The sequence below is a fragment of the Phoenix dactylifera genome, chromosome 8 (genome assembly GCF_009389715.1).
Source record: "Phoenix dactylifera cultivar Barhee BC4 chromosome 8, palm_55x_up_171113_PBpolish2nd_filt_p, whole genome shotgun sequence".
NCBI classification, from domain to species: domain Eukaryota; kingdom Viridiplantae; phylum Streptophyta; class Magnoliopsida; order Arecales; family Arecaceae; genus Phoenix; species Phoenix dactylifera.
The window spans coordinates 28,134,239-28,199,152 of NC_052399.1; the positions used below are offsets into that span (position 1 = coordinate 28,134,239).

Genomic DNA, 64,914 nt, shown 5'->3' on the forward strand with positions numbered 1-64,914 from the left:
AGTGGGGGCTTCGCTCTCCCTAGCCTGACCATGCCATTTTCACCACCGGCCGAAGTGTGTTGTCAAAATCCCCTTTTCTCTTACTTTTTTTTTCTGAAAATTGACTTGGCCGACTCACGCCGTGTGAAACATAGGAAAACTGGCGGGGTCAAGATTGGGTGTTACATCTACCGTATAATAACTACTGCGACTAAGCTGCAGCAAAAGCAGAAGCATAGAAGCACTGTACCCATAATAGAGGATGCCAACACCCCTCTCCACTATAGGATAGAAGCATAACTCAAGAACCAGATTTTTTAACCATCCACCATGGTTCTCCCTGTTATATTATCTTTTACAATGAGGAAAAGCCAACTATTGATTTTCTCTCTAACTCGAAAAGCACCAGGTTAGTTTCTAAACACATTGTCCTATGCAGAATATTAGGCATCAAATTCTAATCTAACTTAATTATTTTAATTCAAATAAAACTATAACAAAATTAAAATAAATCTGCCTCTTTGTACAAACCAATCCTAGTAGAAGTATGACTTAAAATGATGCTCAACAAGTGTTTCTGGGGTCAACTGCTTAGTCTATGGAAGCCTCCAAACTTTCTTTTCTTTCTATTCTATTTCCTCTCTTCTTTTTCTTTGAAATCATAATCTTCATCTCTAATGAACTCCTTTAGGCAACTAATGCTTATTGTTTACTGTGGAAAAAGAAAAGAAAAGAAAGAAAGAAAAGAAGCATTTTTTCGCCTTATTACGTGGTTTGATTCACAATGCCAATTCAAATGGAGCAGTGAGAATACAAAACACTAGCTGAGTGATTTTTGTGTTCCATTTTTGAGTCACTAAAGCATTCCTGCAAGTTCCTAGGTTGCAAGTATAACCCCAGCTCCGATTATATTGTGATAGATAGGGAGAATAATGAAATAAGAAGGAAAATAGAAGAAACAAGAGCAGACACTATTTTGTGGTTTAGTCTATTGGCCTATGTCCAATGGTAGAGATAATTCAAAAGTTTTACAATAAAAAATTGGAGATTATAGAATACACGATTTCCTTTCAAGCCCTAGCCTCCCATATACCCAATCTCTAGAATACTTAATTGTGCTTTCTTTTTATGATTATAAGATATTTATATTATAGAGTAAGTTGATTTGAACTCGAGCTGATGTCCTACAATAATCAAGTTACACTTCACTCGCTTCACTCACTCCACTCGGGAAAAAAATGTCTTCTTTTATTTTTCTAAAGTTTATAAACTCTGACAATTCTCAACACGCTATCCAGCCATTTCTTTCATCTTGGAATCATGTAGGACTAGCCAGGAAATCCCACTCTCTCTACCCTTGAATGATTACCTTATCAAAACTGTAGGCCTTACCAAGTAAACAAGCGGAGCGAGTCATCCGGACCATGTTCATTTTCTTATTGAGGGAATTAATTTGCAGAGGACCATGCTCGCACCCGGCCACAACTTCAATCGGACAAGTAACACTACTTCTATCCTCTGTTTTGTTATTGATAGGAGACAAAACAAGCACTCTAACAACTGCTCAACGGATTGAAAACTTGATCGAAGAATGGTAGGAGGCCGACGGTTTTGAATGTGTGATCTGGTTTCATTAGGCCACCCAATATCTCCTAAGCGTCAAAAGGATGTGGGACCCCACATGTATGTCAGTACGTGTCCCCGCCAGGCTTTTTATTGCTTGCTGCATGTGGAGGGGTATCATTTCCTTAACCCTACCCAGCTTCCAGATATGTCAGACTTAGAATCTATCCCTGAGCTGTACCAGCTTTACAGAAAACTTCAGTCAACATTGGCTGACCTGCCGGAGAATCCCGGCTGCATCCGTCTACTGCAGCTCTACGCCAGTCACGAACCTGAAGAAAAAGGTAGCTAAACGTAGCACTTGCTCTAAACCATGGGTGGTGATTCTTAGTATTGCTGTTAGTTTTGTTTCCATTAGAGTTTACGTACGCTTGTTTTTTTAATAATATCCAAGCAGTCGTTTCTCACTCTGCCCAAATTCTTAAAAGTCTTATAGAATTACTACATATAAAGTACTACTATTGCTATTTCTATTGCTACCATTATTAGAACCACTCGGTTTTGAACTTTGGAACTCTCTTGAGAGCAAGCCCTTAAGAGAGGGGTTCAAAACATCTGAGATAAAGCTGGGGGCTGACACAAATCATTCATGTTTCTATAGTACATGTTAGCTGCACCGTTTCAGCCAGATAATTTTCTGTAGTAGTTTTTTTTTTTGCTAAAGTATGTTAGTTGTTTTTTGGGGTAGAGGGTATACTATAAGTTGGAGTTTTATCCTTCAATTTATGACCGTGATTTAAATATGAAGTCATATATATATATATATATATATATATATATATATATATATATATATATATATATATATATATATATATATATATATGTGTGTGTGTGTGTGTGTATATGATAAAGAAAGAAACAGCATTTTTTTTTTTTTTGTAAATAAAAGGAGAAGGGAAGAAGAAGGGACAAGTCCACCCCCGCGTAGCAGCTCCCACCCCGCCAGAAGAATGTTCGATGTGGGCAGAAATGACCGTGTGTTGGGCACCCCGGCCGGTTTTACTCATACCCTCCCCACCCGTAGGTCCGGCTCGGCTACCCCTCTGGGCTCCGGCACGAACCCTCTGTGTAAGTATGTCACACCTGGCACCACCGAGGCTACCAGCGGACCAATAAGCCCTTCCAGACCCCATGTCCAAGCAGGAAGCATTCGGTTTCCACAGCATGTTTTACTACAAATTCCATATACTATACCACAAGTTAGATTGTTATCGTTTAATTTATGACCACGATTTGAATAAATATAAAGTCATATAGATGATAAAGAAAGAAACATCATGTTTTACCTGCAAATTCCATGACATGGGCCTCATTGAAGACGCTTGGACTGTTTAACAACAAGTGCAATTAATTAATAGAAGTTCGATCTGCTTCTTTGTCAAGGCTACAATAACGAATTTTGAATCTTGTTTGCTCAACTGCAAGGAATACCATCGGCTCTCTTTTTATAGAAGCCTGAGGGAGGCGGCGGACCAGCAACAGTATTCTAACAACCATGTTTGCTGACGTCTTTTTTCTTTTTTCCTTTTTCCGTTTGGTGGGCAACTCTTTTAGATGATTGATATATGCAGGCTCCCCGGAAAACTTGTTCGATCCCCATCAGCTAACTTCTATTGACAGTCCAAAGGGGCTCTGGTGCTACACACCTCTCTTTTATTATGAGAATACGGGATATCAAAGACGCAAGGTGCCAGTGGGCGGAGGAAGCTGGATACAGAAAGCGCACAACAACCCGCCGGGACAAGCCTGGTACACGCAGAGGCTTGAGTACCCCATAGAGATCCACGGCAAGACTGGTACAAGCGAAATTTTACGTGTTAAATTCCACATGAAGCAGTTTACAGATGTACAGGTGAAAAAGAGGACAGCTTAGAAACTATCTTAGCTCTCCATCTCAATAGTTTGGCTTGGAAAAAATGCATACTTATTTAGATCTGACTCATCGATATCACATAGTTTGTCTCTCTTATATATCGTCACGGTTGCAGCCTCGGCCTACCTATGCTCTCTGTCAGATTTATCGGAGAAAAGAAACGCAGCTATCTGCTTCTGCTACGGCAAATGAGCATCTGGGCCAACATACTGATCATCGTACAGGTGCAATTGTTCATGGCCAGCAGGTGCAGCAGAAAAACATATATATGCTTAGTTATAGTATCTGAATTTCTCTCCAGTCACTAACCTTTCAGGCATTGCAGGACGCTATGCACATGGTGACTGGGAATAGGGGCACTCAACCGAACTCTGGCGGGGATGGAACTTATCAGCTGCCAGAAAATATTATAACTCAGACGCATGACAGTGGTGCAATTGAGCAGCTATCAAAAGGATCAGCTCTGGACACCGGAGAGGCTGAGCAAAACCAGGTTAGTTTATAACCTTACTAGGACGAAGACAAATAAGTTCTTCGTGGTGACGACCCTTCTGTTTGCAGCTTAACCGGTACCCTAATTCAAAGGAGAAAACTATTGCAAGGTGGGAATGGGACCAGTTTGAACCGACGGAGATTGAACGCATTCTCGAGATGGAACCCTTTGCCACGAGCCAGGAGAGTCCCTGCATCATCCTTGCACAAGAAGGTAATCTTTCATAAGTAAATGGATGGGAAAAAAAAACGAAAAAACAAAACTGGATTCGAGAAAGTTCTGTTGATAATTAAGATGGTAAATCAGGTCAGGCCCCCCGATTGACTGTCGCTAAAACATTTTAGTCCAAAAAGTTTACACTCCATCCTCATTTCGATGATCGCTTTATGTTTAATCCGTAGCTTGTTTGCAGCCGTATATACGGGTAAAACACGTGTACCTGCGTACAGGCACTAAAGGTACGGGCGAAATATTAAAATGGCATCAAATAACGGATCGGAAGTTAAGTTCCCCTCTAAATGCATGAGATGTAGTAAATATGAGATAATTTAAAATAAGATAATCTCGCAAGCAGCTTGTTATTCCAAGTAGCTTTGGAGGCCCCTTAGAGGAAGCCCCCTCTCTTGCTTCTTGTAGCTTGTGTTGGCCTTTGCTTGCTAGATTTTCCGTAGATTCAACCTCGCACACGTTCAACATGATCTTCGATGTTGCAGCGGTGTGGAGGCATTATGAACTTAGGCTATGATACTAATTGATGCCAAGAGCTGTAGAACTTGCGTTTAAAATAACAGAAATGGAAAGGATGCCTACAGAACTAATTGTACAAAGGCAGAAACCCCGCTATGCATGTGCAACATAAGATGTTGGAGCCTAAATGGCGGTAGTGGCAAATCTATAAACCAATTAGCTTTCGACGAAGCTGGTGTTGGGAAACCATACATGCCGCAGAAAATTAAAACTGTAGTGGAAGATGCATGCACGGTTCATTCATCACATGAACGTATTTTAAAATCGTTTGTAAATAGATTAAGATTAAATATTTTAGAGAAAAAGATCTGATCTTCACCTTATGCGGGTAGATGTTTATCGCAATCTAATGATCGTGGTAATATTGAAAGGCTCGCTTGAAGCCGCACATGTGTCTGGCCTCTACGGATATCCACATGAGGTAGAGGACCAATCCAAGCGTCTGAATCTCTTCGGGGTGCTAGCTCTTTTGCAGAGATTGCTTTTGATGGCTACAATTCTCTCTTTCAATCAACTCTTGATTTTTTATGAGAGGAAGATAAAGGATGAAGGAGGAAGAAAGGCCATGCCTCTCTTTTTCTTTTCCTTGCAGTGGAACTAGAGGAAGGGGAGAAGGAGGTTCAGCCGCCCCTAATATTTTCTTCTTTTCTTATGTGCGGAAGAAGAGAAAGGGGAGAGGGGGCTGCCGCACTTGAGGAGAGAATAAGAGGGGGGCCGCACGCCCTCCTCTTCTTTTAGGAGCTCACGCATGCCTAGGCCCAAGAGGAGGGGCGTACGCCCCTCCTTATCTCCTTTTAATTTGGTGCGTTAATCCTTTTCCAAAAAGGATTAGGTGGCTGAATCCTTAAGAGTCCTAATCTAATAGGACCCTATTAGATCATGACTCAAATTTAGGCTTTAGGAGTCCTACTCGAAGTAGGACTCATATAAATTTCAGTCCTAATCTAATTAGGACTCTAGGAGTCCTACTCCAAGTAGAACTCTTGAACCTTATCTAATAAGATTAAGCATAATTAATTAAGTCCAATTGATTCAATCAAATTGCAAATCAATTGCAATTATTCCTTCTTCAATTCACTAACTCTTAGTGGGTGAAACCAATTATCAATCAAATTGACAATCATTAACTATTGTGATTCCAAATCACAATTCAACCATCGGATCGATCAATACGTCTAATATGTGTGACCCCATAGGTTCTATTCTGTCTGATAGTGAGATATATTGTGATCCCTATCATAATATTATTATATTATTAAAAACTTCTTTCAATGGGTTGGAACAATTCCAACTCATCTCATCAGGGATCATTGACCATCAAGATAATCCCTATGAGTCTCACCATCTATCAGTGACACCTAGCAGCATGTAGTAGCAACCCAACAAAATATAATAGATGAACCTCTAGGTGCAGTTATCGTATGATACAGCCCTTCTATCGTGGATCCCTACAAGACGGAGGTCATGGATAACTCATTAAACCCCATCGTCTATCATATGTCAAAATTTATTCGACTTTAGTTCGAGAGTGAAAAACTCCTTTCCTACATTACATACTGTCCTGGCCAAGATTTTACGAACTCAGTCTCATAAATCACATAGGACCACTTCTTATCTGTCAAGGTCGATAGATTCTATGTAGGTGCACACCCTACTCCTACAGTGAAGCTACAGCAGCCAGTCTGCACCACAAGGATCCATATGACTAGAGATCATGTATATGTGCAGTCAAACTATAGCAACCTCACTGTAAATAGCCAAAGCACTGCAGGTCAAAGGACCAGTCATAATACTGCAACATCAAGTAAGTCACTGACGAATGGATAGACTTCCAAGTAACTTCTTGCTTTGGTCACGCTCAGTACCCTTGTTCTCTAACAAACATCTGCACTATCACTCCAGTGTCCCTACACTGTGGCAATCACCGTCCTTGTGATGATCTATTGATCAAGAGCATTTAGGAATTAATTACCAATGACACATGGCTCAAATTCTCAACTCTTGAGAATATGTATCATCTTATTAACTCCTTGGACGATTCATAGACGCATACACAATATGAATGAAAAAAGATGGCCATTATTATTAAATAATAATAAAGTCAAGTATAAAACTATGTCCCAGAATAAATTATGTATCAGCCAGATTGGCTTCTAAAGCATACATCTAACAGCTGGATAGTTGTTGGAAAAGGAGAAGCAGTGGATCTCTATGTCCCAACACCAAATCACCGTCATGGATGGCCACTTCAAGGATACAGCTCTCACACGCTCACTTGCAAACCTTAAGAATCAACCAAAAGAGAGAAGAGAGATTGAGTTTATTGAATAGGATAATTTCCAAAGTAAAATTTTTACTACTTAATAAACTCAAGGATGATTGCAGTAGGAGCCCCAAGAGATACTAGTAAGTAGTATAAGGGGAACCTTTTCGTAGACTTCTGATGTCGAACCCTTTTCTTCTCCTTTCCAATGTGGATCTATTACTCTTAATAAAATTCTAATAACTCTAACTATTAAAATTTTCTAATAACATCAAAACCTCTCATAAGAAAAGTTTACTATCATGAAAACGTCCTAAAGTCTAGGAACATTAAATTTTCTAAATAGATAATTAGAGCCCAATGTAAAGCAGAATGCATTATGGGACTCCAACCCATGCGCCCACCAGGTCAACCTAGATGCTCTAGCATCAAAAAGAAAGAAGGAAAACTAAATCATGATGGATCATTAATGCCTCTTAAGTTTTGCATTGCTAACTTATCATGTTATTATGCATCAGATAATATCAATATTCATGGAGACACTCCTGGTTCAAGCATCAGAAGTTTCCAGGCTCAGGTATACTTCCATCAAGAATCCATCGCCTAGAATTCTAATTCTACACGTGGAAAGAATTTGATGTCAAAATAATCCATTTTCACACGGACATCTGCAGTCTATGAGAGGTACTTCCTCTCAAATCAGCATTCAAAATGAAAACTCAACCAGGAAAAGGAAAGTTGATGTTGCAGTCGTAAATTTCTCTGATGGAACTTGCCGGGTTATTGAAGATAAGGGGTTGATTGAGGTACTGAAAAAGACAAAGCATAACACGTCTCCTCCTTTTCAGGTGAGATAGAAAGCAAAACCATTACTGACTACTAAATTCTTGATTTTTATCAATTTCTATTGAAATAAATTTCAGACTATTATCTTTCCATAATCTATTGATTCTAAGAGGATCTAGCAAGATAGAGAATTCACTTCTGATTAATTACATGGACTAACCTTCTTTTGGGGGGGGGGGTGTCTTAACTTGCAGTCATGGAATGCACCACAAGAGAGAGATACTGTAGAAGGTCAATCTTCTATGCATTCCCATGTAGCAGAATATTGGACAATAGGATTACATGAGAATGACAATCTCCAAGGTAACAATTCACGTTATCAATCTTACATGCCAAGTCAAGAAGGTTCGCTGATCAATAATCAGAACTATCAACAAAGTTCTTTTCCTATGGATGCTGCTCCTTGGGCTGGAGTCAACTTGGCAAACCAAAGGAACGTGCAAAGCAACGATCCTGGCTACGTGTCGGATGACAGTTCGACTGACCAAGATTAAGCTTCAGTGCTAATGAAATTCATACATTGCAGCCACACCCGTATTGATTTACAAGAAACAGTGATCTGTTGTGATGGTGCATGGGTAAATTATACAAGCAATGGGCGTACAAGAAGATTGTCAGAGGAGGCAGCATGCTTCTAGTATTTAAACAATAAAATATCTTCATATGTTATATATAAATAATGGAATGCTCAGAACTGTTTTCCTCAGGCCGGAGCAATTTGTTCGTTAGTATTGTATGCAGTTTGTCGCTAATCGTGGATAATTTATCTTCTTCATTTTCCTTATGGGCAGGTTGACTGGTTTTTAATCTTTCTGTTCTTTAGTTAATATTATCTGGTTGTGGCTTTGCAGTATACGATTTTCTAATTTTTTACTTATTGTTAAATACTATTTTAGATTTTTTTTTTTTTAACCGTAGCTTTCTCTTTTTTAAGGTAATTTTAAGAGACATCTTTTACAGATGATAGGTCTCTAGTCTATTAGGATTGTGGTCAGTGGCAGAGCCAAATAGAAGGCTGAGGGGTCATGCATCATGAACTCAGAGTTCAAAAACTTAAGCTATTAGGAAAAGAAAAGCGGCCCATGCTATGGCACCTTTTTTATTAGTTGATTTGGGACTATGACAATCGCCCCCATTCAACTTCATGATGTCCCCGTCATGGTTGGCTCATACTCAAAAGAGTGGCTCAACCAGGGTCCACGTGCTACTTTATCACACCGAGTCCTCCTCAACCTTGGTATCTCTCCGTGAGGGGCTCAAATAACTAATAAGGGTTGATGCACACTAGGTCTACCTTTGATACCATCTATCATATGGACTCAGCCCAAAAAATTTAAGTTACTAGGAGGACCGGCCGAGGGTAATAAACCCATGGGGCACCATTTTTCATTATTCGATGTAGGATTATAACACATAGCCCAGTAAACATTGTCAGACCTGTATAATTTCCATATTCACTGATCTCTTGTGATTTTCTTGTCAATGAGTTGCACCGCCCCCAACCCCCCCACCCCCTATACATTGAAAGTTTGCCCCATTTCCAATTGTAGAGTCCATAATTAGTTTCCAATAAGAATGAACATTCATAGAAAGAAAAATTATTTAACATAACAATTAAATATTCAGAGTAAGTGAAATAATTTACTATGTAAATTGAGCCATCCATATCATTTTGATTTGATCTTGATGCTTCAAGTTTCTTCTTCTTTGAAATTGAGTTGGTTTGCAGTCATCTTTGTTGGAGATGGAAGTAACTACATTAACCTATAGAGAAGGAAAAAGAATATTAGTAATATTTCCATGCTTGAAAGAAGTACATGGATTAATAATTAGAACTACCTTTTGCTAGCCTGCTCAAACGAAGTAATGAGTCGAAGAAGGAAATGACTTTCTTCAACAAAGTCCATAGGATCAACTGAATCAAGATCAATTGCCATGTGCTCTATTTCTCCCCCATGCCCCTCGGACTCCATGGAGTTAAGAAGCCGGGACAAGAGTCAAGTGATTCGCACCCCATTCATCATTTCATGGATCCATTGGTGGCTCAACAATCTTCCATTGAGATGGAACCAACTTTCTCGAGAGAGATCAGAGACATGCCATATTTGTCTTTGTATTGGATCAGCAATTGCCAGGATTAGTCTTCTTCCCAAACTTTCCGTTTTTCTTCCTTTTTCCTAATAAAAGATATGTGGTAGATGATTATTTTTTTAATAGACTTGGACTCTTCTTCATAGCCTTCATAATATACTTAATAGTAGATAAAAGATAAAATCTTTGGCAGCTAGGTTTGTAGGGTTTTTTTTTTCAAAAGAAAAATTGGATCGAGTCTTCCTAGTTTCCATCAATTTCAACAAGTGAAGATATTTTAGTTGCAACAGCCTTTGACTTAGCTAAAAGCTTATGACTGTTAAGGTTGAGTCTGTCAAACAAATATGGCAATTTTTTATTTTTTTAAAAAGTACAAATTTATTTTTTTACCTTAATGTTGTTATGTTGATCCCGTATTTGATTTTGATGAACACAAAATACTTGAATCTATATCTTGTTGTACTAACAAATTTGATTGAGCGTTTCAGAAAAAAAAATATTATAAAATTCATCATGTTCAATTTCAAGAAGTTTAAAATCGAATTGAAAGAGTTCTGAATTTTAAAGTGCTTTGGAACAGTCTTGGAGTCGACCCCTGAAAAGTTGGAGTCAACTCTGGCATTAAAAAATTCTCAAATGGTATGTTTGGCATGCTCAGGAGCTGACTCCTGCAGTAGATGGTCGACTCCAGCAGTTCACGAGTCGACTCCAGCAGTCAATGAGCCGACCTTTCTGATAAAATAGAAACCCATTAAATAAATGAGCCGACCCATGCAGTAGAAGAGTCAACCCAGAACTCGAGTCGACTTCAACAGTTCATGAGTCGACTCCCACAGAGAAAGACAGAAGCACATTTTCAGAATAATAGTAGACGAGTCGACTCCAGTAGTTTATGAGTCGACTCCCACAGAAAAAGACAGAAACACATTTTCAGAAGAACAGAGCTCGAGTCGACTCCACAATTCTACGAGTCGACTCCTGCAATAAAAGACAGAAACCCAGCTTTGAAGATTCCGAGCTCAAGTCGACTCTTCAGCAAGCTCGAGTCGACTCCTGACTCAGCCGAGCCGACTCTAGGTCCGCAAGAGTCGACTCCAATCCTGCTAGAAGCTCAATGGCTAGTTTTGCAGAGTGATCAAAATGGATCCAAATCTTTTCTAACGGCTATTTTTTGGAGTCTAACGGCTAAGAGATTGTTCCCTCATCCTCAAAAACTATAAATACAAGGGAACTAACTTGGATTAAAATATATATAGAAGAGAAAGATTGAAGAGAGCTCAACAACCACAAGTCCACATCATTAAGAAAGCCACCTAAAACAGAGCAAGAAGTGTGCATTCAAGTTTGAAACATTGAAAGCATTTATTTCAGCAATCAAAGATCAACTTCTTAGCTCTGAAAGTTGGCAGACCTCCATGGACTTCACTCAAAGCGCTAGCAACCATTTATTGCTCAATTCTTTCTAAGTTTGTGCATTTAATTTTCGAGCAATAAATTTTATGCTCTAACTCTTTCATATTATTCTTGTAATAAGTTTCAAGTATTAAAACTTGGGGGAGGTTTAGTCCAAACCTGAATGGGATTGTGTAAAAGGTTTTGTTTGTGAGCCCGAAAAATAAACGGGGTAAGGTTGTAAGTTGGTGATTCTGTAAAAACCAACTGGGTTCGTTGTAATCCCGAAAAAACAACGAGTTGAGTTGTAAATTCAGAAAACAACCACACTGTAATCAAGAAGGTTATAGTGGAATTCCTAAGAGTCTTTGGGAGTGGATGTAGGTGCAGGGTTAGCACCGAACCACTATAAAATTTCTCTGTATTTGTGATTGCTTGCTTTATTTCCTTTACATTGTTGCAATTACTTTTACTATTTACATTGCTTATGAACTGATTTGCAATTGGTCATGATTCAAGCATTAAGTTTTCCGTTGCATACTTTTTTAATTTGCTAAGTTCATTTGCTTATTATTTTAACTTAGCTTAACTATCTTAAAAATTTTAATTAGATTAGAAAGTTTCAATAAGATTTTGAAAAATCCAATTCACCTTCCTTCTTGGATTGTCTTCTGGGCAACATGTTATTTGATTATCCTTTAGTCAAAAAGTATACCTAGTAGCATTGCACTGTTATTACAGATTGTACAGGTTCAATAAAGAAGTTATGAGAAGCATAAGTTAAAAATAATTGCAATAGGAAATTTTTTTCACTTACTCTGAAAGTAGCTTGATGTGAGGACCCGTGCGGGCGTATGTTTAGTCCCACATCGATTAATTGCCGAGGAGATCTTGGGTACTTATACAGGATCGAGGAACCCAAATAATATCTTCCGGCTAGCCATTTTGGGTGAGATCCTGGGTTGTTATAAATGGTATCAGAGCCGACTCGACCCATAACCTATGTGGACTAGGGGACACTGCGGCACGGATCTATTAGGGCTGACCACGGGCCTATCGTAGTGTTTGTAATTAGATTTGAATGAATTTGAACTCTTAACCTGACGAGGACGTCAGGGCATGAACGGGGGAAGTATATAAGGACCCATGCGGGCGTGTGTTTAGTCCCACATCGGTTATTTGCCGAGGAGATCTTGGGTACTTATACAGAATCGAAAAACCCAAATAATACCTTCCAGCTAGCCATTTTGGGTGAGGTCCTAGGTTGTTATACTTGAAACATTAAAATTTAAAGAAAGATAAGCGAACTAAAAGTGAAGATGAAAGAAAATTGTCAAATAGGAAAAAGAAAAACTTTCAATGGATTACTTTAAGTGAGTTGTTTCCAACTTGAAGCCCAAATCTAGGTGATTAGACTTACCTAATCTTATTATAAAACAAAAATGAAAATCTATATATACCTTGTGGATGTATATTTAAGCTTGACATTACATTCCATTTCTTCTATAAATCTGATGTTAAATATAAGAAAAATAATATCTGATTTGCCAATTAAAATTTCAATTAATTCCGGATTTCTTTGATTTAGTGGAATGTGAATACATATATTGCCAGGTATTTACAATAAAATAAATATTTGGATCTATAAATGGCGAAGTCTAAGTGCAATAAATGTAGTTGTGATTAAGTATCCCCTAAATCTCATTGGTCCTCTGTTCCAAGTGAAGTAACAACTTTAGAGAGCATGTTTGGATATTCCTACAGGAATATCCTTCAGGAATTAGGCTTGTTAGCCTGCTCAGGCCACATCTCTAAAAGCCTATCCAATCCTGTGGACCTGTGTTGTCTGCAGGAAGAAGAAAGGACCTATAGTGGTCTTTTTAGTCCTTCCCACATGATTCAAGCTGAGAGATGTTAGGTTGATACAGGCCATGCTTATACATGCAGCCCAATCTTTGAGCCCATCAGAAAATTCAGCCCAAACCTGCTGGATTACCTAAATAGACCCCAATGTTTTTCTTTTTCTAAGTAAAGAAAAGTAAAAGAAAGATAGGGAAGAAAACTCTGATCCCCTAACAAAATATTATAGTCCAAAAAACATGGTTCGCTGGCCATCTAGTATTGGCCTTTTACTTAGAAACAAAGCTCAAAATTATATCATATTGCTGGCAAGTAATTCATCTAAGAGATCCATGATGTTGAAAAAGGTTTCAAGTCATAGACCAAACTAATCTATAGCAGCAATCCATCCTACTTGATTATGGTTATGGAAGTGGATTTATGAGCTAAATTTAGACTGTTTAAGACTTTTTAGTACACATTGATGTAACCTGGAAATTTAGGCCCAAGTCCCCTCCCCTCTGTTGAGGGTTCAAACACCACCTTCCCTCTTTTTTAAGTCGGCTATCATCCTGCATTTTTCATAGCTAGATTGGGGTAATACCGTAATAGGAACGAGAGAAGTATTACATAAAAAAGGACTTAAGAAATAGAAAAAATAAATATAATTATGGGAACTATTCTAATCCCTCGAGGATATTTATTCTGTCACATCTTGACTCGAAGATATGAGCCAAGCATGTGGCAGACAGCCGTACATCTTAAAGGTTTAATTCCCATAGGACATGCAATGTTTAACATAGATGTCAATTGGTAGTGATATTATCACAACAATAGTTCTAGCATAATAAAATTTAGAATGATTGTCTAAAAATATACAACCATCTTATCGATTCATTAACTCAGAAAAGGTACATATAAGATCAACTAAGCCCTATTTCTTTCCAACTCATCCCATAGTCCTCGTGTAGTCTACTCCTTGCTATCTGAAAAATGTAAAGAGATAAATGATCTAGAGCTCAGTAAGCAACTTTTACCTCTAATTAGATCAAACATATTACACATAAAATATCAATTTTCATAATATAAAAATTTTAATTTATAAATAAAAGCATGCAGATGAATGCCTGATACAAAGTATGTATATCAATATAATAAAATATTCAATGCATCCATTGACATAAAATTTTTAAGATATTTAATGCATCTGATTATAAATTATATTTCCAAACACTTCTTTTTCCCTCCACTCCGTTCTCTCTCTTTCCTTCTCTCTCTCCCTATCTCTCGCTAACCTAATTTGTGATTCTTGCAGACCTAATAGAGACTGGAACCTCTAATCTTTGAGGTACCTCAGAGTCGGGGGACAGATCCTACATCCAAGGTAATTCCGGATCCCTTTCTTTTGTTTAGAGGTAAATAGTACGCCTACGAGCTAGTTTGGGCTCGAGGGTTCGCACTCAAATCTTGGAGGTCAACATGTCTAAGGTCACAACCCCTGATTTGGAGAATTTCTAAATTGTAGAACCCCAGTGGGCCCCACAAATGTGGGGCTCCTTCATATTCCCCAAATCTGAAGTGAAACTTTTTGTTGCTTTAGATTTCTAGGGGACCTAATCATCGATGCATGCTTGTCTTGTTCATGCATATCATTTTGGAGGAAATTTTGTGCCTTGCAACCTGATTGAAAATATCTCTATATTCTAGGATTTTAGAGATGCATGCAAATTTTATTTATGAAAAATTGTTCTGGTATTTGATACTTAGATCAGCATGTGTATATGTATATTTGATCCTATAACTGGATCAATACCTTTATAATTTTGAATTTGTATTTTGAAATTTAGTTATGTTTAAATTTATATAAAAATATATATAAGTTTAATTATGCATAAAATAAATATAAATTTTAAATATGGATCAAGCAATGGAAGACATATTATGCATGCCGGTTAGGCATATGATTTCAAAATATGATGAAAACATTTCTTTCCAAAAATTGATTGATTGACCTATCATATCTGTGATTATTTGAACATGATCATGGGCATAATTATTTAAATTGAACATATATATATATATATATATATATATATATATATATATATATATATATATATATATATATATATATATATGACGGATCCAACCAGAGACGTAGAGGTACTTATTAGGCTTTTAGCTCCCATTATTTGTTTTTGTACTGTTCAGATACCGAGGCATAGATTGGAACGGATCGTGGGGCTGTGAGCAAGAGTATTGGGACCTAGGAGTGACCCTTTTGTTTTACATAAGCTACTATATAGCCGACATTGATCGAGTATAAAATATTATTGGATCTTTTATTGTAGATAGTTATCATTTTAGGAAATTCTAAGTATCTTAGTTTACCTAGACTGATACTATCCAGAATTCTCCTTAGAGCTTGCATGTCCTATAAGTCAAACCCTGTAGAGCGTGCAGCCATCGATCATATGCTTACTCATACTAATGGGATGGGGTATGACAGCACGAAAGAGACTAGCTCCTGAATGCAGAACATACCATCCATCAGCATGTACTAGCGATTAGTCCTGATTGGCTGGACCAGAAAGGAAATAGCTCTGATTTAGACGGCCGCAATTCATCTCGTGACAAGGTAAAAAGACTAGCTCCTGAGTACAAACCATATTTTCCATCAATATATGCTAGTGATCAGCCGCTATTGGCTAGACTCAAAAGGAATTAGCTTTGCCAGCGATCAGCTTTAATTAGCTATGCTCGAAAGAAACTAGTTTTTAAACATGTGGCCAACAATCAATCCCATTAGCTAGATCTGACTTTTGGTCAAACTACAGTGTAATCAATAAATCCATTTCAAAACTGACTTTTTCAAATACATTGTGAGCATAATTATTTCAAATGTACATGCGATATTAAAACCAGATATGTATCTCATTTCAAATAATATCATTGTGCAAATCAATCATCATGCTTGTGACCATGCTCAAATATCTATATGGTTTCAAATCAGGTTTTAACATCTCTTTTCAAATAGTATAATGGAAATCACTCATCATGCTCATGATCATGCTCTAGTAAATTACTTCATGCTTGATCCATAAATTTTAAAATTATCCTTTTATGCAGAGTATGTAGAATTTTTAATTAAATACAAATATGCTTAACTGATTTTCATAATTTCAAATATTTAGAATATTTTTGAATATACATGTAAAATAAGCAATATAAATTTGAATTACAGTACATAATATGTATAATAAAATCACTAGAGATAGAGAGGTACTTAACGATTAACTCAATAAACACTGAAAATATCTTCCACCAACTTACACATCACCTAGGCCAAATACATAAATAATTAGATTTTCTCTGGAGCAATAACAGAAATTAAAGTCCGGTGCATCCCCATGTCCATGGGACCCTATATTCATAACTTATACCACGGGTGCAGGTAGGTGGACCCTAACCCGAGGCTTCACGAGCACCCGAGGAGAAGAGAAAAAAAATAGGGAGAGAGGGAAAGAGAGAAAAAGCAAAGATAAAATAGAGATTGAGAGAGAGAGAGAGAGGAGTGAGAATGTGAGAGAGGGCGGAGAGAGCAGGTTCGATCGAATGAGGGAGAAAATAGAAGAGAAGAGAGGAGAGGAGAGGCTGGCAGTCGAAGCCCTTTGGCCATTGTCTGCCGCATGGCCACACAAATCGAAAAAAAAGGTGAAGGGGAGGGATTGGGAGGAGGTGATTTGGGTGTGAAACCGAGCATGATCGAGAGAGAGAGAGAAGGGAAGAAGAAGGAGACTACTTACCATCAAGGGCTCGGGCTGAGATGTTGGTAGGGAGGGAGGTGGCAGCTTCCAGCATCATTGAGGTGGCAGCTTCCGGCATCATTGAGGTGGCGAACTCAGCTACAAGGCCAAGAATAGGGACCTCATTGGATGGAACAAGGAAGACGAGGAGGGGAAGAAGAGACGTGGAGGAACAAGGGCGATGAGGGAAGGCAGTGGCCTTCCCCGGGAGGTGGTTTAGAGAAAGGTGGCGGCCTCCCTAGTAGCTACTGGGGAAAGATCAATATAGGAGGGCAGTGGCCTCCCTTGCTGATGGCAACGAATCTCTAAGAGAGCATGCAGCAATCCCTGGCAGGCATTGCAAAATGGGGCGGCAGGGTTGCCCACTGCTACCTTGCTTGAAATAGGGGGTGCTCCCTATTTTGGAACAAAACATTGAACACCCCCATTATTTTAGATTTTGAAATGAAGTTGGGAAACAACCTGCGACTTCCTTTCAATAACGTTGGCAAACCATCTACTGACTTCCCCTTAGATAAAGTTGGCAAATTTTATGCCGACTTTTCTTTAGCAAAGTTAGCAAATCTTTTGCCGACTTTGGCTTGGGGAACTCATTCATCTCCCGATCCAGCTCGACTGACTCTCACATTCTCCCCTTTTCAAAATAAACTGTCCTCAAATTCTACAAGCCTCAATTAGGGAATAGTTGAGAATACTTAGTTCTTATCTTATCCTCGAGCTCCCAAGTAGCCATCCTGTCGAAGTTATTGGTCCACAAGTATATAAGAAATGATGTGGGATTTCAAAACTTAGTTGTATCAAGTTTTATTTGATCTTCCCTAAAAGAATACTAATATCTTGACCCCAAATTAAAGCATTACAATTCTTTGCACATGAATCTACTTGCTTCTATATTAATCAATCCATAATCAATATTTTTTGTCCAATTTTGGATGACTCAATGCACCACATTTTCGCTACGCAATTCTCACCAAAACTCGCCAAAATTCTCTGGTCGCACCCTGCTGAGTGTCAGTTACAGGCTAGATACCTTGTACTTCCTTTCCTCAGCAACTAATAGTTTGTTTAAAGGATATTATGCAGATAGCCGTATTCCACTCTATGTGAAGCTAAATTGAGCTTGCCTTGGAATCTAGTTTAGGGGCACAGGTACAATACTGCTTAGTAAGCTTAAGGGAGATAAAAAGGAGTGGGTAGCCCGTCAAGCATGATATAAACCTTTGTAGAGGATACTCTAATCATACTTATTACAATTAAAGCTCTACTATTACTATGAATTTTAATTAAACCAGCAAACATTTTTGAAAACATGCAGGATTATGTAAAATTTAGGTTTCACTAAGTACAGGTAAAATCTAGGGCACATCTTTTGATGCCCGAGCATCTAATTGGGTAAGTGCATAAAGACAAGCCTAGGTCTTTAGCTTTTGACATCCTCCTTGATCCTACCTTGAAGGTTTGGTCTGACCCTAATGGAAAGCCTGTCCATCAAGAAGAGTTTGAGTAGATGGTGGTCTTGGTGCATCCTGAAAGGGCTATCCATAATTAGGGTTTTGGCGGTGAGGGCAGTTCATATCTTTATGGCCTTGTTGTCCACACCTAAAACAATCCCCTAAAACCATCGACATTCCTTCTCAGCGTGAAAACCTTGGCATCTGCCGTATCAAGGTCCTTTCTTCTGGTGAGTTCCATCCATTCTCCTAAAAGTTTTCTACCTCTTAGTTTGACCATCAAATGACAATCCAAATTGATGACTACTAGGTCTAGATTCCTTCTTTAGACTTCTCACCCTATTCTACTAAACATTATCAACTTTCTTCTCTACTAGCTTTGCTTTGTTCACCACCTGCTAATAGGTGTCCAGCTCCATAGATTGGACACCAAGTCGAACCTTAGGCTTCAACCCTCTTCCACACTTCTAGGATTCACTAACATTAGTAGCTACTAGTTCCAGAGCAAAGTCGGACAATTCAATAAAGTTGGACTCATATCAGGCTACTGTCACATTTCCTTGAATCAATTTGAAGAATCTACCCTCCTTCCGAAACCTCAGACTCCCGAGATAGTACATATCCATGAACTTTTAACAAAACACATTCCAAGTGATAGGTCTTTCCTCCCCATGCTATCTTTTCATGACTTCTCACCATTCATAAGCTTCTCCCTGCAGCTGGTAGATGGCCAAGCAAATCTTTTCCTAATCAATGCAATCCATGGATGAGAATGCCTTCTCCATCTCCTTAAGGCACTTCAAGATTTGAGTACCACTATCGGCTCGTTTGGTTCGTGGAAAGCATTTTTTCTCCTAGGAATATGATTCCTGGAAAACAAATTCCTAGGAAGAGGATGCCTAGGAAAGTACTTTTGGCATATTTGGTTGACCCCGGAAAAGTAACAAATTTCCAAAGTGCTTATATTTGGTTGGCCATCCACTTTCCTAGGAAAGTTATGTATGATTCATATTATGCCCTTAATAAAAAATAGGTCTTTAATGCTTCTTTAATGCTGAAGGATCTTTTTGGAAAAAAGTAAAATAGAGTGATTCTCGTCTCATGAGAAAGTAATTTTTCCATATTTCTTATGGAAAAGACTTTTCCATGAAATATGGGAATCATATTCCCATGGGAATACAACTTTTCCGTCTTTCTCCTTTGAAAACTCCAACCAAACAAGAGACATCTCATTACTTTTCCGTTCACCACATTTTTCTCCCTTCTTTTTCCGCGAACCGAACGAGCCTTATGGGTAGTTGCCACATCATCACGGCTGCTGCTCATCTAGGGCACACCATGTGTAGCATGTGGGATACCCGCAGACGGTCCATCTCTACGATGGATGACATGACGGCTATTAAGAGTGACAACACTCTGCAAAGGATCCGAACTCGAGAGATATTTTAGATCGAAATCTTTTAAAGAGAGCCTAACTAGTTTGAGTTCGGATCCTCTGCGGTGCATGGTGTGAACTCTAGATAGTAGTATAGCTCGTGATATAGGCAGTGTCCTGTAGTCATCCAAGATAGAGAACAGGGAGGTGGGGGGAACGATTCCCCTGTTCTCCTCCTCCCTTTCGTGCCCAAATATCCACCCCTACCATCGCGAACCGCCTTCCCCGCTCACCTCTTCCCTTCCTCCACACCCCATTCCCACCTAACCAGCATCTTGGACCCCCTCCCAACACCTCCTCTCCAGTCCGCCGCCTCCTTCGCCTCCTCTTTCGCCCCATCTCTCTCTCTCTCTCTCTCACCCTCATACGTCCTCTCCCACGCCCTCTCTCTTTCACGCCCTTCCTCTCCGTGTCTCTTCTTCCTCTCCTTCTTTCCTTCGTCTTCTTTTCTTCTTCTTCTCTCTCTCTCTTCCTTTCGAATTTTCTCTCTTTTGTCAAAACTAGAAAGGAAGGAAAAAAAAAAAGGAAGTGCTCTCTCTCTCCGTCTCCCTCTCTCTCTCTCTCTCTCTCTTCCCACCCATGTGTGTCTGGGTGTGTGTTAGAGGGTGCAAGGGTTTCCCTCTCACTCACTCACGCTCTCTCATACAGTCCCTCTCATCCTCTTTGTTGGCTCCTCTCTCTCTGAGTCCAATCCTAGTGATGTACCCCCTCTTCCGTCTTGTGACAGGAAGCAGGGCAAAGTTGGTGGCCACTTTCCCCCGTTAAAATGATAACTAGTGCAGAAACTATGAATTTAAGATTTTTCAAAATTTTAGAAAGAATTTTAAATTTTTAGAGATTTTTAGAAATTAATTTTAAATATTATCATGCCACTAATTCAATACATGCATGTAATTTAGATTCTTAGATCTTGAGGAAGCCCAGAGAGATACTTAGATTGTCAGATGGTTGGTATCTACGAGATAAGTAACATCTCTCCTTTATATTAATTAATCAAAATTAATTAAAAATTACCTTGTCATTCAAAATGGTACAAATTATTATGATAAATTCAAATTTAATCATACATGAAATCTTGATAAATATGGATAATTAATTGGTGATTTCAGTTCTGTTAATTAAATTGGATAATGATACCTATTATGATTGGATGAAATAAGTAAAATCATGAATATTGTAGATTTGACGGAACACTTCAAAGCAGTTTCATAAAGAACAGATATGCTTAAATTATATATATCTATATATGGGTGCATGCGTGTGCATCATCTGACTCTCAGCTCTGTTGTGTATGTACATGTCCAGACTTGATTGTATGATGATCCCTGTGATGGGGTGATTGTGGTGATCCCTACTACGGGGGACATCTAGAGCTAAAAGAATTAGGTACTTGGGTTCAAATATATAAATATGAGTATGACTATGATATTTGACATGTATTGAACTTTGATACAATGTATTGGTTCTCTATGTTGACATTCTTAGAAAAAATGACACATAATTTTGGTATATGGATATCATTCATAATAAATGCTATAAACATTACTTGTAAAAATGTATCATATTTTATATGATTTAATTGAATTATATTATTAATATGACTTGAATCGGTTTTATAAAGTATATTTGTTACTTGTTGTGAAGCTTATAATCTTTTCCCATTTTTTAGATCCAAGGTTCAGCGGCTAGATTAGTATTATTTGTTTTGGGAAATATTAGAGGCAAAGCTGTTGTTGTAGATAGTAAAATTGGTTTGATTAATATATATATTATAATATTTTGTAGATGACATATAAATAACTTAAACACTAGAAGTTTTGGATTGTAAAATTTAGAAGAAAAAACTCTGTGGTATGACTTATGGTGGTGTTTATAATATATGCAATATCTCAGGTTAATAGTTTAGTTATTCCGATATTCACTTTCTCCTGTATATGAATTGTACAATTTTTAGGTTATAATGAATTTATTGACAGATAGAATGCCTTCCATATTTGCAGAGCCAGCCATATAAGTATGAGTCAGTTGTCATATCCTAAAATTATGATTCTGGAGGCGGAGGCACGGCATCTCTAGATGGCCATCACGTAACCTGATTACAGAGATGGTTGGCTATCAAATAGGATGGTTGTTGCGTGCGCGTTTTGAATACGGTATACTGCACCCTGTTTGCTAACCATTCATCTTTTGTGACCTGATGGTGTGGCGGCTCTCTGAAGTACAGAAACGTGGACCATGGAACATGAGTCCGTTGGTTTGAACGGTAGTTGAGATATAAAACAACGGAAATAAGTAAAATCGCTGAGAAGTATAAAATATAAAATCTGGTAGCCAAGTTTCCACAGGTTGGGTTCTGATATCTCTAACGCACTAATTTTATGTCCAACGCGCAACATCCAGGCGTCAGGTCGTTGTCCAACTTGGATGAAGTCATTTTCGTCCCTCTCCCTGAGGAGAGGGAAGGGACCCTCTCCCTCTCCCTCTCCCTCTCCCTCTCCCTGGGGAGAGGAAGCGCCTTCCTCGTACCCAGGGACAGGGGGAGGGAAGAAGGTGAGCCCCTGTTTTCTACCTCCCCAGTCTTTATAATATAGAACAACTAATTTCATTTGCTGCGGGCGAGCATTGGAGAACTAGTTTCTTGGCAGCTCCCGAAGGTGACCCTTCTGACGTCGGTGAGGGAGGTCGGAGGTCGGCATGGCACAGCGCAAAGGTGCGTGGAATTGATGAGTTTTCATAAGGCAATTTTATATGTGCTTTTTTATTTTTATTTTTTTTTACATCGGCGGTTCACACACGCGTGTGGATACGGCCAACAAAAACAGAAAACAAAATGCTACATAAAAGCATTGGCACAGACCCATAGTTTACTCAGGTGAAACCTCCAGAGTGGTGAGCCGTGAAGAAAGCAACCCTGTCTGCAGCATCATTTGCCTCTTGGTATACGTGCGTAGCTTGGTGGGAGTCGCACTCCCTCAGTAATTTGCAAATGTCATGGAGCAGCGGCCAATCTTCGACTGAGCAATCCTGTGGCGAGTCTCCTTTAAAAAGAGCCAAAGCCCACAGCTTTATTGAGTTAAATAAAAGAATAATGCATGAGTATTATTAGTTCAGAAGCCCTCAAGCCAGGGCTCAGCAACGCTATCACCTCACAACTATGAGAATTCGTCTAAACATATAGCTTTCCAGCCAAGCCAGCAAAATTTTTGTGAGTAAATTCATATGACTGGGAATAAGTTTGTCGTCTACTTTTTTGAAGGACTTAGCGATGTCGATCACCGGCTGAATATGCCTACTTTTGCTGCCTAAAATCTTGGCTACTGTGTTTATGTTTTCTGTATTTCTTTCTCCTTAGATCTATGACTGGTTGGTTTGGAAAACATATAAAATTCCTTCAGACGCTTATTCATTTCTTGGTGCAATTTGTTTTCACATTGTTAAATTCATCTTAAAGTGTGTATTGCTGCTGTGCATCAGATAATTCCAACCCCCAGGGATCCGCTGAAGGCATCAGAGGCAAGCCTGAACCGGGCCCCTTGCCTATTCGTAAAATGGAGCCTAAGACAGGTAACGTGCTTCACATCATGGACCTGGAAGACGGAACTAAATGGATCATTGAAGATGAGGAAGTAGTTGAGCTACTTAAAAAGTACCTTGCTGCCCCTGATCAGAAGACAAAAGATGAAATACTCGAGAAGCTTGAGGTCAGCAACCTATAGAGACCATTACAGATTAAAATTTCATTTGTATCCACTAAAATTAATTGCAGATTATATGTTGCATACTCCCCCCCATCGACACGAAGCAAGATGCAGCCTGAGATGAAACTAATTCAATTCATTATGTAGTCTGTCTGACATTCTAATTCATTCATTCATTCATTTGCTAATTTGTGTGTCCTACTTGCAGTTAAAGGTTGCTTCACCAAGCAATGCTGCTGAGGCCAGCCAAACCATTAAGCAGTTCAAAGAATCAAAGATTGCCCCAGGTCTTGAGTGCAACATTTCTGCGGGCCTTCAGAAGTTGAAACTAAACAGTGATAGCAAGGCTTCTGTCGAAAAAATGGGCAGTGATAGCAAGGCAAATAAAGTGAACAAAAAAGATAATATAATTTGAGGCTCCCATGTTGATAGTATGGCTAGATGTGTCCGCTATCATTCTCTATGTTATGGAATTTAATAAGTAAGCTTTTATTCTAAGAGCCACTGTGGCCTTTGAAGGCTTCTATCCTTTGTATTTGTTCCGTTTCTACTTCTGTACTTTTATCTATTAATAAACTGGATGGGTGTCATCCTCAGCCTCTGAACTGTTTTTTGCCTCCATTTTTCTTCCATGAATCTCTGTAAACTTATTCTGTACTTATATACGGTACCTTTTTTTTATCTCTTAATAAATTTCAGTGGCTAACAGAGAATTAGCATCCTTAGCCACCAATTACATCAAATAAATAAATAAATAAATTGGATGGGTATTAACGGATATTAAAAAAAATAAAAGTGTTGATCAATATTAATGATGAAGTGTTGATGAATGTGTCTCTTTGTATAAGTATTCAATCATTCTGTAACAACCTAGGATCTCACCCAAAATAGCTAGCCGGAAGTTACTATTTGGATTCCTTGATCCTGTATAAATATCCAAGATCTACCCAGCGAATAATCGATGTGGGACTAAACACACGCCCGCACGGATCCTCACATACTCCCCCCGTTCAAGTCCTGACATCCTCGTCAGGCTAAGGGTTCAAATCCATTCAAATCTAATCACAAACACCACGATCTGCTCATGGTTAGCCCCAATGGATCCATGCTGCAGTGTCCCCTAGTCCACATAGATTATGGGTTGGGTCTGCTCTGATACCATTTGTAACAACCCAAAATCTCACCCAAAATGGCTAGCCGAAAGTTACTATTTGGGTTCCTTGATCCTGTATAAATACCCAAGATCTACCCAGCGAATAACCGATGTGGAACTAAACACACGCCCGCACGGGTCCTCACACATTCTATCTTTTAAATTGCAGTTAAGGCATTTATGCATGGGGTATGTGAATTTCTTTTTCTTTTTCTTTTTTTTTCGATAACTAGGATGGGAGAAATGTGGGCTGAAAATGGTATGCGAAGAGGCTTTTTTTTTTTTTTTTTTTTTGAGGAAGAGGGAGGCAAAGAATGCCACCTTGAATTTATTAAAGAAGGAAAAGGTATTTACAAGTGAAGAGAAGAAAACAAAAGCCGTTGTGGGACAGCACCACATGCCAAGTAAAAGTATGTGAAGAATTATATTGTATGTATATAAATCAGTGTAATCAGCCATTTTCTAAGTGAGCAACTGAGCAATTATGTCTGATCTCCAAAACCAGTCCGTTTATAATCTATATTTAATTAATGAGACATGGAGTATTTGTTTGTCTCTGCAAACTTGTTTTTCCTACTTCATATTTTGGTTCTACTACTACGATTCTGAACATGCAGTCTAGAGTGTACCAGTCTATTGCTACACTTTTAAGAGTGATTGAACTCTCCATGAGTATATCTCCTCGTCAACAAGAAAAGAAACTCCACTATCTTGCTCGTTTAAATCCCCCACTTCTTCTAGTTGTTTTGGCTTTGGGTGGTTAAAATTTGTTTTGTTTCTTGTGTGAGATGGTTATTTGCGAAGTGTTCTAGCATGTACAAGAGACTTGTTTCCTCTTGCTATGACATAGAAACTATAATGGGGGAAAATATTTTGTCCTCCCCCAGGTTTTATCCAACCTGTTTAGAGTCGATAGCGGAACGGAACTTGATTCTAAAACCTACAATGGATTCTGGCCAGTGCAAATAATAACAATGCTTGCCCCAAACCCGATCCTATTATTTATAAACCTTGATGATTATGATGATTATAATAATAATGAAGAAGAAAGTATTGTGATCGATCATAAGAAAGATTAATCATATGAAAGACTCCAAAGTACATGCTTATTTTTTTTTTTTTTTAGTTGATCACTTTTCTTAGTTAAAAGATATTTGTCTTCCTAAAGAATAATATTACAGTTCTAATTTGTTGTTTATATTATTGTTGAAATTTGATTTATAATGTTTTATATCTCCAACTCTTATTTTGTTTAATGTTATATGGTACTATTTAAAATAATGTATGTAATAGAAATTAATATTTGTATTGTTTCATGTCTATAATATTTTCAAAGGTAATACAAAAAAATCAATGGCTATCCAATAGGAAATGACATTTCAAATTGCTACGGCATCGAAAAATCTCATCAAGAGACCTTGGTCTTCCATGTCTACCTTCATTTTACTCATAGGTTATTGTCTGGATTGTGCAAATGGCTCAAAGTATTTTTGTTTAGTCGATGATTTTGGATTGAGAGAAAATGGGAGGCATTGTTGACAGATGGAATAATGTTTGTGAAAATAATTTAAAATAACAAAGAAATCAGCTACATATGAAAATTAGGTTTTCAGGATTTTGCTTGAATCCCGAATAATTTTGCTTTTAAATAATTGTTTAAAAAATAACCCAATCGTTCGGACCTTCGATCTCAGATCAGGGTCCTTCTACTTAAATAACTTAACTGAAAAGAAATAATAAATCCCCCACCCTGCCATGCCAACATTAATTGGAACAAGAATCATATATATCAATCAAACACACACAAGACACCAGTTATTTTAATGTAAATATTCTATGACTAGCCGCACAAGTCTGGCTGAAGCATTTTCACCTTTTGCAATATGCGGTGACAACTCTATCTTATGCTCAAAGGAAAGAAACTAGAGAAGTGCTCTCTTGATAGTTACCAGAGGTAAAGAAAAGGCTCTTTTCTTTTTGAAAGATTGTGGGCGAGGAGGAATTCGAACCTTTAACACCATGGTTCGTAGCTACATGTCTTAATCCTCTAAGCTACAGGCCCCACCCTATATATATCATTTTTGATTGCTTCGAGCTCGCTTTTGAGGCAAGCCTGCACTTTTGCTTGCTTCTTACTTGCCTACAAAAATAATACTAGACTCGGCTTTCTCACCTACCTCTCCACTCATGCCTACTTTTGCCAACCGGTCTTCCTTTTGTCCTCCCCTACTCCATCCCTCTGTTTGGTTCTAGCCTTCTTGTCTGGACCTCCGCCTCTCAGAGTTCTCACCTCTTGCGTTGCACTCTGTCTCATCCATATGAGGCCGATGGGTGCGTCACGTCCTTTGTGAGCGAATCTCTTCACCTTAGGCTTTATCATAGTTCTATTTCGCTTGGGCCGCGGCCGCTCCTTAGTCATTGGCCTCCTTTTGTTCTTGGCTGTAGGGCTTTTTTTGCGTGCGCAGGTTCTCCTAGCTGTGTTTATGGATCCATTCTAATACTAACAATTTCAAATTAAAGTGATAGTTCTTTTTAAGATTAAGACATGTTATGGCTCTAACTCCTTGTTATAGCTCTCTTTCCTACTTTTTATAGCTCTTCCACCTACTTTTGGCCCTTCCCTTACACCAAGTTTGAGCTCTTGCTCATCTTACCCCCCGCACCATATCCTACTCGGATGAGTATTCCTCTCTTGTCTCAACTGTTAACCCAGACGAGGTGTCTCTTATCTCACATGTATCATACTTGATACTAAGTTCTCCAAACATGTTTGAAAATCTTTGGATTTGGTTTATAACCTCATCCTCAACATGTACACTAAAGCAGTGCTAAAAAAAGGTTAATATATTAATTTATTTTGAAAGAGGCTATAAATTGTACCCTATCGACCAAATTCTCTTACAAAGAAACAAACACTATATTATAGGTCTGTTCTAGTTCTCTTTTGATTTCTCAAACTATATATTATTCCAATAAATTATTATCACAATACGTTAAGAACTTACTAATCTATATGATTCTTTTAATAAAATTTTTATTATTTTGAAAGAGGTTATAAACTCTACCGTATTTTCCAAGTTCTCTTACAAAGCAAAATGTGTGGAAAACCCCATATTATAGGTCTGCTGTAGTTTTCGTTTGATCTCTCGGACGATTGATTATTCCAATATAATTAATGGCAGACTAGGTTAAGAACTTACATATTTATATAATTTTTTGATAAATTTTTATAATGTTTCTCAGTACCCATTAGAAAAAAAGTTCTAAACAACCATTTACCATTTTTCTCTTGGCCACTATACTTGTTTTCTGGACTGCATAATTAGTTAGTCAAGGGCGCGGCGGCAGAGTCCCCATACCTTGGACTAATCTAATTTTTTTAGAATATCAGTTCAAATCTAAATCAGCATTTTTTGTAACTCTCAAAGAAGAAAATAATTGTTTGTTCTATAGATCATGTGTACATTGGAGGCTAGGGTTTAAAAGAAAATTTTGTACTCTGTAATCTGTAATTTTCTATAGTAAAATTTTTGCATCATCTCTATTTATGAATTGTAGGTCAATAAGCTGAACCATAAATATTGTGTATTCTTGTTATCCCCTTTTTTTTCTTCTTGTTATCTTATTCTTCCTGCCTGCTGCAACAAAAGATCAGAAAGACATTGAATATAGAGATATTTAGTGATTACAAATTGCCCAACGTCTCCATTGGTGTCCACTCCTCCCCTCCAACTCTGACTTGACTTGGATGGTTGCCTCTGCATCAATGGTCCCTCTCAGCCTCCACTAATGTGGCGCCTATCTCAAGATGATGAAGAGGAAATGCAGCAATGAAAGGGAGGAGACTGCTGCCATGGGAGGTGAGGCAGAGGCAGAGGCAGAGGCAGACATTGAGGCTCAAGGCATAGGCAACATTGGAGGTGAAACACCTAGGCCCGTACCTAGGTCTCAGTCCGGACCATTTGTAAGTTGATGTTGTTCCCTTAAATAAAACAGAGGCAGGAACCTTGTTTCTCTTTATGCTCTCTCCCCGCCGCCTCTCGCATCCCTTCCATTGTATTTATAAAGCCTCACTAACATGTATCTCCTATCTCCCTCCCTCTCTCTCCCCCTCTTTGTTATTCTATCTCTCCCTCCTATCCCTTTATCGCTCTATCTTTTACCCTAACATGAGCTAGAGCCTTTGCCTTTCCTTCATTTCAGACATGGGTGCTACTAGGTCTCGCCACCCTGGTTGCCAGTCGTTCACCACTGGATCTAACCTCTGGAGGCTGCAAGTGTTGTTTCTCCTTGCTAGATTTCACTAGCAGCAGCCCCATATTTGGTTAGTGAGGTGACAACCACTCTAATCTCTTTTATTTGTGATTAAGGAGTCTCATGTTAAAGAATAGATAAGTGAAGAAGTTATGATATTTTATTTAGATTAACATTAGACAATTTTAGGGTTGGATTATAGTAGCTTTTAGCATTGAAATATTGTTTGTAAGCTTTGTTTTCCTTTGATAATACCTATAAGTTCTTGGAAATGAATCAAGAAAAATTAATTAAGGACTCGGGTGTATTTAAAAATTATTCCTATCTTGATATATTTGTATTAATATTATATGCAAAAGAAAGAGCAAATTACTAAAATTATAAATTTAATTGCCTAAGAAAATATTTTCAATTATATGAATTCAATTTTTGAATTTACTACTATTAGATTTATTTTGCACCTAATCTCAATTCATGATTAGTGCACATTAAACCATTTGTTTTAGCTTAACTGCATTGTTTCTGTATATTGTCGGACAAATCTTTCTTGTGTTTACATAAATTGGTTCAAGTAGGTAAAATTTTATTTGTTGAAAATCCTTTGGTAAATCAAGTGGCATGTTTAGAATATAATTGTAAATTTCTGCATACTTTGGAAATATTGAACCTTTGGAAGAATTTCATTTTGAAAATACATGGACTATCCTAAAAATTGTAAATGTTCGAAAATAAATATTTTAAATGGGATTTGTATGTGTGTATGTGTGTGTGTATCTGGGTTTTTGATGCTAGTCTGGCTATGTTTTGGTCCCCATAAATGGGGATCACACATTAGCACTTTGATTGCTCCAAAATTTGAATATTCTATGGTGTCCTTTGTAGGGGTTAAATACGATATTTTAGCCTTGTCATAGGGTTTATATACAACTGCAGTCTTATAAACTGTAGAGTTAAAATAGATTTAAAATTTGATATTTATAAATAAATATTTTATAAGCACTGTTCTAAATATGAAATGTAGAATTGTAAACTCTATTTGGGTAAAAAAAGAGATTATTTTACTATATAGAACTATTGAGTGAAATTTACTTAATACTTGTTTGAACTAACTAGATAAGTAGATTTGTACTTACTGAACTGTCAGGTTCATTATTTTTACTTTTCCCTTTCAAATCTTGAGACTTAAAAGACTAGCATGATATTATCTTTTGGGATCGTAACAAGAGGCAAGGCTAGATCTTTAAAATAGAATAGATCTATTTTTGTTAGTTTGTATACTAAAGCCACTTGAGAACTATGTTTAAATACATTAAGTATTTGTAGTTCAAAGTTGTAAAATTGGTAAAGTACTCTATTTAAGACTTTTGGTGATCTTCCTGAATACATCAAATATTTTATTCTGGGAGTTCAGTTGTTCGGATACTTATACCAGTACCTGTGTATGAATTACATTGTTATCTAATGATGTTCATTAACAGATTGAAAGTTTTGCATAATTATCGAGTCAATTCCTTTTGAGTATATGGTGGTGATGAAAGTGACAAGCTATGGGTAAAACAAGGAGCATATGATAGGTTTAGGTTGTATCCCCGTGCAGAAGACTGATTGATGCTCTTTCACAACGTCAATCGTTAGATCGCACTTACGTAGATCTCAAAACACTTCAAACTCTTTTATTCATCTATCTGCACAGATTCGGAAATGGCCATTATGCGATCAAATAGTGGATTCGCATAAAGAAAGGTGAATCCTTCTTTCACACGAAAGATACAAACTTGTCTGCCCATGATGCAGGAGGAGTTGGCGGTGAAGGAGGCCATGGTGGGCGTTGGGGAGCCTGGTGATGATCATAGAGAGGTTGGCAACAATGTTGGAAGGCTAGGGGGATCTCGATGCTTGGAAGGAGAGGGAGAGAAAATGAAAGGGTGAGCACTATTACATTGATGTAGCAGCATGCACATTAGCACATATGTGTACTTATAAAAGATTATAATTTCATGGAAGAAAAAATCTCCGTGAGCGAACTAACAAGCACATTATGGCATGGAGAGCATGTTGCAGTGCATGTTGAGACCAATCTATTTATATAGACCCAAATTATGTTGTACAGGTTCCCCCCCCTCAACAAATGAGTTTATTTCAAAATATGGACAGCACTATTTGCTTGTGAAATTTTTTTTTTGAATTTCTACTGTAATTTGGAAATTAAGCTTTTCCTAGAGAAATTTGGCCACTGGAAATATTATATTGTGCTAATTACTAACATTTAAAACTTTAGTGAAGGCAAGATTTTAGCTAAGGTCTTCAAACAACAACCAATGGACCATAGTAATTAAGATGGCAAACTTCTCTTTTAGCTAACCAATTTCTAGATGTCATCAATGTTTTATTGACATAAGTTTAAAATAGATGAATGAAATGTATAATGGTGATCATTTGCCCAAGTTAGGAAATCTCCTATCCAAATAGTAGATGCCATCAACTTGTCATGCGACTCAATTTAGAATAAATCAATAAAATAGAGATTGGAACTAAAATTCCTCGATTTCTTGGATGGACTAATTCTTAACTTAGCTAGAATAATATTTGTCTACTGAATCATTAAATAACTTTTTTTTGTTGACCATTTATTTTGTTATAATAATGATTTCGACAAACAATTGTTATATTCATTGAGCATCATTATCTATTATCTATTTTCTATTATAACAATATACTATAACCATCATTACTCTACATCCAAAGAACATATGCTTCAATAATTCATGGCAAATAACAGCTATTAATGGTTAAAAACAATTACACCAGGACCATTTTAAAGTATAATAGTCTTATTGTAACCCTAATCCTCTTCAAAAAAAAAAAATCAAACTTGGTGAGGTTACCTGTTCCCAACTTGATCTTTGAGTAGGCAAGATATGCACACTACACCCTAGTTGCCAAATCACAACCAACTCAAATTTTGAGTTTGGTTCAAGTTGAGCTCTTGGGCAAAGTGACCCGAACAAACTTGGCTATAATTTCTTAGTCTCTAACACTACATAGAAAGCTTCTTAATTTCTCAATGTTCAACACTTCCAATCCAACAATATCTTGCAATCATTAACCTACCATGGTTGCACCTCCATGCCATAATGCAAACCTTCTTTTATATGGCAGCCTATCTCCTCCTATGTTCTCGGTTGGCAATGAGTTGGATTCCTTATTGGCCTAACGGATGAGACCAACTCCACCATCACGTGTTTCACACGTGCTAGAGGCACCAATGTTAAAAATACCGGCAATTGTCGGTCATATATCGCGACAGCCGAAGCCCACCGAAGGTAACCGGTGGACCGGGATAAGTAGAAACGCGTGGCTCAAAGACCTCCCCTCTAATCGCGACGACCTCCTCTCTCTCTCTCTTTCTCTCTCTCTCAAAACCAAACCCTAAAAGCCTCTCTCTCCGCCCTATTTGCCTCCAGATCTCACCCCTCTCCATATAAAAACTCCTCTTTTTGAAATCTCCCCCCTATAAATCAACTTTCGTCACCACGGCCTACTCAAATTTCATCTGTTTTGATCCCGATCGCCTCTGGAATCATCCAATCCGAAGAGGAACCGGCGGATTTGGTGTGGAATTGGGAGAGAGTTAGATCCGTCTCCTTCCTCGTTCCTGCCCGAGATCCCTGGTGTTCTCTTCTTCAATCCCTCCGATCTTGCAGTCCTTTGCTTATCTTGATCAGATTGGTCGAAAAAAACCCTTTTACCTTAAAATAATCGGTTCTTTTAGTTAAAAATTGGCCTTTTTCTTCAAAACTTCGTGTTTTTCGGTGTTTTAAAGAAGAAAAACATAAAAATAAGGATTTTTTATTGATCTTATAAGATCGACAGAGAGGAATCAAATCGAAAAAACTACAGATTTGAAGGTATTGGATAGATTTTTGAGATCAAGTGAGCTGAAATCTTTGAGGAATTTTGGTCCGGTTGGTCCTTTAAGAGGAAGGATTTGAGGGGTGGAGCATGGCTGATCAGGTCGGGGAGGGGAGCCAGCCGGTTGATCTCTCCAAGCACCCTTCTGGCATTGTTCCTACACTCCAGTAAGTTCTTCTCCCCCTTTTCTACAAAATATCGATCTTTTTTTTTTTTTCCTGTGTTCGGTAAAGAATCTAGAAAATTAAAGCTCAGAGAAGTTTATAAAACACAGAAAATAGCGACCTAGATCTTTCTTGGATTCCCCAGATGGTAGACATGTATTTTTCAGCCCTTCCTTCAGATCCTTGACTAATAATTAATAAAGATGAAACTTATTTCAGACTCTCCTGCCAGAATATTCAGGTGAGTTTGTTGCGAAAAATTGTTCTTAGCCTGTAACTCTGTATCCATGCAAGTAAAAGGGGGACAATATTGGAATATTTTAATAAATTGGTCATTCATTCTATGGTTGTAGGCTTGTCTGGTTAAGAGGTTATGCAGACTTCTGTGTTGTATACAGGGGAACTATGTCCTTTCCATGAAATAAGCTATTACCCTGCTGATGTTGTGTATCTGTCGGAGTGTGTAAACACTGGGGATAGGATCACTCCTTATCTGAGTCAGAGTTTTTGCGAGTTGCCTTTCTTTTTTCTGCAATCATTTAAATCAAAATTTTATGCAAGAAGATGAAGAAAAGAGATAAATCATCCCATTTGCAGAGATATAGATGGATCTTTTTGTCCTAGCGAATGCTCATGTTTATTGATTTTCAATTTCTATTTTTCTCGCTTGGAGCTGAACATCTTCATTTAATATATTCCTCCATAAAATCTATGACCAAGCTTTAGTTGCTTTTCTTTCTGTTATTACTCAAGTGCTTCATTCACCACAATTTCATTGAGAACATTGTATTTGGAAAGTTGAAGTTGCTAGTAGTATCCATTTGCTTTGTCAAAATGCTTCTGCAGTAGCATGGTCTGTGTACCTGAATGCATGCCCACATACATGGGAAATGGGGATAGCTGATGGGGGATGCTTTTATCTGAATCATGTATTGTATACCTCACTTTTGTTTTGGTAAAAATGGGTAAAAAATTTTTACTTTGTCATTGGAATCTTCACCATGTTATATTTGGTCAGTTTTAGTTCTGCTGTGGAACTAATTGAAAGGCATTTAGAAGTCTGAAAAAGTTGTCTGTGATCTCTCTTTTGTAAGTCAAATTGGCAAGTTAGCATCATTTTTCTATGTAGCCCATATTATATGAGTAGATATTGCTGGGAATGCATGTGTGGCTAATTACTTGTGCGTTTGATGTTAGTTGAAGCAGCCACTGGTGCGTCTTTATGTTTGCTGAATCTGTAAGAGTGCTGCTTTTCTTATTTTCCTTATATAAAATTTAGCCAAAACTTTCATTTGGCTATTTGCTGAGTTAAGTTCATGACCTTAACAAAGCCGATATAATGCTACCTGTTAGTGCCATGTACATACTCATCTTTGTTTTAATAACTGAATCTGAATCTATTTGGCTCCCGGTTGATTTCCACAGAAATATTGTTTCAACTGTTAATCTGGACTGCAAGTTGGACCTTAAAGCAATAGCTCTGCAGGCCCGTAATGCGGAATACAATCCCAAGGTATGAGACAGAATTAGGAGTTGTGTCTTTCCATGATTTAAGGGCTCAAACCTAATTGTCATGCACCTCTGTATTTTGATGTGAAAAACTATATACCCTAATCACTTCTGTTCCTGGAGGCGTATGAATCTAAACTTTGGTTCATGGCTATAATTGAAGTTGGTATCTGGCTATGCATATAAACTTTCTGTGGTAAGAATACATATTATGGGAACTTGAGAGGGTGGGTGGAGTTTAATGAATTGCATATATAAGAAGCATTAATTTGTAATTGGATAAACTTAAAGTATCAACTGAAACTTTGAGAATTATAAAATATATCAGTTACCCAGGGCTTTTTCTTTTTAAGTACTTGGCCGACATGTCTTTAAAAATTATTGCAAAGGTTTTTTTCAGAGTTGCTACCTCTGTTTGTGATATTTTATAGAGCAAATTGCATTTTTCTTCGTATGCTCCATCATACTTACCATAAATAGAGACTGATCTTTTTTTTCCTTTCTTTGACAGCGTTTTGCTGCAGTAATCATGAGAATAAGAGAACCCAAAACCACCGCATTGATATTTGCATCAGGAAAAATGGTGAGTAGATCCTAGATATGCATTGCTTGGTTTCTTATGTAAGTCCTAGAAATTTGTAGACAATTCACAATTCCTTTCAGCAGTCAAGAAATGTGTTGCTAGTTCTGTGAATGTTCCTAAACAAATCATTTTTTTTCCTTGTGTTTATTCCTGCAAAAGGCAAATACCATTAGGTTTCTTTATATTATCTTCTCTGGTAGTTTCATACTGTTAGCTGATTTGCTTCATCAGGATCCATTTAAACAGCCTATTCTTTTCTTCTTGTTTACTGGATGATCAGTATAAAACCAATATATGTTTGAAGTTAAGAAATTAAATGAAAAATTGGAGAAAAATAAAGTGAGAAACATGTAATATAGAATGGAAACATAGAGAAGAAGTTTGGTCATTTTTCTATTAAATTTAAATACTCTTAGACATTTATTAAGTAGACTTAAACTTTGAATGCAGGTCTTTGGGAATATGAAGTTAATCATGGACAGTTCTCTGAGCATGTCTTGAAAAGAAATGGTCATTGAATTAATTTTAAGAAGCTAAGGGTTTAAGGATGCCATGGCATTCTTGTTTGGGGCTTGTTTTTCATATTGAACTTTGCAGCTATGGAGTGGCATTGGGTATTTGATAGCAACTGTTGGTTAAGGCAAGCATTCCGAAATCTAAGATGGAAACATATTTCTTATTGTATAGCAAGCAAATTTTACGATTTCAGCAGTTTTGGGTGGAGTTTTGGAGTTTTAGACAAAATGATTATAGTATGTCACAAGAAATAGAAAAATAAAGAAAATAAAGCAAGTATCTACTTATCTTTTTTTTTGTGTTGTATTGTCTAATATTACATATAGCTTCAATGCAAGGTTTGTCATACTAGTTAGTATCGTTTTGTACCGATACGCAATCTCATACCATACCGACACTCAATATGCTTCACTGTCTCGTGTATTGTGTACTGACACTGTAATAGGATGGTACTGGCACAAGGTCCAGAATCGAGACGACAAACTTTATTTGAATTAGTTGGTATCTTTTAATTTGTAATATTTATCAAAAACAAAAAGTACAAATATTTTAAAAATAAAAAATAGTACAAAGTTAGAAAAATAAATCAGATACCATTTTAAAGCTATAATATGTTACAATGAAATCTTGCTTGCAAAATGTGTATCAAATGATGAAAGTTTTGTTTTTTAAATCTTTTTATAAAACATATCCATATCTGCGAATTTTGGTTATTCTGTTATACTTGACAAGATGCACATATGGTTTACAATATTCTATCTGGTTTGAATCAAATTTAGATCAATAAAATATATGTTCTAGAGGGTGTGGACCTTCATACTAGAAAGGTTGCTTCATTATGACTTGGGTGGCCTGGGTTTGAAAGATGGAGTCTCCCCTTCTAGGGTAAGGCTGAGTACATGTGACCCTTCCCAGACTCCACAGTGACGGAAGCTTTGTGCACCAGAATGCCCTTTTTTTCTTAACATATATATTCTAGAAAAAAATATGTTTTTTTGAATATATTGCAACTAAGCATCTAATTGCTTATAAATATATCCCAAACTCACAAGGTTTGAGTTCAATCTCGCGAATAATGTGTTCTAGGGGCTTATTTTTTCATCCAAAAATAACTTGTGGAAAAAGAGGAAAAAATCTAAATAATCTTGTGTTCAAAATTTGGTTCTAAAAGTTAGTTTCTGTTAAAACTTCAAAATTGACAGAGATTCAGACTGGTTTTTGTTGAAAGCATCAGTTTTATTATCAGACATTCTGATAAAACTTCAAATATTGTCTTCATCAGTGCTGGATGATATAGATTCAGATTGGTTTTGGCTAAAAGTGTCGGTTTTAGGATCGTAGCAAAACTTTAAACCTTTCCTCCATCAGTGCTGGATGATTAGCTGAATGCGGAGTTCCAATTCCACTGCCTTGCACAGCTTTGAAAAAAGTTTTCATTTTGAATTGTGTGATCATGTGTAGTTGTTCTTACCATTATAATTAACATCAAGAATGCATGATTTACTAGTATGCGCACTTCCCTTAATTTCTCTGTCTTGTTAAATTTAAGTTGCTTGAGCTTTTTATCATCCACCTACTTAGAAGCAGGGTATAACTTTTACTGGTGTGTTGTACACCCCTAAGTTTAGGCATGGCTCAGATATAAGGTGACTACAACTTATTGCTTGCTATTCCGTGACTTCATTACATGTTGGTGCAGAAAGCAAAAAACAAAGCCTATTGCGTGATTTTAGGAGTCAAAGAATCTAACATTTTCTATTCTGTGGCCTGCAGCTAGCAGGTCCAATGGGAAAGAGAATTTAGGTCTTGATAAGTTTAGAATGAATGAATAAGCTTTAATGAGGGTCTAGAAGTCAACGATAGCATAGAATAAGTTTAGGTAGCATTATAGAATGAATGAATATTTTGATGCTGTTTTTTTCTTTTTGAGGACATAATTTCAACTCAGTTTTACTTGCGGATCGGTCCGGGCAAAAATCTGATAGAGCTGAAACTTTGTAGCAGAAATTAAGGAAAAATTTGTGAGGATATATTGGTATAGATGCTGTCTTTTCTTTTTCTAAAATTTTCTAAAATTTTCGTCTGTAAGAATTAAGGTGTAGAGGCAGTCTTTATATTGGCTTTTTGGCTTTAAATAGAACAGTTTTTGGCTCCTTAAAATTGTTCAGTGAGGTCCTGGACAGATTTGTAATTAATCTAGGTTCAGATCTATGACAGGTCGGTGCAGGCTGCTTACCTTCCTAATTTATGTAAATTAGCTAAGTGATCTACTAAAATCCTTTCTACGGTGGAAATGAAGGGAAAAAATTAGCATTGCCGGTGAGTGATTTTGGTCAACCAATATTCTATGAGTTAACTAATTGGTTTTCTACTATATACACAAATAGCAGGCCTTGAATCTAGGGCTTATTTTGGTTCCAAGACTTTGGTCAACCAATATTCTATGAGTTAACTAATTGGTTTTCTGCTATATACACAAATAGCAAGCCTTGAATCTCGGGATTATTTTGATTCCAAGGTGTCCTTTACTTTGGAAAGCAGGTGGCTGCATTGTGATATCTGGGAGGCTGCAATGCTGAATGCTAATGATCTATCAGTGCCCTGCAAATTTGAATGCTGATGATCTATCGATGCCCAGCCGTTTTTCTTTTGTTTTGTGTGTGTGTGTCACACCGACACCCAACAGGGACCCAAGTCTAACATAACTCATATCTTGCCTTTCTCATTCTTTTAGAAATTTATCATCGTTCTCTTCTATTTACGAGCTGAAAGTACCCTGTCCTGCCATTTAAACAAGGTTATGCGTCAGTTTCTACCAGAGGATCTTGTGAGAAAAAATTGAGGGTGGAGGGTGGGGGATAGATTGGACTAACACAGCCACCCATCGCTCATACCCAAGTCCAACATTTTTTATGTTGCCTCGTTTTGTTCATTCTTTTTGAAACCCAGCCTGCAATTTTGCCTCACAGCATAGAGTGATTCTGCAGTTTTCTAGTGAGCAAAGGGACTTAAAAATTTGAAGGATTTTCATGTGTTACTTAGGAACATTAAGCAATTCCACTTGCTGTAAATTTTTCCTTCAAATTTTGTTTTAAATAGAAAGTAGGGTTGTGCCACCTGCAGGTTATTGCAAAACTGCAAGTAGTACAAGTGACCTGCTGATAATGCAGCAGTGCCATGACAAAAAATACATGGTTTTAAGGAGTTCCCAATTTTGCAACCTCACATGGTCATTAGTCCATCAATCCTAACTAAGATTGGTCTTCATGACGTTACAATACCACGGCCACACCAAACCAATGTAAGGGCAAGTGTCTATTATTTCTCTTGAAAAATATTCATCAACAACTAGTGTGATTGTATTTTTGATCTCCTCCTTTTTTGACTTGCTGTTTCACAGGATATAGGAATATCAATCACAAATAACCTATCTGTGATCCCTCAAACTACTGTGGGAAAAACACATTCTGTAGTTTACTGATTAATCAACTTGTCTTCGTCAGGTATTAGACATCTTACTAGCTCTATCCTTAAGGGGTTTGCTAGATTTTCTTCCATGCAATAAGATCTTTGTAGAAGGTTGGATCTTACGCAGGTCACAGTTGCTGCATCCTATGCGTAACATGTCTGCTACCTCCATCAAACAGCAAAATTAGAGATGTGCTTAACAGAGAAGGGAGATTTGTAGAAACAATGTCCTTTAATTCTGCCTTTGCAGATTCAGGCTACTTTTATTTTATTAATCTGTTACATTTTTCAGGAAATTTGGGTTTGAAATTCTCGGATGCTCTTGCTCCTACCAACTACATAGACAGGGCGAGATGAAATTCCCCCTCCTTAGCCTCTTATGAACAAGAAAGAAACAAAATTAGTTCCTGTGATCAGGATAGAGATCTTGGTGAAGAACAAGCACCAGTTGATTAACCCATTTTAGTTTAGGAAGCTAAGGAGCCATTGAACTTGAAGAAGAAAGCTCAGTTACATTCTTGTTTTCCCTTAGTTGAGTTTTGCAGATCTCAGAAATATCAAGTAGAGGTGTCAATATTTTGGGTTGCTTTGATTGACCTGAAGACCTAGCTTGAGAAATCAGAGGTCAGATTGGAAATTAGCTTTATATGCGAGGCGTTGGTATAAAGTTAAAGGGTTTAATTTATTTGAGGCTTTTTTGGATCTTGTTCATGGGAAGGTTACTTCCTTAATTGCTTTTCTCCATCTACAACATTTGCGCGCTTAAAGGCTGCCAAACAGCTGACAGATTCCCTTGGGTTCAGGGTTGTGGCTGGGAGGCTTGAGAATGCTTTTCATATGGTTCTTGTTACATTTTGGCATGGATGGGTGCTGGTTGGCATGCCACATGTTACACTAGGATATCACCCGTGCCAGTGCCTTGGTGACGTGATGCTGGGAAGGTGCTGGCTTCTTGCAGGGCAGCTTTTGAAGCTGGGTCAAAGATTTCGGCCATTTAGTATCCTCCTACCTGTACATCTTATATGATTTTCCTTTAAACGTTGTTTAAAGAGATTAGAAACTTATTCTTTACATTTTGTCGCACAAATGAATTGTTAATTACTTGCTCTTCATCCATTCCAAAGCTTAGTAACTATTAAGTAGTTCTAGAATATCTGGAAGGTCGCATGATAATATGCTGCATCTTGTTACTTTGGCCAAAATTAATAATAAAACAGGTAATCTTTGTTAGTGGCTTGTTATGTCGGTTAAAATTATTATGGGACTGGCGTTGTATAAAATTATGTTCTGACAAATAAGAGTAAATAGTTGCCTGTATTATTATTGCTGATTCAAGAATTCAATCTTTTTTTCTTTTTTGATGATGGTGATATGCTGACTTGCTTTCTTTATGGCCAGGTTTGTACAGGAGCAAAGAGTGAACAACAATCCAAACTTGCAGCAAGGAAGGTACTGAAGACTGTTTATGACAAATCTTAGATGCTTATAGCTCAAGCCTTCTGTATTTGCGTAGTTTTCCTTTAATGATGATAGTTTTAAACTACAGTACTGCTTTATGTTTAGTTGTATAACTTGTATTCTATTCTGATTTTTCTTGCCTCTGGTTTTCAGTACGCTCGGATCATTCAGAAGCTCGGGTTTCCTGCTAAATTCAAGGTATTCACCAAAGTTTATATGTTGCTTTATTCCTTGCTACTACTTTCTGTCCTTTTTCTTTTTGCCCCCGAACTTGCGATCGTCTAGCATTCACAATCCAACCTTGTGATAACTAGGACTTCAAGATTCAAAACATTGTTGGTTCATGTGATGTCAAATTTCCAATAAGACTGGAGGGCCTTGCGTATGCCCATGGTGCTTTCTCCAGTGTAAGTAAATATTTTTTACAAGCTTATTCTTTATCTTTTGCAAATATCTATAGCTTCAGCAATCCTTTGTTGGAATTACTGCCGTTTCTCTGTTACAAGGCTGGTTCATGTGCCCATAAACTGTACTAGTAATAACAAGCTCAATAGACAAAGTTTATCAGCTTTTCTTCATTGAGAAAACACATCTGCAGAGTCGAGCTCTCCTTCAGAATAGTTCCATTCCCTGATGTTAAATCTTATTTTTTGTCTTGTTTGGGCGTTTGAAATTGGCTTTCTCTGAACCCTGTTGCTTGTTGGTTTCTTCTAATAGTATGAACCAGAGCTCTTTCCTGGTCTGATCTATCGGATGAAACAGCCAAAAATTGTGCTACTTATCTTTGTTTCGGGCAAAATAGTTCTTACAGGAGCCAAGGTGAAAGTTATTTCTGACATTCTTTCAGGTTCATTTAAACTATTTGCATAATAGCTAATAGTTTTTTAATTTTGCCTTAGGTGAGAGATGAGACATATACTGCCTTTGAGAACATCTATCCAGTCCTCACGGAATTCAGGAAAATCCAGCAATGGTAAGGCTATACATCACTTGGCATCCTTTCATCTCTTAATTCGAGATTGCAACTATTTGTCACAGATCTACATTGATGTCTAATGGTCTTATGTTTGTATGATCTTTCCTGTGAGCAGATTCTCTCAAGAGACACTGATGCTAATATTTGGTGCTCCCAACTGTATATATCTTGAAACTGTCCAGACAAGTTTGGTTGTGAGATTTGACAGTCTAAGCTATACATATGTATGCGATACGGATTTTGCGCCGTTGTATGAGTATCTTGAGTCATGTTTAATGGTCTAGAGACTAGAGAGCAAAAGAGCCAACAGCTCATTACTTCAATGTTCCAAAGGAATCGCAAGGGCAGCAGTCAACTTGTTATTTTGCCTCTCTTTTTTTTTTTCTTTTTTCTTTTGGTTGAACCGGATCTTTATTATATCATCCTTGAATAAATACAGCCAAGAGAATCAGCCTGTAAAATATTCAAAATCTAATTAGAGGCCACGGAGGTCCATGAAGTGGTTCCATATGCTGTAATCAATCTGTTGTGGTGTTCATCTTCCTATAAACAAGTGTCGCCTCAAAAGATGGAAGAGTAGCAATCAAATGAACTTGTTTTTGCCTCTTTTGCGTACGTATATTTTGGTCTTGGCAGAAAGAGATCCCCTTGTGATGCTTTGTTGTTTAGTGCTTAAAAAAGCCGCAAAGACCTGGGAAAGGGAATCAAGGGATTAGGAAACCCAAGAATAGATAAGCTTCTTTCTCTGCAAATTATTAGAGAGTAAAAACAGGTGTCCTGTGACCAAACTTGAGAATGTAGCTTAAGCTCGCTGCTGTCCATTTTTTTTCTTGCATTCGTACATTGCCAGTATCCTGTAACTAAAACTAGCCCGTGAAGTAACCAATTGGTTGGTACCTTTCTTTGGTGATGAACCAACTAGCCTTGTTGATACGAGACAATATTGCCTATCCCTTGAATTAAAATTCTCTCTCAAGTTAACAGCTAGCTTTTCTTATTCCCCTTTTTTTTGGGTGCAATCTGGCCATTGGGTCAGATTTTTGGGTCATTTCTGTCTGTATACATGCGTATGTAGATGTGGTGGTATCCATTATACCCTGGAGGTGTGAGGGGTGAGCTATGGTTGTTGGTTGGCGGTCGACAAGGGGCAATGAAGAAGCTGTGCATGCCCATCGATGCGAAGGTTTTATATCCTGCACTTGAATGTTTCTCACTGCTATCCACTCTTGATGGAGGATTGTCCTTTATGTGATACTGGATTGAAAGATGCTTAGCCAAGGAGTTTTTTGCTGGATGCTTAGCGCAGGAATTTTCGTAGGATGGTGGTTCTCTCTCTTTTTTCTTTTCCTTTTGTTTTTGATTCTCTCTCTCTCTCTCTCTCTCTCTCTCTCTCTCTCTCTCTTCTAATTTTTCTCCTATTTCTCCTTCAGGATTAGGAGAATAGTCTATTGTGAGGGAGGGGTAGAAACGGCTTATTATGGAGGAGTTGATTCAAGGTGAGCCATCTACTGCTCCGTTGTCCTCCTCTGCTTCTCTTAATCTTTTGCTTCCTATAACTTTTGCTCCATCTTGGCCAGGATGGCCCTTAGTGTCCAAAGGTAAACCAATAATTAAGGTTCCATGCTTTTGTTTCCTACCTAGAGATGATTACGGGTCAGGGGACATGGGAAATTTAAAAAATGTCTGGCCTGAGATTATATTAACTAATTATATATTACAATAGAATAATAACATGTTATATTGCACTCAGTCTATAATAATGGAGGAAAAAGAGGAAATCAGGCGGGACGGGCAGGCCCTAGATTTGCACTTCAAGATTGGGCCGGGCCTGGGCAAAGGCATCAGGCCTAACTTTTATTGTAGAGCCGGCCTGGCCTGATATATGACTAGCCCTATTCCTGCACAAACTCATTAATTGTATCTGTAGTACAATAATAGCCTTTCTAGAATTAAGACAATAATTAGGAAGTTGGCAATGACTAACCAATCATTGGATACGCATAGATTGTCCCTTGCTTGAGTTTATGTTCCGTTATCAACAATTCATTTCTTTCCCCAATGATAGGGTTGTCATGGATGCTTTTTGAGTGGGTGGAGGAGGCATCATGATGAGTACCCTAAGTGGGTGCATATTGCAAGCTTCCCTGGAGTAAGGCTCCCATCCATGATTGGGAGCCTGTAGGCCTACTTTAGTCAAAAGGGGGCCCATCACTTTGGCCTAAGGGTTCGCTTTGCCTTGAGAAACATAAGACATCACACTCGAAAAATTTTCACACTTAGGTTGCCCTTGTGTGACATGACCATTCCATCCAGGCAAAAAGCATCCTCTGGGGCTACATGATACGATTTTTTTTTTCTTTTTCTTTTTTAGATTTAAAATTTTTATTTTTTAAATAATAAAAAATGAAAAAGGAAAAATATTCAGTATGTCACCGATTGCTAAGGAGAGAGAGACCTTAGAAAATGGCTGCACCTTTACCAAGTCGGTTTGGATTGTACCTTTCGTGCTCTTTCATGACATCAACTATTAGATCATACCTCATACAGATCTCAAAGCACTCCAAACTCTTACTTTCATTTGTCTCCCTGGACAGCTATTGCGTAATCTAACTGTGCACATTGCCAAAAAAAAAAGAAAAAAAAAAGAAAAAAAAAGTTAATCATTCTTTCATGCCAAAGTCAGCTTTCTTTCATAGAGCTTCCTTGTAGGTTGCATCCATTGGCTTTTGCAATGAAGTATGGATCGTGGGGCTTTCAAGGAGTCACGTCGACTCTTTACTATGCGTGTGTGAAAAGTTTGACCTAACTTATGCAGATTCGGGCTAGGTTTTCTTTGGTTACTTCCAACAGATGCTAATCTACCCTATACCCTCTTATTAGGCTGCTTAAATCCATCACCTTATTTTGAGCAACCAAGGTATTCCACTTGTCAATGCCTCGGCCAAGCATGGACAGAATGAGACCCCAACTTGTACTAGCTGATCGAAAGTGCATGTAAAAGCCTTTAATATTTTACCAAGTTTGCCTTCGTCTGTAGCTCAAAAATGTCAAGAAATGAAGGGGCTTCAAGACAAGCCTCGAGGCTCCCGAAAATGGATGGATCTTGATTCTTGATGAACTTCTAAAGCAGGTGGTTCCCTCTTCATGGCACGCTATGAGTTCAAAATTGGAAGGAAGAAAATAGCGTTCTAAATAAGAACTAGTATCCAATATTTTTAGGATTTCTGATTTTTCTTTCTTTATTTTTTTTTCTGAGTTTAGGGATAGTCTTCTATCATGCTAGAAATGAGGAAAGAGTCGGAGAAATTATTCCTCAAAGATTGCCCCTTCCTTGGAGCCGGTTATTGGTTTATTAAGCAGATATAGGAGAAGGGGGCCTCATCAAAACCGAATTCTGAGTGTGACCTCTCGTAAGATCTGAGTTGTTCATGCCTTGCATCTGAATGATGATGAGGAGAATTATAAAACACGTGACATGAAGCTGAATGATCTTGGGGTTGAATGATTCTAGTGAATGATGTGCAATCTGCTCTACTAGAGAAGGTTTGATAGGCATGGTGCATGGGTTCAAAGATTATGTCCTCTTTAGTGGTTAATTTGATGTGCCAGCTCAATGATCATCATAGGTGATGGGAGGCAAAATGGATGGTCCTGCTCTAGTGTGGAACTACCCAATTCCCGCTGAGAAGACCTCAGAGCCGAGCAGGCCAGGCCTCAGTCCCGCTGAGAGCCAGGCTGACCTTGAACCCCGCCAAAGGCCAAGCCAACCTCGACCAGAAGCCAGGCCGACCTCCGCCCCCGCCGAAGACCGAACTGACTTTGACCAGAGGCTAGGCCGACCTCAGCCCTCGCCGAAGGCCGAGCCGACCTTGTCAAGAACATGCCGCGGTGCTGGCCACGCCATAACATGCCAACCAAGGACCATACCTTGCTGCCTAGCCATGCTTGCTAAGAGCCATATCTTGCCACACCTGCCAAGAGCCATACCCTGCCACACCAGTCAATACCATGCCGTGCACAAGGACTATCCAAATCGTGTGCCTCAAGCGAGCTCTGGCCTTAGCCACACGCCCTTTGGCTAGGACCATTCCCTTCTATGATGAGGATGGACCATATCTCAGCCACCTGGGTACCTTTGTGAGGACTATAAATAAGCTATATCAAAAACACTCAGAGACTTTTTTCCAAAAAAAAGCTGGATCAACTCTAACTTAGCCATCGGAGGGCCTTCGCCGGCATCTCCACCAAGACTTTGTGCAGGTACCCCGGAGCGCAGGAGGTGGCTCTCTTTCTCCGTCCTGGTCGGCGTCTTCTCGGCTTCCTTCGGCGTGGTCACCCTCACCCTCAAGCACAATGTATCATTCATTCACCACGCCGCAAAGGGGGAGGTAAAAGTGAAAATTTGACTTTAACAATGTTGAAAAAATATTCTTAACATTGATGACAATACCAAAGTCAAATTTGGCAAGGAGATCTTGTCCCCTTCAAAGACACGTCCATTACAATCACCAAACCGAATCCAAGTTCTACGTCTGAGTCATCTGATCTTATCAAGAGGCCAAGGTAAACGTGAACCAGCACTCCCGGTCCGATTCATTACAAGAGAAAGAAGGAAAAAACTACAGAAGGTTTCAGCAAATTAAGGAGAAAATAACAGCCAAGCCATCAAACTCCCAACTCGCCAAAACTGTATTATTATTTACCACATCATCGCACCATAACAACTTTCTAACCTGCTGCAACTCATGATCAGCGGCTATCAGACTCAGACGTTGCCACCATTCACACGGACGACCTGGGCGTTCACCCACTCTCCGGCGTCGCTGGCCAAGAACCCCACCACCGGAGCAACGTCCTCCGGCAGCCCCAGCCGGCCCATCGGTATCTCCCCCATGTATTTCCTCGCATCCTCCTCCGACTTCCCTACGTAGAACATCGGCGTCGCTATCGACCCAGGGGCCACCGCGTTCGCCGTGATCCCCGTCCCCCGGAGCTCCTTCGCCAGAATCTTCGTCATCACTTCTACGGCACCCTTGGCACCTAAGTAGGCCCCGTAGCCCGGCCGCAGCAATCCCACTCCCGACGACGAGAACGTGATGATCCGCCCGCCGCCGCCACGCACCAGCCGGTTCGCCGCCTCCCGGCAGCAGAGGAATGTGCCCTTGCAGTTGGTGCCGAACAACCAGTCGAACTTTTCCTCGCTGGTCTCGGCGATCGATGGGTAGTCGGCGTCGAGTACGGCCGCGGCGGTGACGAGGACGTGAAGGTCGGGGCCGAAGACATGCACGGCAGCGTCGAACAATGACTTGACTTGGGCTGCATTGGAAACGTCGGCGGCGACCGCGATGGCCCGCGGGGGACCGGAGGTTGCACCGGTGGTGGCGTTGATAGCAGAGGCCAGGGTTTCGGCCGGGGTCGGATCGCCGATGTAGCCGATGACTACGTGGGCGCCGAGGGAGGCGAGGTGTTTGGAGACGGCGGAGCCAATGCCGCCGGCGCCGCCGGTCACGATCGCCACTCGTCCTTTCAGCGGCAGCGACGTTTGGCCGGATGGAGCTGCCATCTTTTTTCTTCCTTCGTATTCTACGTGTCTTCATGGTCCCTTTAAAGACAGGGATAGGACATGGAGGACTGAAAAGTAAAATAAAAAATTAAATAGACATGACCGATGTCGAGTCCGGAGGGCGGTCCAAAACATTCCCCCCCTCGCCCACCGTCCGTACTCTTTAATATGTGAATATCAATTACAAACATCATTTGTCTAGCCCAAGTTTTGGATTACATACAGATTAATTATTAAATAAATAAAATAAGAAAATAGAAAAATAAACAGGCAGCAGATCTCACCACTAGATGAGTCCATTAGTTCATAATTACTAACCGTATGTCCTCCAAAAACGAACCATAACTTCTCAAATAGAAAAATTTATAGACAGCCAGTTCCCACAAGTTAGAAAAGTTAATTAGTCTATAGTGAGTAATCATGTCTCCAATAGTTTCCCTCAACTTGGCGACTTGCCAATCAAAAATTGAAATTGAGAACAGTAGGTTGCGGACCTAATTAATCTTTCAAAGTAATTCAGCCAAGTTAATTCGTAACAGGTGCTTCTTGGGTGCAGAATATTCTGCTTCAGTTAAAAAGCAAGAGCTAATGCCTTGTTTTTTCGAATTTTGAAGAGAATGGTGAAGCAGCAAGCATGACATAATAACCAGTGATGGAACATTATGAATCACCATAGCTTGCTCAATCTGAATCACCAGATGCATGCATGGAACCTTGTGGCATTAAAGGAAAAAAGAAGGATGCCTTCATGTTTGCTTTAGATGCCGAGGGAGGCAAATGACAAATTAGCACAAGTGACGGCAAGATAGATAAGGCACCCAATTAATCTCCAATTATCTTTGTCCGTAGCAAGCAACCAAGATCCAATATTTTAGACCAGAAGGATGAGGTATGGAAGTGCAGAGCCTAATTATTGGTTATTTGAGTATCTTAATGAGAGGACCTAATAATTAGATTATTTGTCTATTTTATTTGGGCACAGTTCCTTCTCCCATCCTTGTCCAACTTTGTTTTAAACCGTTCTTATGGCAACATAAGGTAGGACAGTAGCTCAAAACTGTCAAGAAATGAAGAGGCTTCAAGACAAGCCTCGAGGCCCCCGAAAATGGATGGTTCAGGATGAACTTTTAAAGCAGGTGCATGGTTCCCTCCTCTTTTTTTTTTTTGGCTAAACAGCAGGTGGTTCCCTCTTCATGGCACGCTATGAGTTCAAAATTGGAAGGAAGAAAATGGCGTTCTAAATAAAAACTAGTATCCAATATTTTTAGGATTTCTGATTTTTCTTTCTTTATTTTTTTTTTCTGAGTTTAGGGATAGTCTTCTATCATGCTAGAAATGAGGAAAGAGTCGGAGAAATTATCTCCCAAAGATCGCCCCTTCCTTGGAGCCGGTTCTTGGTTTATTAAGCAGATATAGGAGAAGGGGGCCTCATCAAAACCGTGATCTGAGTGTGACCTCTCGTAATTAAGATCTGAGTTGTTCAGGCCTTGCATCTCCGAATGATGATGAGGAAAATTATAAAACTCTTGACATGAAGCTGAATGATCTTGGGGTTGAATCTAGTGAATGATGTGCAAACTTCACTACTAGAGAAGGTTGGATAGGCATGGTGGGTTCAAAGATTATGTCCTCTTTAGTGGTTTGATGTGCCAGCTCAATGATCATCATAGGTTACACCTCTAAGGCGTGAGAAGGCCGTTTTCTTTCATGGAGGCTTGGATAATAGAGGCACTTTCAATAACTCAAGGAAGGTCATGATGCCAAGTAGACTATATCTAATGGTGTGGTGGGAATTACTAATGATTATTGCAACGTAGTCATACTCCTCAGTTTAGATCTGGATACCACGTCACACCATCTGCTAGAAATCCACGTCATCGCTCATCTTCTCATTGATTAATTTAGCCATGGATGGATGGTGCAAGATTTGCTACCTGTAGTGCTTCTTAAAGGAGGAAGTATTGTTATTGAGGTGGAGATGGAAGAGTTGATTGAGGTTGAGGAGGTAGAATTGGCCGAGGCAGTACTGGTGCAACTGACCTCACTTGTTCTAGCTCTACAGCTCTCATTAATTCTTGGGTCTTATTTGAGACACCCTGCATAAAGCTTTCTCAGAACAGTTACATTCATAGTAGTAACAATAAATCTATTACTCTCATATCCATGCTGTCAAGTAGCCTTGTTTCTCTTGATTTATTAATGTTCCACAGATACGCGCGGATGCTTCCTTCAGGGAAAGAGATTACAGTCTCCTAGGGTAGGGTTGATCATTCTTTGGGTTAACAAAAGTTAACTCTCTTTTAACCCAAAATCTGGGTGAATGAAACAGTTCTTCATTTCCATCATGCAACTTGTCTATGGGGCCTCATAGAATAAGGCTTGTGAACAAAGAGACAGCCCCAGCTGTAACTATCGTACGAGGTAGCAAGTGGGACAATGTTTTAAAATGCATAAAATATATACCATGTATTTCATGCAAGCACAATGTATCATTCATTCACCACATTGCAAAGGGGGGAGCAAAAGTGAAAATTTCAGTTTAACAATGTTGAAAAAATATACTTAACATTGAAGACAATACCAAAGTTAAATTTGGCAAGGAGACCTAGTCTCCACTTCAAAGACACGTCCATTACAAACATCTAACCAGATCCAAGTTCTACGTCTGAGTCATCTGATCTTATCAAGAGGCCAAGGTAAACGTGAACCAGCCCTCCCGGTCCGATTCATTACAAGAGAAAGAAGGAAAAAACTACAGAAGGTTTCAGCAAATTAAGGAGAAAACAACAGCCAAGCCATCAAACTCTCAACTCACGAAAACTCTATTATTATTTACCACACCATCGCACCAAACAACTTTCTAACCTGCTGCAACTCTTGATCAGCGGCTATCAGACTCAGACGTTGCCACCATTCACACGGACGACCTGGGCGTTCACCCACTCTCCGGCGTCGCTGGCCAAGAACCCCACCACCGGAGCAACGTCCTCAGGCAGCCCCAGCCGGCCCATCGGTACCTCCCCCATGTATTTCCTCACATCCTCCTCCGACTTCCCTGCGTAGAACATCGGCGTCTCTATCAAACCTGGGGCCACCGCGTTCGCCGTGATCCCCGTCCCCCGGAGCTCCCTCGCCAGAATCTTCGTCATCACCTCTACGGCACCCTTGGCACCTAAGTAGGCCCCGTAGCCCGGCCGCAGCGATCCCACTCCCGACGACGAGAACGTGATGATCCGCCCGCCGCCGCCACGCACCAGCCGGTTCGCCGCCTCCCGGCAGCAGAGGAATGTGCCCTTGCAGTTGGTGCCGAACAACCAGTCGAACTTTTCCTCGCTGGTCTCGGCGATCGATGGGTAGTCGGCGTCGACTACCGCCGCGGCAGTGACGAGGATGTGAAGGTTGGGGCCGAAGGCATGCATGGCAGCGTCAAACAATGACTTGACTTGGGCTGCATTGGAAACGTCGGCGGCGACCGCGATGGCCTGCGGGGGACAGGAGTTTGCACCGGTGGTGGCGTTGATAGCGGAGGCCAGGTTTTCGGCCGGGGTCGGATCGCCGATGTAGCCGATGACTACGTGGGCGCCGAGGGAGGCGAGGTGTTTGGAGACGGCGGATCCAATGCCGCCGGCGCCGCCGGTCACGATCGCCACACGTCCTTTCAGCGGCAGCGGCGTTTGGCCGGATGGGGCTGCCATCTTTTTTCTTCCTTCGTATTCTACGTGTTCTTCACGCCGCGGAGACTTGGCTCCATGGTCCATATAAAGACAAGGATTCCACCAAGATGGCAGCTTAGTGGTAAGGGGCTTGGACTTCATCTGGATTGTCCGAATTCAAAATGTATCAGCATTGATTAAATTAAAAAACTACATGTCTCATGCCCTGGCTCTGTGTGGATATGCTTTCCTTCTATCAGTATTGAGGTGGCGCTGGAATGACGTATTCACATATGGATGACCCCACTCACGGATTGGGGAGGGCATGCGAAAACTTATGATCTGCATTGAACATTTTTTTTTAGAAGAAAGCCTAGTGGGGGCTGCTATGCAAGTGGGGTTCTGCCTTTTTTTCTTCCCCTCCTATTTTTTGAGGAAAAAAAAAAGATACGGATGGGACAAGGAGGACTGAAAAGTAAAATAAAAAATGAATACACTACAAGATTATTGGGAATTAGCGACGCAATTTTTGGCCTTTAGCGACGCTTTTAAGCGTCGCTAAGAATCGTCCCGACCCTTTCCTAAGCGTCGGTAAAGCGTCGCCTATGCTACAGTAGAGAAAATTTTTTCCGACGCTTGGAAGAGCGTCAAAAATTAGCGACGCTTTACCGACGCTTTTTGCGTCGGTAAATTAAAACATAGCGACGCTTTAAAGCGTTGCAAATTTCGGTTAATGTTGGATTTACCGACGCTTCAAAGCATCGTTAATTCAATTCTTTTCGATTTACCGATGCTGTAAAGTGTCGTTAAATTGCAATTTGCGACGCTTTAAAGCGTCGCTAATTGGTTTCTCGTCGGAATTTTACCAGTGGGCCTTGAATCCTCCCATCGACAGAGTCCCATGTGAACGACAGCCTGCTAGCTTGGCATTTAGCTGACCGCCCGGCCCCATCGGCCCCGAGTCTCATGTGCACGGCGACCCAATTCGCTGGCCAAGACCCATTGGAGAAGGTCGAATTTGGTATTAAGATGATGCCGGTAGCAATAATAGCAATGGCCCCAGAAGCATGGAAGGTACGTAGCGGAGGTCTTTGCTGTCGAGCAGCAACATTGCGGTGGAGGCAGTGGTTGCAGCGATAGTGGTGAGGATGTGGGTAACGTGATACAGGTGGTGACAAGCAAGAAAGGCATTTTCGTGGGGTTAAAAATACGAGTTTTTTTGTTTTTAATATAGTAAAAGTAAGAATTTTTTATTTTATTTTTTTAGAAATAAAAAGATATTTTAGAAAATCAAACATAAAAATAATACCATCAAGCATATTTTTTTATTATAGTTTGTGTGATTTTATTTTAAAAATAAAAATAGAACAAACAGGCAATAAATGTTTCCAAAATTTTAGGAGACAACTAGCCTCGGTGGTGCCAGGTGTGACGTACTAATACGGAGGGTTAATGCCGGAGCCTAAAGGGGTATCCGAGCTGGGCCCACGGATGGGAAGGGTATGAGTAAAAACGGCCAGTGTGCCCAACATACGGTCAGTTCTGCCAGCATCGAATATTCTCCTAGCGAGATGGGCCGGGGACCAGTGGGGCTTGCTGCGCGGGGGTGGGCTTGTCCCTTCCTCCCTCCTTCCTCTTTTGCCTAAGCAGAAAAAAAAAAAGAAAAAGAAAAGAAAAGAAAAGAAGAAGAAGAAAGGAGACAAGATATGATTTAGATATGATTTAATTGGACAGTATCCAAGTGACAGGCTCTCATCGCGGGCAAAAATCAACCTCGAAGGTCTGATCTCTTAACGGATAAAAGAAATTTCGAGCTTAGCATGGTTCTCGTGGTGCCATTATTGTGCGACAACATCCGGACCATAGGGACCATGAAGGCACTCTGGCTAAAGCCGGGATTGGTGATAATGGAGGTGGTCATGGAGAGAGAGACGGCATGAAACCAAGTTGGTGAGGGGCGTAGAACAGTCTGGCAACGGAAAAAACAGGGGATGCAGACAGGATGCTTTAATAGCTTCTCTACATTATTTGATATCTCATATAATGGTTCTGTCAGTCAACATATACATCGCTTAGGGCTACGGCAATCGTTTTATTAGAAGCTTTCCGTTGACAGGAGTGCTTTAAACTTATATCATATTGCATCGTGCTAAAGAAGTTACAGACTCGTGTATGGAGTTTTAACTTAAAGGTACGGGTTGTAAGAGTATGTGAACTCTTATGTACACATTCAGTTTTTAATGAAAGAGTTCAGCGTTACCAAAAAAACGACAAAAAGGGGATACCTGGGAACTATTAGTGCAATAGATTGTTCTCATATCAAAAAAAAAAAAAAAATGTTGCGATAGATTGTGATCTCAAAACTGGAGGAGTATGATGAAGTATAAACTTGTTGTCATCTCCATCCCTCCTATTCATCTGGTTCCTCGCACAACAGCCTCAACCTCCAATGTTACTTAAGCGTAGGTTCCTCGTCCTCTTCTTCCTTGTCGTGATTCCTCTACTTAATTTTGTACTGGATATGGTAATGAGAGAGGGGCTGTTACAACTTCAACTTTAATATCAAATGCTCTACAGGAAAGGAATATTTAAACATGGCACTACGTTTGCCTATGGGATGCTCAAACTGGTTTGTTTTGAGGGAAAAAAATCTGTTGCCTTGTAGCTAGGTTATCCTTTACAACCCAGGGTTCCGCATAGATAATTCAAGCAATTGGATATAGCCTACTATCTCTAAACTGCTTATCCATTAAAAATCAAACAATTTGGAGACTACTATCTTATGCATTAAGTTAAAAAAAAAAAAGACTGTTAAAATAACAAGAAATAATGCAAGTTTTTTTGACCATTTGATATATACGCTGAGAGTCATCAAATCATATGATTTTAAATATATAAGTAATTTAGAGGTAAAAATATATTTAATGCCTTGGATTATCGATGTAAGACCTCCATCATCTAGTCCAAATCCAATCGAATTTGAGTGGAGATAGACTTTTAAAATCTAAAAGTTGTCCTAAGTCTACAGCGTTAAAAAGATGATACTAAATGTGCAAAGTGAAAAGGATATATTTTTCTTGTAAATTTTTTTTATAAAAATAATATAAGATAAGATGGTCTTTTAGGAATATGGAAAGAAAAAGTTTTTGACTCTAGAGCAAGATTTTCATCTCGTTATCAGTTTCTAGCAATATAGAGCAAGTACTGATATAAATATCATAAATCTCGGCCATAGTTATATCAATCAGTTTAAATTGACGTAGATTGATATATCAGTTGATATGATATTGAAGTATTGCCTAGGATCTCCTAATTTACATTTCATAATCTTAAAAATAAGATTTTTTTAATTAATTGTTTAAATTAAATATATTATAACAATAATCAAGATCTAAGAAATTCTGATTCCTATAATATTGACTAAGATTTTTAAGATCTTGGGGCTTTCCTTCTTGATCCAAACTTCCAATCCCATCCGAGATACCAAGATTTCTATCCATGTCAATATCGAGCATCTTTTGAGATTGCTAAGTTCGTAATTAGAAACTTTACTCTAGAGGAAATGAGTAAAATCCAAGTTGGGCATGAACCGATGCAAGCTGGAGAAAGTTGACTACCCTTTGATTACCCTGGCCCTTTGAACATCAAATACTTAATCTTTCAAACAAGTTAAAGGAAATAGTTATTATGGACCTGGACGTGATCGAAACCTGATCCGGATCCAATTTTTTTGGGATGAGGTTGGGTTAATGGACTCAATCGACTCAACCCGAATGATCCATTGAGTCAAAAATTTTGATTGTGAACCCGACCCGTCCCGACCCAATTTTCTATTGAGTTGGGTCCGGGTCTAACATCAAGACCCGAACAAGAAATCGGATTGAGTCGAAGCCACTGATGCCCCGATCCAACACAATCCATCTACACCCCTGCCCACAACTTTATCTCACAGTCCATAATTTATGATCTCAATATTGTGACTAAATTGTTTCCTTCACATTACGTGAGTATGACACCTTCATTGTATTACTTTCATATGAGTTCGAGAGTTCAACTAGCACCAGTTATGCTGGTTCAAAGCCAAATCCCTCCCATGGACTTGAACATGGCATTCTCCTTCTCCATGGCCATGGCCAAAAGTCCTGTCCTCTCCATTCATGTCATGAAGCATGGAATTCTAAACTCTCAACAAATATCGAGAATAAACTATGCGAGCATAGAAATCTAACCTCTCAACATCTAGAGAAAATATGCTATGCGAGCATAGAATTCTAACCTCTTGACATCTAGAGATAATAGGCTATGTAAGCATATAATTCTATCCTTCCTCTCAACATCTAGAGGGAATAGGCTATGTATTGGCATGCATCCTCCAATTATTTAGACATTGAATCCATCAAGACATTTTGATGGATGCAGACATATTCCCAATCCCTTAAGCTTAACTTGTGCTGTTCAAAGCTTGAGAAAGTAGGCCACGCAGCAGCAGATAAATTGATCAGCTTTTCAGTAGAGGATATGCTTGCTGTCTTGGGGACAAATGCGACATTTGAGGCATGGGAAGTGTTGTTGCAACGAGAGTGTCGTGGAGAATAACAGAGTTTATCATAGCCAAGAGTGTAGTGCTGAGTTAGGTGTAAGAAAAAAAGAATAACAGAGTACCTCACGCCTAAACCTTGCTGATTCATTGACTGCACACTTGGCAACACTATAATCAACCAATTCTCATATTTGCAGGAAACACAAAAAGGGAGTGATTGCAATCAAACATATCCACCATTCAGCCGGATGATCTGGCCATTGACCCACTCCCCGGCATCACTGGCCAAGAAGCCCACCATAGGGGCCACATCTTCAGGCCTACCCAGCCGGCCCATTGGGCTCTCAGCTGCCACCGCCCTTATCCGCTCCTCCGATTTCCCGGCGTAGAACAATGGTGTCGCGATTGGCCCCGGCGCCACCGCATTCGCCGTGATCCCAGTTCCCCTCAGCTCCTTCGCTAGGATTTTCGTCATCACCTCTATCGCACCCTTGGTCGATGAGTATGTACTATACCCAGGCCTCAACGAGCCCACCGTCGATGACGACATTGTTATAATTCTACCTCCGCCACCTCGAACAAGCCGGTTTGCTGCCTCTCGGCAGCAAAGGAACGTCCCCTTGGCGTTGACGTTGTACACCCACTCCCATTGCTCTAATGTCGTCTCGGCAAGTGGTGGGTACTTGGGGTCTTGGACACCAGCAGCCGCCACAAGGATATGGATTTTTGGGCCAAAAGTGGACTGGGCCTTGTCAAAGAGGTATTTCACCTGCTCCTCTTTCGATATATCCGCTTCGACTGCAATGGCCTGTGGGCCGGAATCGGCAGTGGTGGAGTTGTTGAGGGAGGAAGCAAGGCTATCGGCCGGCACAGGGTCACCGACATAGCCGATGACTACCTTGGCACCAAGGGAGGTTAGGTGGGTGGTGATCGCACTTCCGATGCCGCCGGAACCTCCTGTTATGATGGCCACCCGGTCCTTAAGTGGTAGCGAGCCTGTAGTACCATATAGGCCAACTGCTCCATTGACCTGGCTAGAAGGATATCCATCTCCACCTTGTTCATTGGCTGAGTCCGATGAGGGCGGCGAGCCGGCGTTGTTGCTCGGTGAGTTAGCAGAATTTGAGGGGGATGCCATCTCCGGAGACTAGCCTAGCTTCTCCCTCTCCTTCCTCCTCCAACTCATTTCTCAGCTAGAAACAAGGAGGAGTTATATTTTAGCTCGCATGGGTACTGGCATTCACAATTATCATGTGGCAGACGGAAGGTGTGGCCACGGGAGTTTCTTCACAGTTTCCGGGCTCCACAATCTTCATGTGTTTTGGCATTGAAAAGTGAAAACTGAATACGTGGGCCCTTTAAGGGCCTTTGGGTTCCTTTATTTGATTAATTTATCTTTTTCGGATCTCGCCAAGAGTCGTGACACATGGAGTTCCCAGTTATAATTAAGATAAAAACCCGCGGTAACAAAGAGCGTTTTACTATAAGGCCACGAGGCGTGTTTTAGATTTATTACTGAGTGGTTTGGAGGTTTTTTATTTTTTTAATAGAAGTTGGGAGTTTTTTTTAAATATATTACTGGGAATTATGATAACAGCAAAAATCTGCTAAAAATATTAAAAATTATTAATTAGATTAGATCTATCGCGGATCGGATGGATCGGTCCAACTGCAAAACAACGTGTATAGAGATGAATTTTAAAAAAAAGATGGTTGGTCGACTGATCTGATAGCTCACAGTTAAACCCCATTCCACTAAAAATTAGATCAAAAATATAAAACTGTAGAGTTTTTTATATTGTTTTTTGTAAAAAATTTTTATACTTTATATAAATGTATAAATTAGCAGCAGGAGAAGCAAAGGGACATTACAACCAATTTGTCATCTCTGGTACACTGTGCTTAAAACTTGATGCAAGTCGGGTGAGAAAGAAACTTTACCCTCGCAATATTTCCCAATTGAAGGTGCAGGACAAATACAAAATAATACATGAAAGAAACCAGTGGTGCCCACAAAAGATTCTCTTGTCCATAACAGTCCAAGGGCTGGTGATTGTAACGTTTCTTTCCTTTTTGCGTCTCTAACTTTCTCCTCCTTTTTGTTTTTTTTTGGGTTCATCTGTCTCCAACTCATTTATGCTTCCCCGCTTCTAGCTGGAGGACTTAGTAAAGTTTCTAACTTCAAAAAACAAAAAGAAGAAAACTCAGATAGTTAGCCTTCTCAAAAGAGATGGAGATATAAGTCAAGTTATATATATATATGAGAAACCATTGGCTGGACATGAAGTTTAATTTACAACCTATTGATTTGGCACTACACACGTACATGCAGGCATGCATACACTCCAAGAATTAATCCTGCTTTATGATAGAAACAAGAGAAGATCGGTATCCCAATCTGAGTACGTGCATTAAGTTTTCTACTCTACAGTCATAGAAAACGCTAAATCAAATGGACATTGTAGCTGCACATGCTTTTTCAGGCATGCATCACATGTGCTTAGAGTTAGATTGCTTAATTACATCAAATCTCTACTATTATTAACTTCTTAGTAGCAAAGCTCGAGGTAGTAAATCTAACCCCAAGGTAACTCTGGCTTCATGTTTTCAGGAGGCTACATATGAAGACTGGCTTTATTATGAATACATTAGCAAGCAAAAGATTTGTTTTGCTCGTTAACGCAGTTATCAAATTACTTAACAGTCTATGGCTTAATTTCATTCCATTATAGAATCATAAAGACTTCCTCTGAGATACCATGACCATCAAGTATTCATTCAGGGTGCATTAATCCTGTTCTAACCTACCTGTAATTTGATAACAGGGAACACCCTCTCAGCCTCTTGAATATATGAATATAAATTACAAACATCATTTATGTAGCCCAAGTTTTGGATTCCATACAGATTAATTGTTAAAGAAATAAAATAAAAAAATAAAAAAATAAACAGGCAGCAGATCTCACCACTAGATGAGTCCATTAGTTCATAGTTACTAATCATATGTCCTCCAAAAACGAATCATAACTTCTCAAATAGAAAAAATTATAGACAGAAATTTATAGACAGCAGTTCCCACAAGTTAGAAAAGTTAATTAGTCTGTAGTTAGCAATCATGTCTCCAATAGTTCCCCTCAACTAGGCGACTTGCCAATCAAAAATTGATATTGAGAACAGTAGGTTGCGGACCTAATTAATCTTTCAAAGTAATTCAGCCAAGTTAATTCGTAACAGGTGCTTCTTGGGTGCACAATATTCTGCTTCAGTTAAAAAGCAAAAACCCATGCCTTGTTTTTTGAATTTTGAAGAGAATGGTGAAGCACCAAGCATGACATAATAACCAGTGATGGAACATTATGAATCACCATAGCTTGCTCAATCTGAATCACCAGATGCTTGCATGGAACCTTGTGGCATTAAAGGAAAAAAGAAGGATGCCTTCATGTTTACTTTAGATGCCGAGGGAGGCAAATGACAAATTAGCACAAGCGACGGCAAGATAGATAAGGCACCCAATTAATCTCCATTTATCTTTGTTCTTAGCAAGCAACCAAGATCCAATATTTTAGACCAGAAGAAGGATGAGGTATGGAAGTGCAGAAACTAATTATTGGTTATTTGAATATCTTAATGAGAGAACCTAATAATTAGATTATTAGTCTATTTTATTTGGACACAGTTCCTTCTCCCATCCTTGTCCAACTTTGTTTTAAACCGTTCTATGTAAGTCGAAGGGTTGTTTGTTCTATCATATAGCAACATAAAGTAGGAGAGATGGATGACGAACTAGCCCTAGAAATTTTCACGGCATAAAGACTATTCTTTAAGAGATGTGACCTATATAGAGGTGGAGCAAGATTAAAAGGCATCCACTCATTTTCACTATTTCTAGACCAATAAATAACATATTTATTGCATTTTAATCCCTAGTATGATGATCCAACATTTTTACATATGTTATTAAAGCAAGATAATATTGAGATTAAAACCCTAAAAGATTAAAATCAAAATTTATTAAAAAATAATGATAAAATTTAATTCTATCAAATGATTAATTCTTCATGCTCGATGAAATTTTGAAACAATTTAGGATTTTTATTCTTCTTATCAAGACAAGTACACAAGATCAAGAATCACAAACAATAGATTTGTCGAAATTAAAAATTCGAGTTCTGAACCAATGGGCCTTGAATCCTCCCATCGTCCCGGCCCCATGTGCACGACAGCCTGCTAGCTTGGCATTCAGCGGGCCCCAAGTCTTGTGTACATATATAGTAGCCTGGCCACAGCGGCCCTGAATCCCACGTGCATGGGGACCCAATTTGCCGGCCAAGACCCATTGGAAAAGAAGGTCGAATTTGGTACTAGGATGATGCTCTTAGCAACAATAGCAATGGCCCCAGAAGCATGGGAGGTAGCGGTGGTTGTAGTAATGGTGATGGCGACAACGGAATAATGGTGGTAGGGATGTGGGTAATGTCCTGCAGGTGGTGATAAGAAAGAAAGGCATTTTTCGTGGTGTTAAAAATATGATTTTTTTTGTTGTTAAAATAGTAAAAGTAAAAAATTTTTATTTTATTTTTTTTTAAAAAAAATAAAAAAGATATTTTAGAAAATCAAGAATAAAAATAATACCATCAAGCATTTTTTTTATTATTTTGGTATGTGTAATTTTATTTTAAAAATAAAAATAGAACAAACAGGCACTACAAGTTTCCAAAATTTTAGGAGACAAGATATGATTTAGATATGATTTAATTGGACAGCATCTAAGTGACAGGCTCTCATCAACGGATCCAAGTGCCATTACCGTGGGATGTTCGACAACATCCGGACCGTAGGGACCATGAAGGCAGTCTGACTAAAGCTGGGATTGGTGATAATGGAGGTGGTCATGGAGAGAGAGACGGCATGAAACCAAGTTGGTGGGGGGCGTAGAACAGTCTGGCACCGGAAAAAACAGGGGATGCAGCCAGGATGCATTAACAGCTTCTCTACATTATTTGATGTCTCATATAATGGTTCTGTCAGTCAACATATACATCGCTTGGGTCTACGGCAATCGTTTTATTAGAAGCTTTCCGTTGACAGGAGTGTTTTAAACCTATATCATATTGCATGGTGATAAAGAAGTTACAGACTCGTGCATGGAATTTTAACTTACAAGGTATGGGTTGTAAGAGTATGTGAACTCTTATGTACACATTCAGTTTTTAAGGAAAGAGTTCAGCGTTACCAAAAAAACGCAAAAAAAGGGATCCTTGGGAAGTATTAGGTTGCAATAGATTGTTCTCATCAAAAAAAAAAAAAAAAGGTTGCGATAGATTGTGATCTCAAGACTCGAGGAGTATGATGAAGTATAAACTTGTTGTCATCTCCATCCCTCCTGTTCATCTGGTTCCTCGCACAACAGCCTCAACCTCCAATGTTACTTAAGCGTAGGTTCCTCGTCCTCTTCTTCCTCGTCGTGATTCCTCTATTTATTTTTGTCCTCGATATGGTAATAAGAGAGGCCGGGGTTCTGGGGGTCGTTACAATTTTAACTTTAATATCAAATGCTCCACAGGAAAGGAATATTTAAACATGGCACTACGTTTGCCTATAGGATGCTCAAACTTGTTTGTTTTGAGGAAAAAAATCCGTTGCCTTGTAGCTAGGTTATCCTTTACAAACCAGGGTTTCACATAGATAATTCAAGCAATTGGATATAGTCTACTATCTCTACACTGTTTACCTATTAAAAATCATACAATTTGGAGACTGCTATCTTATGCATCAAGTTAAAAAAAAAAGAATTGTTTAAATAACAAGAAACAATGCAAGTTTTTTGACTATTTGATATATATAGACTGAGAGTCTTCAAATCATATAATTTTAAATATATAAACAATTTAGAGGTAGTAAAATATATTTAATGGCTCGGATTATTGATGTAAGACCTCCATCATCTAGTCCAAATCCAATCGAATTTGCGTGGAGATAGACTTTTAAAATCTAAAAGTTCTTCTAAGTTTACAAAGTTAAAAAGATGATACTAAATGTGCAAAGTGAAAAGGATTTATTTTTCTTGTAAATTTTTTTATAAAAATAATATAAGATAAGATGGTCTTTTAGGAATATGGAAAGAAAATATTTTAGATTCTAGAGTAAGATTTTCATCTCGCTATCAGTTTCTAGCAATATAGAGCAAGTACTGACATGAATATTATAAATCTCGGCCATAGTTATATCAATCAGTTTAAATTGACGTAGATTGATATATCAATTGATATGATATCAAAGTATTACCTAGGATCTCCTAATTTACATTTCATAATCTTAAAAATAAGATTTTTGTAATTAATTGTTTAAATTAAATATATTATAACAATAACCAAGATCTAAGAAATTGTGATTCCTATAATATTGACTAAGATTGTTAAGATCTTGGTGTTTTCCTTCTTGATCCAAACTTCCAATCTCATCCAAGATACCAAGATCTCTATCCATGTCAATATTGAGCATCTTCTGAGATTGCTAAGTTTGTAATTAAAAACTTTACTCTAGAGGAAATGAGTAAAATCCAGGTTGCGCATGAACTGATGCAAGCCGGAGAAACTTGACTACCCTTTGATTACCCTGACCCTTTGAACATCAAACTTTGTAACTAAAAGCATAAATTGAATGTTGAAATAGGCTAATATTACTAGAGATGAAGACAATATTAAGGGTGCATCGAGAATCATTTTAAGACAAGATCGAGGGCTAGATTCATGCCCTATATTATATTAGAAGCTCCCAAGTGACCTGTGGACCATCACTAGATCAGCTAAGAAAAGAATACAAGGTGACACTTGATTACAAGTATCTAAAGAGCTCAACATTTTACTATGTTTTGTCAAGTTGTAGTATTTCATGCAGTCTAATGCATATTAGTCTAAAAAATAGCTTCGCCCTAAGTAGCAAAAATATAATTTCAAGCTAAAAACATTTCTACTATATTTGGTATCAGCTAAGCTTTTCAACACTATTTGAATTGTCTCGATTGGAGCTCGGATGAGAAAGTTATGATCGTCTAAAGAGTATTAACATAATGAAAGTGCTTGAACGAGGAAATCAAAGACCGAGAATACAATAGCAAGGCAAAACTGTGTCATATTCGGACAGCAAGTTAATATATCATTCAACTTTTTCTGATGGCATTCAACCCACCATCAGATCCAAACCGAGTTCGAGAAGCCTTGAAGTCACTGCTAACCAAGTCCAGGTTGAGTTGGAAGGTAACAGATAAGCAGTTATTGTGCCATCAAATCAAGATATATGTCGTGCGATCCATTTTGCTTCTAGAAGCACCCTAAGCAAGACTTAAGAATGGATTAGAACCAAACACATGATAGTTGCCATAAGAGAGTCCTATGATCCATAACTAAAGCTGTAATAGGCCGGATTGACCTGTAACCCTACCCAACCCGCTTAGACCCGATTCAACCTTTTTTTAAAGATCCATGGAGCCAGGATGGGTTTTAAAATTAAATCTATTCTATTTTTCACGTCAAATCTGAGTTTACTAAATTCTGACGAAGCTCTACTCGACCTATTTAATTTTGGATCAATTTTGGATCTTCTACTCTATGACCCGGCCTGAACTTCGTAATGCCGTTAGGACCCGCAAGAGGTGGTTAAGTCGGTTTCTACTCTCCCAATCCAACTTTGTGACTCCGTCTCTACTCTCCCGACTCCCAAGTCCCGAGTCCCGAGTCGCATCCCAATTTCCAAAGGCCAAATCCTAATCTCGCTCTCTCCCCGCCGAACCCCATCTCCATACAATCATAACATAAACTAACCTTTCTAAGTAGGTTATATGTGAGGACCCGTGGAAGCATGTGTAGTCCCACATCAATTATTCACTGGGTGGATCTTTTATATTTATATAAGATCAAAAATTTTAAATAATACCTTGCAGCTAACTTTTTTGGATGAGATTTTGAGTTGTAACAAATGGTATTAGAGTAGACCCTGCCCATGGACTATATGGAATAGGAAACACTGCAACACAGGCTCATTCAGACTAACCACGGGCCAATCATAGTACTTGTGATTAGATTTAAATAGATTTGAACCCTTAGCCTTACGAGGATGTTAGGACTTAAATAAGAAGAGTATGTAAAAACTCGTGTGGGAGTGTGTTTAGCCCCGTATTGATTATTTGTTGAATAGACTTTGGGTAGTTATATATAAGATTAAGAAACCTAAATAATATCTTTTAGCTAGCTAGCCTTTTTGAGCAAGCTTTTTAATCTCCCAATTTCATCCAACAAACATTCATCTGCGGTCTCTACCGAGAAAGGCATAGACTTCTTTTGTTCGGCAGTCAATGGACCCTCACTGCAACTTCAGAGAGCACATAACCCTGTTACAGAAAGGAACAAACAGGAACAGAGGAAAAGGAAATAGAAAATAAAAGATAGCTCGCGGTGTAGAGAAGATGTAGGAAATGCTCGTTCCATCAGTAACCTACTTATTTATTTGTATATGAGTGTGCCACGTATTGTTACTGTCTTCAGTTAGAGCATGGCCTTGGCAGATTTTTGTCGTCTTAATGTTTTAAAACCCGTGTTCATGGGACACTCCTGTCATTAGCTCGCTTCTATCTGTGTATATGAATGCGACAAGTAACATTACTATCTTCAATGAGAACTTGGTCTTGATAAACCTACATGTCTCAACTGTGTTAATCCGTGCGCTTTTTTGGAGTTTGTATTTGATGACACTATTAGCAACCAAATATAATGGAGTTTTAGGCATTTGAGCTGACGAACAGAATCTTTTAAAGTTTAAAATCTCTTTTTTGTGTGGGCATCTTCATGAATCCTTTATATGTAATCGACTCAAATATTTAATCTTTCAAACAAGTTAAAAGGGAATAGTTATTATGGACCGGACATGATCCGAACCGGATCCAGATTCAAATTTTTTGGGTTGGGACCGGGTTATACATGAACCCGACTCAACCCGAATGACCCATTGGGTCCAAATTTTTTATCGTGAACCCAAGCCGCCCGGATCCAATCTTCTATTGGGTTGAGTCCAGATCTAACATCAAGACCTGAACAAAGAACCGAGTTGGATTGGAATTACTCCTGCCGCGATCCGATCCGACCATTTGCACTCCTACCCACAACTTTACCTCACAGTCCATAATTTATGATCTCAATATTGTGGCTAAATTGTTTCCCTCACATTACGTGAGTATGACACCTTCATTGTATTACTTTCATATGAGTTCGCGAGTTCTACTAGCACCAGTTATGCGGGTTCAAGGGTTCAAATCCACATCCCTCCCATGGACTTGAACATGGCATTCTCCTTGTCCATGGTCCTGTCCTCTCCATGGCCATGGCCAAAAGTCCTGTCCTCTCCAGCTAGAATTCTAACCTCTTAACACATATCGAGAATAAGCTATGCGAGCATAGAATTCTAATTTCTCAACATCTAGAGAGAATAGGTTATGTATTGGCATGCATCTTCCAATTATTTAGACATTGAATCCAACAAGACATTTTGATGGATGCAGACATATTATTCCCAATCGCTTAAGCTTAACTTGTGCTGTTCAACGCTTGAGAAAGTAGGCCACGCAGTAGCCG

General features: G+C 38.9%; 6 protein-coding genes across 6 annotated transcripts; 3 read left to right on the plus strand and 3 right to left on the minus strand.

Annotated features, from left to right (window-relative positions):
- The first annotated feature begins 1,715 nt into the window (after positions 1 to 1,715).
- Positions 1,716 to 8,611, plus strand: LOC113463067. The gene is made up of 8 exons (XM_039129437.1): positions 1,716 to 1,886; positions 3,177 to 3,457; positions 3,594 to 3,725; positions 3,804 to 3,971; positions 4,040 to 4,184; positions 7,500 to 7,558; positions 7,656 to 7,829; positions 8,022 to 8,611. The coding sequence occupies exons 1-8, from the start codon at positions 1,751 to 1,753 to the stop codon at positions 8,319 to 8,321; spliced, it is 1,395 nt and encodes a 464-aa protein (XP_038985365.1). The 5' UTR covers positions 1,716 to 1,750; the 3' UTR covers positions 8,322 to 8,611.
- Positions 8,612 to 22,289: 13,678 nt separating this feature from the next.
- Positions 22,290 to 24,160, plus strand: LOC103712553. Its single transcript, XM_008799103.3, has 3 exons — positions 22,290 to 22,551; positions 23,316 to 23,542; positions 23,748 to 24,160. The coding sequence occupies exons 1-3, from the start codon at positions 22,536 to 22,538 to the stop codon at positions 23,952 to 23,954; spliced, it is 450 nt and encodes a 149-aa protein (XP_008797325.2). The 5' UTR covers positions 22,290 to 22,535; the 3' UTR covers positions 23,955 to 24,160.
- Positions 24,161 to 32,320: 8,160 nt separating this feature from the next.
- On the plus strand, positions 32,321 to 42,042 carry LOC103712554 (TATA-box-binding protein-like). Its single transcript, XM_008799104.4, has 9 exons — positions 32,321 to 33,025; positions 34,448 to 34,535; positions 35,043 to 35,114; positions 40,497 to 40,547; positions 40,710 to 40,754; positions 40,871 to 40,963; positions 41,274 to 41,375; positions 41,456 to 41,529; positions 41,648 to 42,042. Coding segments are annotated over exons 1-9 (603 nt in total). The 5' UTR covers positions 32,321 to 32,948; the 3' UTR covers positions 41,649 to 42,042.
- A 3,950-nt stretch (positions 42,043 to 45,992) lies between these two features.
- LOC103711262 (NADPH-dependent aldehyde reductase-like protein, chloroplastic) lies at positions 45,993 to 47,104 on the minus strand. Its single transcript, XM_008797344.3, has one exon. The coding sequence runs from the start codon at positions 47,093 to 47,095 to the stop codon at positions 46,298 to 46,300; it is 798 nt and encodes a 265-aa protein (XP_008795566.1). The 5' UTR covers positions 47,096 to 47,104; the 3' UTR covers positions 45,993 to 46,297.
- A 2,512-nt stretch (positions 47,105 to 49,616) lies between these two features.
- Positions 49,617 to 50,916, minus strand: LOC103711261 (NADPH-dependent aldehyde reductase-like protein, chloroplastic). The gene has a single exon (XM_008797343.2). It carries the CDS (start codon positions 50,908 to 50,910, stop codon positions 49,993 to 49,995), a length of 918 nt encoding a protein of 305 aa, XP_008795565.2. The 5' UTR covers positions 50,911 to 50,916; the 3' UTR covers positions 49,617 to 49,992.
- Positions 50,917 to 55,336: 4,420 nt separating this feature from the next.
- Positions 55,337 to 56,601, minus strand: LOC103711285 (NADPH-dependent aldehyde reductase-like protein, chloroplastic). The gene has a single exon (XM_017843831.3). The coding sequence runs from the start codon at positions 56,424 to 56,426 to the stop codon at positions 55,512 to 55,514; it is 915 nt and encodes a 304-aa protein (XP_017699320.3). The 5' UTR covers positions 56,427 to 56,601; the 3' UTR covers positions 55,337 to 55,511.
- Between the last annotated feature and the right edge of the window lie 8,313 nt (positions 56,602 to 64,914).

Coding starts and splice junctions, on each gene's coding strand:
- LOC103711285 (XM_017843831.3), bottom strand. CDS start 56,426: ATGGCATCCCCCTCAAATTCTGCTAACTCACCGAGCAACAACGCCGGC.
- LOC103711262 (XM_008797344.3), bottom strand. CDS start 47,095: ATGGCAGCTCCATCCGGCCAAACGTCGCTGCCGCTGAAAGGACGAGTG.
- LOC103712554 (XM_008799104.4), top strand. CDS start 32,949: ATGGCTGATCAGGTCGGGGAGGGGAGCCAGCCGGTTGATCTCTCCAAG. Junction 35,115..40,496: donor TATTTGCATCAGGAAAAATG/GTGAGTAGATCC, acceptor CTTTATGGCCAG/GTTTGTACAGGAGCAAAGAG. Junction 41,376..41,455: donor TAGTTCTTACAGGAGCCAAG/GTGAAAGTTATT, acceptor ATTTTGCCTTAG/GTGAGAGATGAGACATATAC.
- LOC103712553 (XM_008799103.3), top strand. Junction 23,543..23,747: donor AAATACTCGAGAAGCTTGAG/GTCAGCAACCTA, acceptor TCCTACTTGCAG/TTAAAGGTTGCTTCACCAAG.
- LOC103711261 (XM_008797343.2), bottom strand. CDS start 50,910: ATGAAGTCCAAGCCCCTTACCACTAAGCTGCCATCTTGGTGGAATCCT.
- LOC113463067 (XM_039129437.1), top strand. CDS start 1,751: ATGTCAGACTTAGAATCTATCCCTGAGCTGTACCAGCTTTACAGAAAA. Junction 3,726..3,803: donor CAATTGTTCATGGCCAGCAG/GTGCAGCAGAAA, acceptor CAGGCATTGCAG/GACGCTATGCACATGGTGAC. Junction 7,830..8,021: donor ACACGTCTCCTCCTTTTCAG/GTGAGATAGAAA, acceptor CTTAACTTGCAG/TCATGGAATGCACCACAAGA.